Consider the following 67,617-nt stretch of genomic DNA (forward strand, 5'->3'; position numbering starts at 1 on the left):
CAGCTCTGTCAAGTGCATATCTGCAACCTTCTCTACAAAAATGTCCTGCCAGATCCTCATGGTCCCACCTAGAGCTGGGGGAGAGGCAGTGATCAGGCTTGCGGGTCAAGCTTGCAGCTTCTGAGTGTTGATACATGTGTGCAACCCTCTTTTCCCCAAACTTTTCCTCTTTGCACAACGTCTTTGTGCTTGGAGAGAGGAAACTTTGCTCCAGCATAAGCAGCACCCCTCCATTCTGATCCCTGTGCCAACAGGCTCTGCTGAAGCTGCATCAGGTCCCAGCTGGGTGAAATGTCCTCCAGAGGAAGGACAAGGTGGGTTTCCCCAAGCCCCTCACATGAACCCCCAACCCTGCTGAAGCTGTGCTCTTGTGATGCTGCTCTGTCTGTAGGAAGAAAGGTTGGAAACTAAACCCCCTGCCAGGTTGCCCATGCCTATCACTGTCATGGGGTGAACCAGCAGAGATAGTGCCCAGCATAGGAATGATGGAAACGAAACCCACCGAAAACGCAGGACTCAGCAGTTGATAAGGCCCCAGGTAGCCTTATCTCCCTCAATAGATGCCATCAAGCACGGGCTGTTTTTAACAACTTTCAGCCAACTCGAGCAGAAAAAGGCCTGACGTGAAACCGCAGAGTGGAAAGTCGGGGAGGACGGCACCGCACGTAAAACCGAAAGAGGTGAGGTGTTCTTTCAGCTGAGAGCACACAGAGAAGGTATAAACAGCAGGGCCAGGGCTGCCTGCAGCCCTTCACCCCCCAGCTCACCCCTCTCAGGTTGTGCAGGTCCCCCAGGACATCCCATGGAGAGCAATGCAGGATGGGGAGCAGGTTAGAGAAGATGCCAAATGACAACTGGTCTTGAGTTATGGGAAGTTCTGCAGCTTGATATAGCAAGCTCAGCTTGCCATGGAAATAAAACCATCTCATTTAGTGTGAAGCTTTCAGAGGAGACCATCCCATGCACAGAGAGGGCACAAAACACCTCAAAATGCCCAGCCTTGGTGGAAACGTGCTGAGTGGCTGCCGAGGATGAAGTCACCATGGAGAGTTATGGCAGCTCCTCATGTTTAGTGGCCAGAGCAGCACTCAGGCTCCAAGAAGCAGGGAGGGTTTAGCGCAAAGACTATAGGATATTAAAGCCTTCAGTAGTACAGACCTCTGTTTAAAAAAAGGCAGAAGGATCTAGGAATCAGGCTTAAAATATTTCACATCATTGGTTTCAAACAAAGCATGTCCCCATGGCAGCTCTTCTGGCTTGACACCTCAAAAGCCCAGGTGCCCCAGGCAGCAGTGCCAGCAGCTGGCCCTGCCCTGGAGCCATCTGGGGCAGCAGGATTGCTGAGGATGTAGGTGACAGCAGCTGTGGCCTTATGAGAGAAGCATGGTGGCTGCCCGCAGTAGATGAAACGGCTGTGAGGTCTTAAGGGGCACCAGCATATTAGGCTTATCATACAGATCCCAAAAGGGAGGCAGGTGAAGTAGATAAAAACCAGTAACCATGGGCTGACAGGGAGCCTCTGATCTTTGCTGCTGGAAGGGAAAAGCCAGCAGGACATTTGTACCAAGAGCCCTCCAGCACTTTCACATGTGCTGCCCCTCCTGCAAGAGCAGAGGGAGGTGACAAGATCCTCAGGCAGAGCCCATCTTCATCTTCAAGGTTCTTCCCTGCGTTGAGGTCCTTCCACCCTTAATTACGCCTTGATGTTACAATCTGGAGCAGGACTAGAATGAAGGAAAGGAGGTTTCCTGGAAGGAGAGGAGCCAAGCCAAGGTTTTCAGGATCCTCACGGAGAGCTAGCAAAGCCCTATCCTGTGGATAGGACCTGTGTCACCCCCGCCCAACAGCTCTGCCGCAGGAACACAATCCCACCTGGGCTGGGGCAGCACACTACAAGCAGGATGGTGAAGGAGGGGTCATCCCACCAGCATTTCTGATGCTCACAGGTGGGGACTGGAGGACATCCCTGGCTCTGGTCTGGTGCGCGGGGAAGAAGAGAGGGAGCAACAGATCTCCCTGCCCCCCCCACCCCCACCCCCACTCCTTTCCCAGAGCATGGGGCCCCCATTTCTATAAGTTCACCATAGAAGACCCCTTCGTGCACCCCACCACAGAGAGGTCTCTAGGGCTGCAAAACTCCCAGTGTGGAAAGCAGGAGCAAAGTGGGAGCAGGGCTGGCCTCACAGCTGGCACCGTGCAGTGCCTGGCAGCACTGTGACCCAGCGTGGCATGGGGAGCCACCAACAACAGGGTGACTGGGATGGGGCCACCCACCCTGCAGCATCTGACCATCTCCTTGGACCTCTCTCTGTTAGGGACTGAGATTTACCCTTGGGGATTGAATGCAGGAAAAACCTAAAGGTTTTGACACCTCTCTTTTACTTCTAGGGCAGCCAGACCTGTGTTAAACACCTCGAGCTATTTTGAGGACAAGGAGCTCCCCTCGAGGAGGCAGCCCTCCCTTCTGGCACCCTCATGTTCACCCAAACAAACTGATTGCTTCATCTGGGGGATCTGTGGTTTCAGTCCAGCTCTTCCTCCCCAAGGCTTTTGCCACGGGGCAGAGGGATGCTCCACCCTGGGGCAGCAAGGCTCCACACGCTGCCCACCCCAGGGGGCAAAATGCTGCCCCTCAGGCACACTGCTCAACAGGAATCCGGTGGCACCCCTGGTGCGCAGATGGGTCCATGCCTCCAAAACCCAGCTGTGATGGAAACCAGCCCCCCGTTACGTCATGGCAACACAACTCAAATCACGACTCGCGATGTGCCGAGCCCTCGCAGTCATCTCTGAGAAGGAGCCTGGTGCTGGTCCTTCTATTAAAGCCTTTGACTTGCTTTTACTAAAGGGACTTTCCCAGAACCACCCACAGAGCTGAAAGTGCTCTCTTTGACGTCCTGTTCCACTTCACACACACCTCCCGACGCTGCCCGAGCACCTTGATGCTTACTGGTACCTGCCTGGAAACCAAAGCTGCTCCTATGGTTCCCCCCACAGCCCAGCCTTGGCAGGGACTGGGGACGAGCCACGTCCCTGCCCCAGCATGACCACGCTGGGCTGGCCAGCCCCTGCCGGTGACAGCCCAGGTCAATGCTCTCCATCCCGACACGCTAGTCGTGGCTCCTCCTCGGGATGCGTGAAGGAGTGAAACACAAGGTGCAGCCTGGGCGGTAATTTCCCTGCTGCTTTCACACAACCTGAAATCAATTTTGACTGCAGCTTCCACCCCCAGCTGAGCCACCCAGGCGAGAGGAGGAAGGTTTCCCAAAGTTCTTTCTCCTCCTCTCCATCTCTTGCTGTGTGTCAGCCTCCCCATCCTCCACCCCTTCAGCCTGGGGACAAAGTGCCCACACTATCCATGAGGATCCTGCTTGGCCCACATACACCCCATCCCTGCTGGGACACCCATCCCTTCCCTTTGGGGTCATCCCATACCCAGGTGGCTCTATCCTGCCAGCAGCCCCAGGAGAGGCAGAAAGGGACATTTCACCCCTGGTCCTCGGGCAGGACTGCAGAGTGGGACATCCCCTCAGCAGCTGGGATGCCGTGTCTGTGGGCACAGCAAGGTTTGCAAGACAGATGGAATGCCATCTGGGCAACAGGGCATAACCCTAAACATTTCTTTGTCTTTCACTGCTTGATTCATACTGGGTCTTTTTTCCCACTCTGAAGATTTCCTCCGTCTTTTCCGGCACAAAACATACCCAATTCTTTTCCATTAGTCATTCTTTCAGGGCATTTTTGCTCTTTTCTCCAGGTCATCAGAGCAAATTTGATTTCTAACCCTCCTCCCAGACGGCCTCTACACCCTTCTTCAATAGCATATTGCCTTCATTTGAGCCATGCTTCTCCAGAAAACTCATTTGATGTGTCTGCTGTCACGAGCTTATCAATAGATAACTGCTCCTGCAATATAGCTTCTTGGGTAGCCATCCACCCACAGTGGCAGAATTTCCCATTTCCCTAATTTGCTTATGAGAATGTCTCATAAGGCAGCACAAAGATAGCATCACTCCCACTTTCCCTGCAGTACCCAGCCAGTTGCCCTAATGAAGAGAAAATGAGGTTGGTTTGACACAATGGGTTCCTGCTAAATCTGTGTTCTTAGCCCCAGCCCTGCCCTCTCAGTGTTTACCACTTGGTGGCCTTACTAATTTGTTCCAGTGTTTTTCTGGGTACCAAGGCAGGCTGACTCATCTAGAGTTTCCTGGATCCTCTTTTTTCCCCTTCCTTGAAGCAGGTGGTGAATTGGGCATCCATATCATCCTGGGACACGGCTCCAAGCCAGCTCTCTGCGCACATGTCCCCTTCCAACCTTGCCTCTGTGGATGGTGAATGTCACCCCATCACAGTGAAACCCACCACCTCTAGGGACAAGCAATGGATGTAGATTCCCTTCCAGGCTGGACTGTCTTTACAGTCAAGCCCTCGGAGCGGAGGGCTCTACCTGTCCCAGGGTTGATTTAAGACAAGGGAGATCAGGTCCTCTGGAAATGGGGATATGCCCAAGCTGGACCGTAGACAGAAGACATTGCCCCATCACCCTGGACTTCTGGGATGGTGAGGGATGCTGAGCACTGGGGACAGATTTAAGGCAGATGTGAAGGCGTGGACAGGTGCCCACATGGGTTTGAGTTCCCTGTTTGTTTGGTGGGCCTTGTGATGGTCCCTCCAGGAGTGAGGAGAGAGCTTGGCCCACTCCAACACAGCTCTGTCCTGGTGCCATCGACAGTGGGTTTGGTCTTGGGGGCAGGAGAGTGGTCAAGCCCAGGGCTCCTGCCTGGCCCTCCAAGCCCCTGTGCACCAGGATCTGGCCTGCCAGCATCCTCCTCGAGCAGCACATCCCACCAAAAGGAGGAAGAGAGAGGAGGAGAAACCCTGGAGCCAACTCAAAGCAAAACTAGAGAAAGCAAAATGAGGGCGGCAGGAGGAAATACAGAAATTCTGCAAGCCTACAGCAGGCTCAGTGACAGGCAGGGCAAGGCTATTGGTAGGATAGGATGGAGGAGATGCTGTGGGCCTGGCCCCTCAGGACACACCAGGGCTGTGCAAGCCAGCCATGGTTAGGGGTCCAGGCAACTCCCCCAGCAGCCCATCCCTCCCACCACCAACCACAGCACCCACCAGCTCACCCCAGCCTGTCTCTTCCAGGACCAACAGCTTCTTTCCCAGTGAGTCAAGGCCATGGCAGTGCCCCAACACTGTAGTGCCTGACAGATCAGTCCCACCCACAGATCACCCCATTAACCCAGTGGCCAAATAACCCACACACCCCGCTGCAGCCCAGCCTCTCACAAACCAAAGCACAGCTTTGAGACCTCCCAGTGACCAGGGCAGTGCTCACTTGTAAGTGACCTTACTGCCGCATGACCTGACTGCCCCTTCTCCCCCTGGCATCTGCAATGTCCCATTTTGCAGGAATGGTTCTATGGTGCTTTGCTGCTCCATGGCACAACTCTCCTCGAAGATGCTGATGCAAGCAGCAGGAGACGACTTCCTCTCCGTCTTCATCTGCCTGCCCAGTTTTGGGCTCAGGTTTCTTTAAGGGATGCTTGCTCACATGTTGCTCATAATCACCTTTAATCTAGGGTGGGGTATGTAAGGAGCCAGGCTGGCCCTCAAGCATCTGTATAGGGGATTCTGCTTGCTTAGGTATGGTTCAGGAATGCTGGGGTCACACATCCAGCTTCCTGCAGATGCTGACAGGGATCAGTCCCAGCTCTCTGAGGTCTCCCAGCAAGTCTGGCCATTCTCCACCAGCAAGACCCCAGCTCTGCTCTCTAGAGGTCCCAGCTGGCATGTGGTCCCAGGGAGCTGACACAGCATTTTGGCACAGATGGTAGTGTCAGCCACTCCTTGGGGGAGCACTGGGTGTCCGCGGTTGGAAGTGGTTGCTCTAACTGCCAGACCAGATTGTGCAGACTGCCAGACCCCCCTGGCTGCACCCAGGTCTTGGCATGAGAGGAGCTGTGGCAAATGGATGCTGGGGCTGGGGTGCTGCGTCTCTGCAGGGGTGTGTATGTATTTGGCACGCAGTAGCTGTGTAAATCTGGGGGTGTGCATGCAAATTTGCATGGGGGAGTTGTGTGCATATTCGTGTGTTCATGAGCCTTTGTGTGTGCTTGAACATGAGTGTGCATGGCCAGGCTGGGGATGCCTGCTCTGGGGTGATACAGGGAAAAAAAGCTGGACACACCCCCCCAGGTTGGCTGCTGTGCACTTGTGAGCACAAAGCACGGGGGAAGGGGCTGCCAGGAGCATCCTCCGTCACTCGCATCACAATGCCATTAGGAATGAGGTGGGCAGACCCAAACCTACCACCTGTCCCCTCTGGCCTTTCAGGAATTATTCCCAGTCATGGCACATCCTGAGAGCACAGAAGAGTCAGGTCCAGAGACTACTTAATTTTAGAGCGCCTTGTTCTACAAATGCTTGCACTGCTGTGAGCCTCAGTTTTCCCAAAATGTGATGCTGAGGACCAGGCTGGGGCCCTGCTCTTATTCTGTGGGTGGCCAGTGGCTCTGGGACACAGGGATTAGCCCCAGCGACTGTTACACTGCGGGGACTGAGGTAAAAAACCAGAGCCAGGTGGTCGGGTCTGCCTAACCACTCTGCAGTAAACCTCTTCTCCACAGCCTAAACCAAAGACCACTGAAACCTTGCCACCCACGCCCTTCCACAGCCAGCAAAGCAGCTGCAGCACAAAGCATGTACCCCAAAACCATATCAGGCCCATCGCAGCCCAGCCTCTTCTTGGTACAAGCAGGGAAAGCCAAAGGACTTGAGGGTGTCAGCTCAGCCCCCCCGAAAACCTGGTGCAAACCTCAGCATCATAGGTGGAAATGAGTTTGCTTGGGTCTCTGCTTAATTAGGAGTGGAGAAAAGGGGCATAAACCTGCCAGTAGGTGCAAATAGTGGGCAGCCAGCTGGTATGGGTGCAGTGGTGGGCAAAAACAGGAGGGCTGTGATATGGAGTGAGGGGCAGGAGAAGGAGGGATGTGGGATGGTGGAACTGGGAAAGCCAGAACTGGGAACTTCTGAGCATGGGAGGTAAAACAGCTTCCCCCAGATCCCAGACAGTGACTCCAGGAAGACTGAACTACCACCATGCTGGAGAGTCAAAACCATGAGTGGCTGCTCTCCTGGCTTGCACGGAATGACAAGAGCAGCTCCTGCACATGAACATACTCAGCTCCCCAACCCCAAGCAGGATGCTGGGGTGTAGGGGCTGACACCAACCTCAGGGCACTGCTTAGTTCAAAGACACTGTTGAGGGCTTGAAACCTATATCCCGCACAGAGCTCATCCCAGCCCTGTTCCTGCTCTGGCCATCACAGCCAGTGTGTGCCCAGTGCAGGGCAGTGTAGCTAAGGTGTCTGCCAGTGCTGGGCACCCTGTCCTCCAAACAGGGATGGGAGATGGTGCCTGGAAGCCTGGAGCATCCCAACCTCTCACTCCATGCATCCCCAGGCCCCAGCCTTGCTCCCTGCAAGGGGCAGGATTGCAGCCAGGCTGCTGGGGGACTGAAGGGGCACAGGCACTGCCGCAGGCCTGGTGCTCTCCCATCCCAAATGGCAGCGGGAGATGCTTTTGCTACACCTCTGACCCCACCAGATGGCTTGGGAGCCCCCAGCTAGCTGCAGACCACCATCCCACAAGAGGGGAAGGGATCCAGCCTCAACCGCTCCTGGAGGAGCCATGGCTGCAAGGATGGCTGAAGACCCAGCACCTCCGCTGCCTTAGAGGCAGGACGGAAAATATGAAGCAGGGCCCACCCTCTCACCAGAGTCGCATCTGACGGGAAAGCCAAAAGCAAAACTGCTGACTGAGCTCCGATTTCTCAGCCACTGTGGCTGCCTTCTGCCTTGGCTTTTGGTTGAGCCGAGCCTGGCCAGCCACAGCAGGTCTCTGCCGGAGCAAGGAGCGGGGCTGCTGCTTGCAAAAAACCCTGATGGGCTGAGCCGTGCATTGGCATGGGTGAATGTTGTGGGAGCCCGTGGCAGCTATTGGGAGCCTTCAGCGGCACTGGGGACCCAGGCTGGACACTGTATCCACTGTCCTGCCCTGAGGAAGGGTGAAAGTCATCCCAGACAGATGTTCATCCCATCTGATCCTCTCTGGAGGTTTCTCGGGGACTTTCCAGCCCCCATAGGGAACAAACTGAAGTGTCTGGCATGCCTCACCCCTTCCCCCAATGCCTGGGCTGGCTCCCACAGGGCTACGCTGGTTTTACTGGGGGTAAGGGAAAAAGAAACCTGCTGACTGTGCCACCAAAGTGTGAGATGCAAGTGACTCTTCTCTGTTTCCGCTGGGTTTCATGGTCTCCCAACAGGTCTCTGCTGCTTCCAAAGCCACTCCTTAACAGAGTTTCTCCTCTCTCAAGCAGTTGTCACTTCTTTTTGTTCTATTTTCTGGCAGGCAGCATGGCCATGGCATGGCTTTCAAGAGGGAAAATGGAGGTTTGGAGCCAGAAAGCTGCACTGAGCACCATGCTGTGAAGTTTGCCCCAGCCGACGGCAGCCAGGCCCCTGGCACGGCAGGGATGCTTGTCCCCAACAGGCTGGGCGAGTGCCCCAAGAGAAGCCTGGTAAAGTAGGGCTTGGTTTGCAGCTGCATCTGGGTGACCAGTTCAGACAGAGGCAAGAGGAAAAAGAGTGGCGGCTTCTCTAAATTATTAAGAGCAGCTTAGTGGAAGAACAGCTTGCATATCGCACAGAGAGGCCCAGGAACCACAACACACGCTGCCGCCTCCCGGCTCTCGCCTGCGCGCTGCCAAGAGCCGTTATTTGCCTGCCCACGCACTTACCATCACGAGTCAACAAACTCCCCGGACGTGAAACCCTTTATTCACCCCCTCAGGGCCAGATCCATCTCCCAGCTGTGGTGGGAGGGACAGATTTCCCCTCTTGCAGAGGAAGAGTGCCTAGAAACAGGAGGAAAACCAGCGACCCACTTCCCGGGGGGTTCTTTAAATAGTGATACAAAAGGCAGTCTCTACCCCAGGCAAGGAGAAGCCCTCAGTGCCTGGATCCCACAAGCAGCATCTCCCAGGATCCACTCCAGCTCTGGCCTCCAGCATTTTCTCCCACAGTTGTACTTTGCTCTTTGGGTCAGATCTGGGTGTAGGAAGCAGGGTGGCCACTCCAGAGAGCCCCGATGGAGGTAGAAAACCAAAGCATGATGTAAATTGCCTTTGGGACAGACCTGTTGGCATCACTGCTCTGCCCCAGCCCTGAGCGAAGAGTTGGCACATGGAGCCCAGCAGGGACCTTCCTCATCCCATGGTACCCATCCCACGGCTGCAACCCCACTGTGGCTAGGACTGTCCAATATCAACTCCAGCAGCACTGCCTCTATCGCTCCAGTCCTGGCACAATGAATTTTTCCCAACTGCAAACTGCATTAGGAGCTCGGGGCTGGGGTAGCCTGTCCCTGCCTGCACCCTCCGTCGAGGAGGGACCCCAGCCCTCAGCAGGGCTGTGACTGCAGCTGCCGAGTCCTCTCGTCCTGGTGTTTCTTTCCCCGCTCCGGTGTGATGGGTCTCTCCTCTGGGAAGACAATGGTGGCGTATTCAGTCTGGTCAACCAGCTGTGTCTCGGGGGGCACCTGGGCATGCTGGTCCCACTGAAACTCCAGTACGCCATAATCCACAGTGGACACGGACACCACTGGGGGCTTCTCTTCCTTCTGCAAGGAAATCCATCAGAGTAATTCATCATCCAGATGTACCTGCCATCACCAGCACAAACCCACTTTTTATAGCAAGTGCTGGAACCAGCTCTGAAGTATCCCAGGAGAGTGAGAGCGATACAAAGCAGAAAGACACATAGACCTGGGATAGCATTTGCCCAAGAAACCAGACCATGAGCCTTGGGGTCACTGCTGAAGCTACCTGCCTGCCCAGCCATTTTCCTGGCGAGCCCAGGGCTGAGTTTATTCAGCCAGGAGAGGGGAAAGTAAAGGTGGACCTACTCGCTGCCTTCGGTTACTTAATGGGGTTGGAGAGAAGACAGAGCCAGACTCCTCCTGGTGGTGCCTGGCAAAAGGAAGAGAGGAAACAGGTGCTAGCTGCAGCAAAAGAAATTATCTTAATATATTGGGGGGGTAACATTTCCTGCCATTTTCTACAGCAACACAATCCACTGTCAAAGATAACCTGCTTTGAGCAAGGGTTGGACTAGAGATGTCCCATCCTATCTCAGGTAGTTTTTTTGATTTTGTGATGGGGCTGTGCTGCAGGTGCAGAAAAGAAGTTGTAGCTGTGCAGCAAAGATCAAGCAGCATCAGAGAAGATCAGAGAAGCGAGAAGCTTATTAAGGGCTGATAAAGGGAGGCCCTGCACCCTCCGCACCCCAGCGATGCCACGATGCTCCCCTGCAGCACAGCAGAGCATCAGAGACAGAAAACTCACCGCTGGCATGTTTTCACTTGGTGGTTTCTGCACATCTGCAAAGTAACACATTTGGTTAGAAGATGCTTGTGAGCCAAGACTACATAAGCACCTGGGGCTGGGGATGACCCAGCCCCCATGTCCTAGAAGAGCGCTGGACACTACAACCATTGCACCACACTTCCTCCTTCTCCACTCAGGGTCTAACACCCTGAACATTACAAGGACAAGTGAGACACCAGGCCACAGTCTAGGGTTTAATTGGGATTAGTGAGGTGCAATTCCTCAGAGGTCCCCTCTGGGAGAGCCCCCCGCAGGTGACCGTGGCATGGCAGAGGCGATGCCTGATGCTGTGGTGGGGAGACAATGAGGTGCCCCAAAGGGGCCCAGGCAAGGTGCACAGGAGGGACTCATGTGGAGCATTAAGGTACCACACTAATGAGCAGTGCAGAGCCACAGCATGTGGTCTAGGGGCTCTACAAAGGGCAAGCAGGGCCCAAAGCACCCTTCTCCTCTAGGCATGGAGATACCTGTCCCATGGGGACACGCCACAGTTGAGTTTAAGACGTTGAACCAGCCCATGTACCCTAGGGAGCTCCAGCTGCCCCCAGGTCCCAGCTGGGTTTGCTGGATGAGCATCACACATCTGGTCCCCTGGCAGACAGACCCCAGTCCCTCAGCACAGCACAGCCGCCGTGGGGGATCATACCTCCTCTCCTGTACGTGACAGTGAAGTAGCCAAAGATCAGCAGCACAACCGCCCCGGCCAGCAGCAGAATGCCCAGGAGCACAGCCTTGATGTGGTCCAGGGGGTTGCCTTCCTCCATCTCTGGCTCATCGGTGGCGTTTGCCTTCTCAGGGGCTGCTGTAATAGCCATCCAAAAAAGGGGGAACACAACAGCAGGTCAGGAGTGTAAAATGGCATCTATAGCCCTTGTGAAAGGCAACAGGGGAACATGGGGGCAGTCCCCAGAAAGGGCTCAGTCCCAGGTAGGCTGCCACAGCCCCACCATCCCTCCAAGGACACTGAATTTGGGCTGACACAGGGGATGTTTTGATCATGTCCCATTCCTTCCCATTGCAGGTGGTGAGGAGCTGTGAGCTGGGGTGCAGGGGGCCAGGGCACCACTCTGCACCCACAGGCAGACCTGCAGCATGGAGCCAAGCCCAACAGAGACCCATGGAGGATGCAGCTTCCCCAAGCCTCCCCACCGTTTCTATGTCCTGGAGCCAGCACAGCATCAGCTCATGTTGGGAAGTGAGGGGAAAGACAGTGACTTTTGCAGTGTTTTTCCTTTCTATAAAAGGCCACCTTCAGTCCCACAAAGCCCCCACGCTGCCAAGCAAGGGCATGGCAGATTTGGCTTTGAGATCTCAGTCTCCCATGCCATGGGGCTACAAGACCCTCCCAGGGTATGGTTTTGCAACAGCAGTATCTACACCAACACTGGCTGTTAAAGGGGTCTGAGCCCTGGTCGTCACCCCAAACACAATCCCTGTCCCCTGAGGAGGTGTTCGGGGTGAAGGTAGTTCCCTACACTGGCCTCCTGCCTCCACCCATGGGTAAGGACTTGCTCCTCCCCACAGCATCACTGGGAACACATCCCCATCAGGATGGAGACCTCCTGCCTCAGGACCAGATCCAGGCATAGTGTGGATGGGGGAGGACGGCCTCTGCTCCCGGGCCTCAACCCTGCATGCAAAGGAGAAGTGAAAGGGCAGGGTTGTGCTCTCCTGACTCATACCAGGTCCTCCCACAGCGGGGTACTGCCTGCCTTATGCCCTGGGTCTGCAGTGTCCTTGGGAGCCTTAGCACCACATGACAAGACCAATGACCTGTCCCCATCAGCTCAGCCCCCAGGCTGACCTGTGACAACCAGGTGGGACCGGTTGCTCTCCATCACTTTATCGGGTTCAAAGAAGGTGATCAACCCGCAGTAGTAGGAGCCTGAGTCATTCTGGTGGAGGTTCAGGATCTCGATCTTGAAGGCAGGAGTATGGTTGGTGAGCAGGTACTTCTGTGTCTTCGTCTGGGGGTTGTTCCGGCTGATCTCAGCGATTTTTTGGGTTTCACTGTTATTGGTCTCCTTGTACCAATTGAGGCTGTACTCCAAGCCAGAGTCATTCTCCATGGAGATATTGCAGAAGAAGGTGGCTGAGCCACCTGCAGGGAGAGTTAACACTGCTGGGAAGAAGGTCACTGTTTGGGAGAGAGGAAACAAGGAACAGACATGGTTACAGTGGGCACACGTCTCAGAAACAGCCATACCCCCCATGCAGGAACTAGGGACACAAGACCAGTCCGCAACATCACCCCTGATTATGGGGAGGTACATCAGCCCATGTCTCTCCCCTCCTGAGTGTGTGCCTGCTGGCCAGAGGGGAGTGCTCAGGGGTAGTAACTGTACCGTGAAGTGGTTTCAGCAGAGCAAATTGTGCTCTGGGCTACCTAAAACTAACCCAGAACACTTGCACTGGGGAAAACAGTCTTTGGGGGTTGTATTATTTTTAAATCTATGCTGTATTTTAATGTCTGAGTCATCTTTCCTCCAGCTAAAGTTGCCTTTAAAAGCAAGCAGAGAGACCAAGTCTTGGGCCAGGGCAGTGCCCTGTGGCGCAGCCCATCGTGTGCCCGGCTGCCTGCCAGGATGCTCTGGCTCTGCCCACTGCTCCACGCTGGGAGCACAGAGCGGGCAGGGGCTGCGCAGGGCATGGTATTTGCCATCCGCAGCCTGAGACCATCTGACAGGGCAGAGGGACCTGGAGCTTACAACGCCATCCCTTTCCAGCTGCCTGAGCCCTTCTCGCATGTACGTGGGGGTCCTGGCCGGGCTTGCCAGGCTGCTCCCAGCACACAGTGGGCCACGGCTGCAACGCCCCCAGCCCTTAGCAGCCCTGCTGCTTCACCACATTTCCCCACCCGTGATCCCAGTGGGTTCAATTCCCCCAGGCAGCGGGTATGCTGCAAACATGGCCCAGCCTCACAACTTCCCAGCTCAGCCAGCCCCATCCAGCAGGACGAGGCAGCTGCTGTGTTAGCTTTTTTTTGGAGCAATAAAAAACAGAAAGAAGCATTTTTCACCCGGGTTATCTGACCAAGTGATTCAAATCACCAATGCTTTGAAAAGGCCCTGCCATTAAGAACTTTATCTTTCCTTTTCAGAAATCACCACCGATAGCAGCCCCAGGGCTTGCAGGCAGAGTTAGAAAGTCCCTCCTGTCCCTCCAGCACTGGCCTGAGGCCATAGGACCATGAGCTCAGCATCACCAACCAGAAAAGGAACCGGGAGGATTCCTTGAATAGATACAGAATTAGATGGAAAACTGGGCTGAGAAATGAGGGATGAGACCGAACAGGAGGAGGGAGGGAGAGAGGTGCCCCGGCTCCTGCGGGCAGCACTGGCTGTGGCACTACCCACACTAAGAGATGTAATATTTGCAGTGCTCTGAGTTCCTTGTGTTTAACAGGAAATATTCGGCAGGCTCGGGGCTTTGCTTCCTACCCAGTGTTGCTGCCAGCAATGAATGAAGTGCTCAGAGGACTTCTGAAAGCAGAGGTTGGGTTTACATTTTCCCCTGTATCTTCCCAGCACCAGAGGTAACATCTGCTCCAAGGGATACCTAGCCCTGAGTCCACCCTCAGGGCAGAAAGCACCCGATGCCACCAAAGAAAGAGCCGGGATAGAAGGAAGGGGTGACATGGCTTCATCATGGCTCTCGCTCGCTCTGCCTGTACTCATCCTTTGTCTTCCACCTCCCCTTCTCCCCCAGGTATCACCCTGAGCAAAACTGCACACAGGACCGTGGCTCCCACAGGGTCAAGTCCAAACCAGGAGGTGCAGTCCAAGGCCATGGGAGCCAGAGCAGAAAACCCCAGATCTCGCATGTCACTGGCAAATCCAGAGGCTCAACACCAAACCCTGACCACGGCCAGTGTGCCCACAACGCAGCTCTGGTGCCAGCACCACGGGCTGGCGACCTGTCCCCTTCTCCATCCTTTAACCTCGTTTCTACCTCAAGCATCCCCATTTCCCTTGCTTCAGCAACGCGTACCCAAAAGCCTTGGGTTTTCTGCCTTCTTCATGCCAGAGCTATTTTTAACTACAAAGCTCCCAACCCTTAGACATTTTCCACCGGTTGCAAACGACATAGGCTGTGCCGGTGAGCATGCCGCGCTCCAGTACTTACCCCGGCGGTAGCTGGCCAGAACAGGGCCACACAAGAGCACGATGGCACAGAGGCCAGTCAAGGACACTTCCATGCTGCTCCACGTTGTCTTCAAGGCACCCAGAGCCATGGCAAGCCACTTGTTCCCCTGCCCAGGCAGGCGTGGCGTGCCGTGCAGTGCCGTAACGCCCCCGTCTCTCCGTGCTTCCTTCCCCGCAGCGGCGGCTTGCTCTCCAGCATGCGTGGCAGGGGCTGGGGTGGAAATGAAATGTGCCCATCTCTCCCCCAGAGGGAAACCCTGGCTGCCTCCCGCCCCCAGCTTCCTCCCTGCGCGGAGGTAGAGATCAGCTGAGCCGGGCCTGGCCCCTTTCCCTCCCCGTGCGCTCCTGGCACGGTCCCATGCAGGCACCCAGCTGCCAAGCAGTGGGGACAGGCACCACAACACCTGCATCCATTTGGGGGAAAGCTCCCAGGGACGGAGCAGGCAGGACCACAGGGGACATGTCCTCAGCTCCAAGCCTGGCCCATAAGTAAAAGGGCTGTCTTGGGTTCCCAGGCACTCGTGGGTGGAGTTTTGGGGGACATGTGGCACTGGGCAGCCAGGCAAGGTCTGAGCAGCCATGGGGCACCTATTGGCAGGCGGCTCCCACCGGGAAGGGATGGGAGAGGAGGAGAAGAGAAGGGGAAGGGGAAGGGGAAGGGGAAGGGGAAGGGGAAGGGGAAGGGGAAGGGGAAGGGGAAGGGGAAGGGGAAGGGGAAGGGGAAGGGGAAGGGGAAGGGGAAGGGGAAGGGGAAGGGGAAGGGGAAGGGGAAGGGGAAGGGGAAGGGGAAGGGGAAGGGGAAGGGGAAGGGGAAGGGGAAGGCAGGGAAGGGAAGGGAAGGGGAAGGGGAAGGCAGGGAAGGGAAGGGGAAGGAGGAGAAGGTGGAGAAGCTGAAGGCGAAGACGCAAAGGAGAAGGAGAAGGAGAAGGTGAAGGAGAAGGAGAAGGAGAAGGAGAAGGAGAAGGAGAAGGAGAAGGAGAAGGAGAAGGAGAAGGAGAAGGAGAAGGAGAAGGAGAAGGAGAAGTTTTGCCTCCTTAGGTGTGTTTCTCCACAGACAGAGAGCAGAGGTAGGTGCCTGGGCCCAAGATGCTGTTATTGGGGTGATCTTTGCAGCAGACTTCTTTAATTTCTCCACCAGCAATGTTCCCCGCTCGCCTCACTGACTAATACTCGCATAGGAAACAACCAGCAGTGAAAGCATGTTGTGGCTGGCTCCTCCACTTCTGTCGAACACAGCCTCGGTGCCCCACAGTTTTGGAAAGCGTCAGGGGAAAATTAATAATTGGGGTGGAGGATGCGATTCTCATGATGATTTTTTTCCGGGCTTTCAGAAACAAGCTGCGGGGCTGGGTCTTGCTCACCTCTTGTTTTCAGACATGACCCCAGCAGGCGAGCGGGCTGGGAGAGCCGCCCCTAATTCGGGATGGCCAAGGAGCGGGTTCTGAGCTGGTGAAGGCAGGACTCACCCTGCGTTGGTGGGTTGATCCAGCCTGTCCTGGGTCCTCTTGTCTAGTCTCCTCCTGGCATTGCAGCATCACTCTTTTCTCCTGAGCTTTTGGCCCTGCTTGTGCCGCAGAACAAGCCAGGGGGGCTATCCCTTCCTTGTCACCTTTGCATGCCACCTGGCTGGAGGCACTGCCTGGCTGGGTGGCAAGGGGAGCACTCTCCACCATGTGCAATGGTGCTGGTGGGCTCCAAGGTGGACATGGCCTCTTCCTTCACGATTTCCTGTATTCCTGTTAAAAAAAACCCTAACTAAACTGAACTGAATTCCAGAAAAATATGGAAGCTCACAGCAAGGAGGCTTTTCCACCTTGAGTCTTTGTGTCCCCAAGTAGTGACACCAGGCATCCGGGACAGGTGTGGGGAGGCTTGTTTGGCTCTTGCAACATATTTTGGTTTCTAGAGGCGGAAGATGTGACAGGTATCACCACCGAGATCGCAACTCACCGAGCCAGGGATAGGCAGGAAAAACTGGCTCATCTTTCCCGCCCCGCGCAGCAGCGGAGGGCTCTGATTAAAATCATAGCACGAATTGCTCAAACTTTCCAACACACACTCGAAACAGGGCATAAGTTTGTACCTGGGGCAGGGAGGCTGCCACTAGAAACCAGTGGTGGACAGCTGCAGACCGTATGGCAATGTTTTCGGATGCTCAGGTTCCTTCGGAAAGCTGTGCCCCAGCATTCCCCTCCTGCTCCCCAACAGGCTGGGCACCGGTGCCAACACCAGAGCCTTTCCAGGCTGCTCGGGGTGCAGGATGAGGCTGTGTGCGGCCAGGAAGCACTGGGGAGCTTGCAGAGCCACAGAGAGCACAGCAGAAACCGCAGGGGAGGGCGAGCCGGGAGCTCTCCGGCAGCACGCTGATGGAAAGCTTGCTCTGCTGCAAGAGACAGAACAAGGCTTTTTTTCCCTTTTCTGCTGATAAAAAATTTAAAAAGATGAAAAGCGTAAAAGAAAAGATCAATCTCACTGCTAGGAAGCCACTGCGGGGGAAAGCGAGACGAACAGCGGTGCCGTGCCCCAGCCCAGCACGTGCCCCAGGTGCTGGCATTGCAGAGGAGCCCAGGCCTGGCCCCACAGCAGCCCCCAGGCTTCAGGCAGGCTTTGCACCCTGCCTGCACTCTGCCTGCACCTTGCCAGACCAACACAGCTCCCACTGGCTCCTGCACCAGCTTCTTCAGCACAAAGGAAAACAGCCTGGCTCCAGCAGTGGCTCCTGCTCATGCTGGTAAATCCTTTCCAGCCCAAATGGGGTGGATGGCACATCTTGGGGTTGGCTAAGGGGGCCTAAAAAAGGTCCCTTGGTGCTCAAAAAAATGAATTTTCTTTTTCTGAGCTGCAATATGGGGAACTACATGGGGCAGTCCTCTTCTATCTGGCCACCAAAACAGCAAAAGAAGAGCTAAAAAGGAAGGAGAAAGAGGAACAAATGAAAAAACAGTTTGTTTGTCAAAACTAAGAATTTGGAACTTCGGCAAGCACGTCACACCACTTCACTGAAGCACAAACGTCCTTTTTTTCCCCAACAAGAAGCTGGCCCAATGTGTCAGCAAGAGTCCCACCAACACTGCTGGGACCCAGACAAGGCCCCAGTCTCCTGCAGCCATCACTGTCAGAGCACAGAGTTATCACCCTGAGCAGTCATCTCAAAGGATCGAGGTCAGTCCCGAAACGGCTTAAAAGCATCCAGGGTATTTAAGGACACCAAAATTTTGGAAGATGAAGATGAAAGCAATGACCAAACACCTTGGATGGAGCCAACTGAAGCCCAGAGCTGAATGTCCTCAAAACCCAGGGAAAGCAAAGCTTCCCAAATGAGGTGGGGAACACAAATTACCACAAAAAGATGCTGAGGAAGAGAAGCCCACAGGTTCCCAAAGATCCCTCTCCAGCTGGTTTAACCGAACTCACACCTGCGGGTATGGCCTAGGCAGGAGGTGATGTGGCCAGGGCAAGAAGAGGAAATGGTTAATAGTGTTTGCAAATAAACAAGAACAGCAACCGAGGTCTTTCAGATACTTCTCCGAAATCCGGAAGGCCCCTGCAAATTATTTGCATGAGCAATGCCTGACCCTGTGGGGAAAGGCAGCGGCCGCAGCGGGTGAGTAAGCAGTGAGTAAGTGGAGAGATGGAGCGGAGGCATGAAATTGTTCCTTTAGCGAGCGGAAATCTGCAGGGCCTGATCAGGGCAGTGGTAACTGCGATGCAGAGGTGCCACATGGGTATGCCATGGGCCACTGCCAGCTCCAGCACAGCAACAGGGTGCTGCTCCTGCCAGCAGGCAGAGCTGATGCCCAACTCGGCAGCCTAAGGGCTCCAATGGATCATCTCTAGCAAGCAGTGCAGCTAAAGCCCATGGAAACCAGGAGCTGCTGCTGCTGCCGCTGCTCAGGGTCTCACCAACCTGCCCGCGCTCTGAGTGGGTTGGGGCAGGACCTGGCACCAGCAGGGATGTGTCTGTGCATCCCGAGCAAGACACCATCAGAGGCACCTCCTGCCTCTTGGTGCAACCTCACACCCTCCTGCACCTGAGGGGCACCTACAGGCAGCACCCTGCCCACAGACCCTGGATCCCAGGCGCCCCCCAGCCATGCCACACGTGATGGCCCCCTCCAGCCCCTCATCCCCAGCAGCAGCAGCACGCTCCACGCTCCACACCAGCACTGGCTGCACCTTCTCGCTGTTACCATTTGAAGCTTCTGGGGACCTTTCTCGGCAGCGTCACCCACTGCACATAGGAAGCACAACTGGGGAGATCACTGCATCAAGATAAAGAGCAGAGGAAGCAGGATGTCAGCTTCTCAGGAGGGGGCTGTGTCATACACAAGCCGTCATTTTCCAGCCTTCCTCAGCTGTGAACAGGGAAAAGAGTACAAGGGTGTGGCGGCGGGGAAGATACTGGAGAGCAACAATTTTAGGCCTTTGTGGAAGATTTAAGAAGTTCCTGGAGGAAAGGAGCAAGGCTGGGATCTCCATGCTGATGTTGGGATGCATGGCCCAGAGGCAGGAAGGGAGCACAGGTTCTGGCAGCAAGACAGGCAGGAATTGGGGGAACAGGCCTCATAATGGTAATCATTTCAAGTTGCCTTATCCTCTGCCTTGCTCGGCAAGAGCTGCACCCGCTGCCCCCACAGCAGCCAGGTGCTCCCCGCAAGGCTCCTGGGGCCAGAGCCAGCGCCAGGGGCTGGGACACCAACATAGCCCCCCTCCAGCTGAGGCGATGGGCTTGCAAAGATGTCTCTGGGCATAGGGACACCCCTGCCCTGCTGGCACTCAGACTGCACGGGCACCATGTCCACAGCCACCCAACCCCACTGAGCCCCAGACAACGGAGTGGGCAGTGGCTCCAGCGGGCAGCCAATTTTGGGTGGGAGGAGGGCACTGGGGAAGCACCCAGCACCCGAAGACATCTTCCCCGCTGAGAACTTGTTCTCTTCCCCCCATCAGACCTCCTGCCACGCTCACCTCCCCCACAACGGGCTCATCAAACCCTTTACTCACAATTACAATTATTATTGCAATTATTGACCATTTCTTTACCACTCATGTTATTGTGTAACTTTTTTTTTATCGTAAAAAATGCCAAAATAAAAAATATTTTGACAAACGTAAAAAATCCCGCTCCGGGACCCGCACCCCCCTCCGGGACCCGCACCCCCCGGACCCGGACCCGCACCCGCACCCCGCGTGCCGCCGCCGCGCCCACGTGCCAGCCACCCCGCTCCGGTCACGAGGCGGGGCGCGGCGCCGTGACGTACGGTGGCGCCCCGTGACGCGAAGGAGGCGGGAGGCGGAAGTGGCGGCGGTTGCCGGGGTAACCAACGCCGGGGCGGCCCGCGGGGGGGCTGCGGCCATGGGCGAGTTGGGCCCGGACGATGGGGCCGGGAACACGTACAGCCTGCGGCCCGGCCTCCAGCGGCGGTGAGCAGGGGGGCCTGGGGCACTGGGGGGGGGGGGGGGGGATGCTGGGGGGGTGAGGGTGCCCTGGTGGCTTTGGGGGGGGGGGGGGGGGGCGGCCCTGGGGATGTAGGAGCTGCGGTGGGGCTATTGGGTAGGGGTTCCCTGGGCATGGGGGGGCTGGTGTGGGGCTATGGGGGCTGAGTGGAGGTGTTGGGAATGCGGGAGTCCCCGGGGTTTGGAGACTTGGGGGGAGCGGGGCGGGGACAGATGACACTGGGCTGCCAGACCAGCTTTGACGTAGGGGGGGTGTGGGTGGGGAGGCGAGGGGAGCACAGGTGGGGGATGCCGCTGGAGGGGCAACCTCCGGTGGGGCTGGCTTCACACCTGTGTTTGTGCATGTTTGGCTCTTGGCAGGGCTGGTTAAGTATCTCCATTTTAGCTGGACTTATTTTCCACGTGGTTTTTCATTTGTCGTTTTTCTTTAATACGTAAAAGCTAAATTTCCCCAGGCAGGGTTATGTATGTTTCTACATGTTGTGTGAACTTTCTGGGCCTTCTGTGGCTGTTTTTTTGCCCCGATAGATTTAAATCGTCCACAGTAAAAGAATGCATCCATGCGATACTGAAGGAGAAGCTGGCCAATGTACAGTATATCCCAGAAGAAATGCCTCAGCTTACAAAGTCTTTATCAGAGACAATAAAAGACAGACTGAAAGGTAAGGAGGTTTGCTGGGGAAGCAGCTTCTTTTCTTACTGTGTCCTCTCCCTTTTGACAGAATCTCTCCTTCCTCCTTTATTCTTGAAATCTATTCCTTCCCAGTTGACTGACTCAAGTCTACCATTATGAAACATTCTGGCCTATATACACACATTCCTCGCCTGCAGAACTAGAAGCCTAATTCAAGCAGACAAGATTTGTTTTCATGTAGACTGGCTGGTGTGCGATGTCAGCCTTGGAGGGGCTGCAGGGGGAAAGAAGCTACATTAGAGAGAAGGAAGAAGTGATGTTTCATTGCTTCTTGCTTCAATAAACAGAACCATTCCTGCTTTTTTTTTCTGCTGCAGGTTAGATCAGAGTTGGGTCAGAGTGGAACTGCAGGGAGATGGGAGTAAAGGGGGAGAGAGTTAGGAGCACAGTCAGCCAAGGTGGGGTGTGACTACCACCTTACAGCACTGGAAAAAGGTCGTGGTGGTGCTGAGCAGGATGCTCTCCAACATTTTTGAGTTCAAGAACTAAACTTCAGGCTCCAGCAGGTGTCTCCTACATTCGGTGCTGGAACAAGTGCATAGATGTGTGTTGGCAGGGTGACTTTTTCCCCCCTCCCCCTTCTTCCCGGGGCCGGGCTGGTGCTCCATCTGCTGGGCTGGCCTGACGCGGCGACACAGACGTACCGTGAACCACGGATTTACCGTTCTCCCAGAGTTGTGCATCTGCTTTAGGAAGCAGCAGCAGCTGTAGTCCCCGCACGTGTTGATGCCAAGCTAATACGCACAGGGCTTGGCTGCAGCGACCTGTAAACGCTCGCAGTAGCCTGAAGTGAGACTGGCCCAGTGTGACTGTTGTATCAGCTGGCATCTGACAAGCATTGATATGGTGGACGCTACCAGACCCAGCATGCTGTGTTCAATTCTCCAGTGGAAACAGCGCGCTGGAGCCTTCCCGGGACACTGCTATATGGAAGGCAGGCATTAGGATCTATATTTTATTTTAAACACGCTTGTTCTGGTTTGAGTTCTGGAACATTGCCATGGCCTGATTGGATCTGGCCTGTGCCCCCAAGGTATTGCTTTACTATTGTAAAGCAGCTGCAAATCTTTGCAGACACAAAACGTCGACCTGCTCATGCTTTTATGTAGCCTTTTATCCCAGCTCAGAAGCCAAAGAAACACCTGTGTGGCAGAAGAATCTCTACAATATCGTGGCATCAGAACAGTTTTAAAATAAGCCAGGTTTTTTCAAATTGGATTTTGTCCACCAGCAGCCTTATTTACATCCTTTCCATATGGTCAGTTCTTGAAAGTTGTCAGAGTAGAATGCTGACATATAGTTGTGTCTGTTCGGTGGTATCTTCTGCCTTAGATGCGTCTTTTGACTGATGTGAAATTCTTTGTTCACTCTCCAACTCCAGTAAGACTGTGGTACTTGCCACCCAGGAAAACGAAGCCATGAGGCAGTCTGTCCACTTTGCCACTTGCATGGACTTGTACAGGATACTGCTTTCTAACCAGAAATCTTTAGCTTTCTGGGTCCTATTTTGGGCTCATATTTTAAATAAATTGTCGCTCTCACTGTTATTTTTTTTTCTCTCTCCAGAGGAGGGATTTGACAGGTACAAAATGGTGGTTCAGGTTGTGATTGGAGAGCAGAGAGGAGAAGGAGTGAAGTAAGTTTTGCATCTTCTGATTGTATTTCTATCATTTTTGTTGGGTTTGGGTGGGGTTTTTTCCTTTGGAAGCTGGTTCTGACTTTCCTAGGTCTCTCTGCAGTTGATAAAGTGTAAAACATTTTCTTTTCTCTCTAAGTGGCAAGTGAGAGCTTGGATTGTAGCTGGTTGAATTACCCAGGGATAATTGCCTGTATGGTGGTTCTTAGCAAGCTGAAATGCTGAAAAGTATGTGTCAGGAGCATTGCAGAAAGGCATTTTACATTATATTCATGACGAACTACAGCAAACACCCAGTCCGTTCTCAAGGCCCTGCTGGAGCACAAGTCATGGTAACTCACTTCTGTCTACAGCCAGATTTCCATAAGTACTTCATTTGCATTTAATCCCCCCAGGTAGGCATTTTTCAGAAGCCTGTATTTCTAGAATCCCCATGCAATACTGTCAGGGGAATCAAGCTTAGAGTGTGGGTGCTGAGCACTTGCAGTCTAGTTCCAGACGCCTGCAATCAGACAAAAGAATTCCTCTTGGCTGCAGCAGTGGGCTGTAGCTTTCCATTACTAGTGAGTAGGGAGAAGGCAAAAGAGAACAGCCCACGAGGTTCATGTGCTTTATCTGCTGGGTTTATCTTTATCATTGTGCCTGGTACTCCAGCAAAAGATAAGTGCAGCAGAGCTATAATCAGATCTGCTGCCTCTGTGCTCTGGAGGTCAAGCAGCAATATCTGTACCTGCTGCTCAGGCTTTTGTCAGGAATGTCTGTCTGCAGGCAGACCGCTCCAGAAGCACCGTACCAGGGTGAACAGCTCATTGAGGTGTGCTGGTTTGAAACGTGAAGCCCAGCAACACAGACTGGCAGAGCAATGGGGGAAATTCTCTGGTTTGCAAGAGGCAAGACGGAAGCAGGATTGCTGCCATCCTTAATGCAAAATACTGGGTAGCCAGTGTATTCCAGAGGCAGAGTGGAATATTGGACTGGAAAAAAAAAAGGCAGAATGACCCTGAGAGCCAAGGTAGAAAAGGATGAAATTCAACAGTCGTAGGACAGTAAGTCATATGTGTGGGGACTAGGAACAACATGCTGTGCCACAAACAGGGAGCTGGGCGTTTGCAGCAGAGAAAGGGGAGTGTCAATGACACCGGGCGAGGCAGTAGCGAGGTCTCACCTGTAATATCCTGTTACAGTCTGGTTGCTTGTCTCCGGGGTAAGGCTTGGACTGAAGCAAGTGTAGAAAAAGGCCAGCAGGATGGTTGGGGAACACAGAGTGTAGATTTGAAAGGACTAGAAGAGCTTAGCTCGTGGTCTAGTAACGCGATGTCTGCCAAGGATTACGATAGCTCCCTATAAATAAGTTGGGAGTATGTACCACGAGGGTGCAGGAGGTGAAGGACAGAGCAAATGAGCTAAATTAGCCACCGATACGCATAGGCGAGAAGTCAGAGATTCTTGGGCACCATAGCAATGAGGTTTCAAGCCCTGCTGCACAGTGGAGGTGGCAGGGTTGATAGCTGATGAGTTTGAAGACAGAGCTTGATAGACATACAGAGGGGTTTACAGCAGGTGGTGGAATTCAGCAGTGGGGATAGAGGCTCAGGATTCAGGAGGACACTTACTGCTTCCTTTATCTTTAGAGGAACTCAGTTTGCTTTTCGAGGAAAGTATCTGTGATCACCTAGGTCCTTGCACGTGAACACTGCGGGTAATGGCTCTGCTCTGTCTCCTTTCTCTAGTATGGCTGCGCGGTGTTTCTGGGATGCTGACACCGACAGCTATGCTCATGATGTGTTCATGAATGTAAGTATCGGCTGCTTCACCACGGGGAAGTGTAAAGCGACTTGCTTTTGTATGGGAGGCAGAGCGACCTGAAATGGGGAGCAGAAGAAAAACAACCCCTAGGAGGAAGGAAGCAAGACTCTATTGAAACAGTGTGATTTGTGTCCTCCTTCACAACGTACGCCTAGATACTATATCCAGCGTAGTAAAACTAATGTCCTGAGCAGGTCATACAGCACTGTACAAAAGTCGTGATAGTCACACCACTTTAGAGGTGGGGTGAGGAAAGGCAAGAGATAAAGTCTTACATGCTTTGCTGAACTGCTGCCATGGAGCATGGCTGGAATCCAGGACTGAGCAAAAGTCAAGGTTTTAAGGTTTTATTTCTTTTTTTTTTTTTTTAATTTTAAACTGACCTAGACACCTGCGGGTGTGTGGATCGAGTAGGCTGAGGCGTTTCTGGCATTCAGAGACGCTGACCTGGGTTACACCACAAGTGAGGCGAATAAGAAACTAACTGAAAGACAGAAAATTGCCATCTATTGTAAAATAAGGTTATGCTCTGGTCTAAATGTTCCTTTAGTTTAGCCTTTTCCGTTAGGCTAGCAAAGAGCTTGCCTGTACTAACACGGAGCCTGTCTCTGTTTTCCCCAGGACAGCCTGTTTTGTGTGGCAGCTGCGTTTGGCTGCTTCTACTATTGAAGACGGTACACACTGCACAGGACAGAGGTGGGGGAGAACGCCTTGGGGTATTTTTTGTCAACGTGCACAAAAGCATCATGTTCTTCCTTTACTACCTAACAAAATAGCAGCTCTCCAAAGCATGTCCTACACCTGTTCTACACACTACAACATTCCTTCTTCCTTGTGGATATCGGTACAGCTTTAAGCACAATATTATTATGTCCTTTATTTAAATCACCCTTTGTTTTTATATAGTGTGTTGGTTTTGTCCTAAAAGTGTATTGCCAATATCTGTTGTTTCTCAGGCAAACTCAACTTTTGTCTTGAAAGGGTTCTGTTGCTTTTATTTTTGCTGATTTTCTGGAATGAATGAAATATTTATAAGAAATGTAACATTATAGATCGATGTGTTTCATATTACTTCTCCTGTGGGTTGACCCTTGCCATTTCTACTGTTTGGCCTTTTCCTCGGCTCTGCAAGATGCACTAGCCTGGATGGCTTCTCTGTGCTTCTCAGATGAGCGTTTTCTGAGGATTCTTTGTAAATTAGCACATAAAGCCAACCTCTTATCCTGGTTATCCAGATTTGTTCCTGTTACTGCCATAACAATTGGGCTGTGAATCCCAGCTGTGCCACACGGGATGGTATTAATTGATAGGAAGATGAGGTATTTGGGACATTAGGTCAGGCCAGCAGCCTGCACACCCCTTGACTGCCAAAAATTCTCCCTGCTGTAACTCCTCGTTGCTTTGGTTCAATTTGGCACCCGTGGACACCGTGAGTAATCACTGCTCATTGCCCTTTTCAGCAGATACTGTGGTGCTTTCTCAGTCTTTGTCTCTCTGTAATTGTTTTGGGATATGAGGGTGGATATTTGGAGCCCAAATTTGTTAGGGCTTCAGACTCGGAAAGAAGCAGTAGAAAAGGCTGCTGTAGATCTGAAAAGGAGTGATAAAGCCTCTTGCGTCCCCAAAAGTTAGAGGACCAGGTTGGTTCCTGAGAGAGTGGATGCCACCAGAGAGCATCTCGGGTGCCCATCGAAAGCCAGGATGAGTGGCTCTGTGGTGGTGCCTGTTGTCTCTGTGCTGACCGGGGAGGAAGCACAGCTGAACACCTTCAGTGCATGAATGGCTCTCAGAGTGCTGAAGCTGGGTGAGGTGAATCCTGAATCCTGCCCTCACCGACTGCTAGAGCAGAACGCGCTCTGCCCATGCAGCTCTTGGAAAGCGGGGAAGTAGCAAATTACAATGCATCTTCTAGAATCGCCCTTTTGGCTACAATCCTGGGGGCAGCATGCTCCTGTTTGTGATGTTTGTTTGAAAGTGGTTTCCTTTCATTTTCCTCGGATGAGAAATAGAGGGTGACTTCTCCGATTGCTTAGTTGCTACCTGTGGCTGTCGCCGATTAAGGGAGCTGCAGAGACGATGCAATGGTGCTGTTCAGCTTGTGCACAAGCCTGGGAGTGCAAATTTTGGGGAACAGCGAACCCCTCCACATATAGACACTTGCCAGATGATCACGTATGCCCTTGGACTCTTGTTTTGACGCTTCTATCAAGTCACGGTGATTAAATCATGATTTTTCTCCTTGCTCTTGCTCTGGTTTTGGAGTTGTTTTAACAGCTGTTTCACAAAGGCGTTGTACAAAGCAGGTTTGAGTCCGTGGTCGTTCAGGTCCGGCCACCCTTGGCCCTGGGCTGGGTACCGGGTGCTGCAGAAAGCCCAAACCGCTGCCGCAGCAACACAGGCCGGTGTTCCCGCCCCGCCGGCACGGGCAGGACGATCCCGAGCGGGCAGAGGGCGGAGGCGGCGGGGCAGCAAACCCCCGATGGGCCATTCCGACCTCGGAGCCCCGGGGCACCCGCGGCCCTACGAGACCAGCTCCGGGGCGGGGGGCGGACCCGTTGCGAGCCGGAACGGAGGTTCCGGGAGCGGTTTCGCGGAGCGCGGCCGGTCCCTTCCTGCCGCCCCGGCCCGACACGCAGCGGCTCCGCCCGCCGCCCCGTTGGCGTTGGCGGGAGCGGGGCGGGACTGACGCCGGGAGTGGCTCCGGCGGCGGGGCCGGGCCGGGCCGGGCTGGGCTGCGGAGGTGCGTGCGGCCGGCGACGCGCTGGTAGGGGGGCGGCCGTGGGGAGCGGGGGGGGGTCTGTCACCGGGGGCTGTGTGGGGAGCGCTGGGGCGGCTGTGGGGGTGTCCCTGTGGGGCTGTAGGGTGGCTCTGGGGAAGGGTGCGGCAGGGGACGGGGCACTGGCTGTGGGGCCGGAGGGGTGCCCGTCACGGGGGCTGGAGGCAGGCGAGGGTGGGGCGTGGGTTGGAGGCACACGGGGGGCGCCTCGCACTACCCCTGCGGGGTGAGGCAGGGGTCCGTCCCCGGGACCTCTCTCCCAGCGGGGTGGCCGTGGCACAGGCATGGGGCAGCCCCTCCTGGGTGCGGCGGGCTCGCTGTGGGGCAGGGGGGCTCTGGGAGGTGCTGGAGGTAGGGACGTGGGGCACTGGGCTTTGGGCAAGGGGGTGGTGTCCGCTGCGGGGCGGGGGCACGGTGCGCTGCTTCTCCTTTGCGGGGGCTTGGGGAGGGGCTGGGGCTCTGGCACAGTCCTCTGGGGATGGCAGGACCGGCTGAGAGGAAACAGCAGCAGATGCTTTGGGAAACTTTTGGGTGTACACCCCCAGAGCTTGGAGCGTGGGGGCTTTGGGGGACATCGCCCACCCACCCCCCCGGGGACACAGCCAAGGCCTGGGGAGAGAGGAGAACAACGAGGAGGTGGCCCAGACTGCAGAGAAGGGAGGTGTGACCTAGCTGCTGCACAGGCACACATTGTCTCTAACCTGCTTTTTGTGTCCACCAAAGTCCTGGCTGCGCTGATTAATGGTTGTGTAATTAAAGTCTGCAGGAACTCTGAGAGCTGCAACGCTTCTTGGTAGCCCTTGCTCGCTGTGGAGGGAGGTGCAGGATGCTGCAGGTGGCCTTCCCTTTTCTGTCCCCACCCTGTGCCACTGCAGCACCAGGTCCCTCAGACTGCTGGCAAAGACTGGTGTGGTCAGAAGCAGGTACTGGTGGGGGTTCCATCTGTAAGGCTTCAAGGCCTGTAGCCACCATATTTGCTTCTGAAATTCAGATGGCAAATATCCATGCTTTATTTCCTGAGGAAATTTCCTGTATATACAGAATTATTAAAACTTGTGACTTGTAAGTTTCTTGGTCCAAGATCTGGATTGTAATTGTCTTGCAATTACTGTAAGATGAGCCACAAACAATAATTGTTGAAGCAAGGATTTAGTGTTGATGTGGCAACCTGCTAAAGGAGGTTGCCTCCTGAAGTGTCAAAAGACTGTGTTGTTAAGCCCTAAAAACAAAATACAATGCAACTCAACACAAAAGTCAGGACAGAATGACCACCCATCCTTATACTGTATTGTCCCTGAGCAGGCTCCAGATCTTCTCTGACATCCTGCATAAACCCTACTCTTGCTGCTTCAGGAACCACAGCAGAGACTTTGTTGCATGCCAGGACGCTCAGTGCCTCGGGGTTATGGTGTACCCAGAAGGGCCATGACCTCACAGAGAAGGTCTTGCCAGCAGTTTCTCCTTTTTGTGTGTGTGTTTATTTCATAGCAGCACTGCTTAGGTGGTCATGCTGCACTGTTTTCAGTTGTGGTGGTGTTAGAATTATCTTAAGCCATTTGGGAATTTGTTGGTGAAAAGCAACATTTTCATCGATTGCAGGGCATGACTACCAGATCTTCTGCATGCTTGCACTGTGCTTGAGGAAATGCTATCAGCCTGCCTGTAGCAGTAGGGGATGCAAGGCTTGGGGGGTTGTTTTAGCCAGTATAGCAAAGATCTGGGTCTGTATGCTGTTGGACCAGTGTGTGGCACTTGGCTGAACTGGAATCCCATTTATACATTCATGTGGCTATTAATAGGCTGCAGGATAGCTGCTTTTACTCAGCCAGTATAGCTGAAGCAGCCTATGTTTTTTAAGTGTAGACAAAACTGTGCCTGCCAGATCCTGCAGTAACCTTTATAAGGGACTTGAGGGCTTAGACCATCTAGATAGAGCAGACGCTGACTGTGGGGAGAGCAGCCATGCTGGGGAGAGTCGCAGTCTTCTCTGGAAGTGAGCAGGCTGGGTCGCACCATTAGCATTCAGTTTTTAAGCCGATGCTCTCAGTCTGGAGACTGGGGCAGAGCTGGGCCTGGCAAGCCTGGGCTGGGAATGAAGTTACCTTGGAGATCGGGCAAGTTTTTTAAGCACGGATTGAAGAAAGATCCTGATCTCTCCCAGTAATTATGTACGGGTTAACCCTCGTCTTGTAAACAGGCTTTCATCAGTTTCTCGAGGAGTCTGTGATGAGTCTTCTGTCGTTAACCTCTTCTAAGTCTTTCTGTCTACAACAGATCTCTACAGGGATACACACCAGTAAGGTTAATCGTAAACTGGGGTTGGATGTGAGGGAGAACAGCTGGAAAAGGATTCTCTCCTCCCCATGACCAAGGAATACAGGGTCGTTTGGGTACTTTACAGCCTGGCAGGGCAGTTATCTGAAGTGACAGGACTTCTTCCTTTTCCCTGAGGCTCTCACTTACGTGCTGTCCATGTCCATGTGTCAAGGCAATTCTCTGCAGACAGCTGGCAGAGTGCAAAGTTTAGTAGCATTTGTCTGCGGATGAGTCAGCAGAAGAGAAATAGCTTGCTTCTGTAAAGTGGAACGATCTTGTAGGCAAAGCAGCACATGACAGTCACGTCTGTGTCAACACCTTCCAAGTTCAGAGGGGCGATAGGGGAGGCTGGGAGCAGGCAGTGCCACCCGGGGAGCTGTGGGTGTCAGAGGGGCCTCACTGGTCCAGCCTGCTGGTCTTGTGCTGGCTCAGATCCCTGGTGGGAAATGCAGCAACCTTGGGCTGGAGCATTTACTGAGTTGTTGCAGTCAGCTCTTGTTTTGCCCAGGCTTTGAGTTTAAGTAGCAGGATTTATTTTGCCGCGTAAATCTGCAAGTGAAAAGCAGCGGAAGTGGCAGGAGCAATCGTGTAGATTTGCAGATAATATTCGTCGAGAAACTCTCGTCATTGGAACACAAAGAGTACAGATGGGCCAGGTCCTCACACTGTCAGTGTGCTTTTAGGGTGCAGAAATACCTCATCAGCTTCTCTGGTGTAGTGTGAGGCAGGCAGTTCTCTTGACACCCCCAAGGCTAAACAAAACATCAGTACTGTCCATGAAGGTGCAGACAGTGAGGTAAGGCTTTGGCTAAGCAAGCAGATTTACTGCACCTGTTATGACCTTCTCCATCTGTCACGGGTGTTAACTTTGGTGGTGTGGTTAAATTCCAGCTCAGACAATGGTGTAGTTAACTCGCACTGAGGGACAAGTTTTAAATTCCTTCCCTGCCTATGTATTTTTTTCTTTGTGGTAATCAATGCTTGTCCTTCTTCCCTCCCAGAAGTGGCTGCGTTTCAGTGGGATTCAGTGATTCCCTTGACGGGGAGAGCAACTCTTCTCTTGTCTGGCAGGCAGCTGCTCCTTGCAGAGCCCGTACAACTCTCTCTCTCTCTCAAGGTGAGCTAGCTGGGAGGTGATGCAAGGTGCTGCTTTGATGCAGGATATGCACCAAAGAAATAAGTTCCAGAAACAAAGCCCTGTTTTGTAAAGTGGCGCAGACACCGTGAATTGCCCATGGCTTTCCCAAGTGGGGCACTTCCAACTTTGCTCCTTGCAAGCAGTTTCTCATATTCAGCACAGAGTCAGTAATGCAGAGGGGTGACACCTTAAACAATACAGAACAATGTTAATATTTTACAGCAGGGCTCTTTCTTCTGGTTATGCCTGGGTTTTATCTTGGGAGTTTTTCAGAATGAGCTTTGAGCACTATCTTCTCTTTCCCTTTCCTCGTCTGCTGCAAATGTAATTCATGTTAGAACAGCCAGTGTTTTACACATTTGGGGAAGCAAAGCTGTGTGCTTATGTGTTAAGCTCAGCTGCAGATGCTGGATCCCATTGTTAGTAAGTAATTGTTTGGGATGCTATTTTAGTTATTTGGGTCAAAATGAAACATTCTAAGATTAGTGGCTTTATCACAGCAAGGCATGGTTTGTTTTTAAAGACAACATGTTCCCAGTTTTTAATAAAGACAAGTTTGGTGCTGGGAGGACTTCCTAGAAACGCACTAGCCACAGGATAAAGGTTTTAAGGCTCCGAAGAGGGGTAAAATTATAGTTTAATTTCTGCATTAATTTGAGTAATTAGCAGAGCTGCGTTACTCATGGTGTGCCCAGCCCAGCTCTCCGGACACTGCAGAGGCTTCTTCAGCAACATCTAGCCTGTAAGATCAGAGCAGGTGGAGCGTATTTACACCATCCTCAAAGCTGGTTTCTCCCTTGGTATGTCAGGTAGAGCCGCAGCTGTTGGGCAGCTGGTGCTGGCTGACAGCTGCTGCTTGCTTAATGCAAAGCAAATCCATTCACTTAAGCTATTGTTCGCCATCATTTGACTACCTACACCCTGAGAAGTGGAAAAATGAATTAGGGTGAAGGAAAGTGGATAGTCGGGTGTGGAACAGGTTGGAAGAAGCTGTTGGAGATTTCTCCTGGGCTCGGGGAGTGCTGCTGTACGTCAGCATAAAGCGCGGTGTTGCCCTGTGCTGTAACCTGCAGTTCTGTGGCTGACCCTGGGCTCTTCACCCAGCAGCAAGATGCTGGTGATAACTCAGCAGAGAGTGTACTTGTGTGCCAAGAAGTCTGATTGCTGATGGGCCGAGCTAACATGGAAAGAGCTTCACCTGTTTGTGTGTGGAGGCTGCTGCGTCCATGCTTCAGCACCAAAGGCTCTGCCAGTGCTTTTTAATGTTCTGTTGGGCAGTGGTTCAGAATGACTGCATTCAGCACCTTCACAGATCTTTGAATTCTCTCTGAAGGGAAGGAAAGTAAGTGGTCAGACATTGACAGGTGACTTGAAGCACAGTGAAATTATCTTGACTGAATAACAAGAAAATCTGCTGCTCTTTCCCTCTGCTCTTTCCTTGAATGCTGGGGTTGCTCAAACCCGAGACAGAGGTCTGCTGCTCTTTGTGAACTGGGTGGGTAGTTTCTGCTAGGACCATGGTGGTGAAGTGAAAAGACTGATACAGAGTGTGCTTGCAAGATGGCACCTTGCAAACCTTAACAATTATTTGTGTCGTATCCTGTGTTTTCACAGAGGCACTCTGGAAGCTGCTTTATAGCAGAGATCTTGCCTGAAAGTTAAATGTTTGCTCAAGTGTTTGGAGGCTTGGAGCTCAGAGTTGCAAACTCTTTTGCCTGAGGTTGTTTTTACACACTCCCATATGTTTGTCTGTCGTTAGGAAATAGTAAATTAATTACTGGAATGGGGGAAACTTTGCAAACTTGACTCAGGGGCATTATGAAGTGAGTGCTGGATAGCTCATGCGGTTCTGAAATGTCCTTGTGGCTGCTCCTCACTGTCACTTTTGCCTTCTATTCAATATTTTTTGGCTCCCCACTCACCTATGATTCTCTTTTCCTGTTCTTAGTGCATTGTGTTGTGTTCTAGCAGAGCAGTCTGGGATACTTATATGCACGTAGCCCGAAACCAGTTCAGCTGTGTTTGGCCCTAACACTGTTCATAAGGTATCATTTTGTTGATGCTAGGTGGGAAGAGTGGTATGTTCACGTGTTATTAAACTGCATTTGACTCCTCGCTTTAGAACATTCCTTAACCTGGAGTCATTTGTGCCTGAGTAAGTCTGATCACTAAATCTGATTCTTAACAGCTCCCTTTCACAAAGCCCGCACTTCTTGGTTGCTGAACAGCAGAGCTTTGCCCTGTGGCCCTTACTGAGGACAGTACCAGCTTGTCCTAAGCAGGAATGCTCAGCGGAGACCCTCTGCCAAGGAGAGGGGTGATGTTCAGAAGGACATCTGCCCTTTCTCATACCTTGCATTTGCTCCACCTAACGTGTTCCAGCACACCCACTGCATGTGGGTGGGGAGACATTTTAAATTCCACACGGCTCTTATTATTAAGGTGTTGAGGCACGCACCGAAGCATCCTTCCTGGGCAAGGGGGTCATGCTGCTCTTGGGAACAGCAGGTCAGAAGTGCCGTTTGCTGCACTGAAGAGCTGCACGCTTCGAATGAGCAAGAAGGATAATGCTGTTCTTTAGTTACAAACTTTTCAAATCTAGCAACCATTTCTAACCCCTGCAGCAGCTGAAAAGGGAATGTTTGCTGCCGTGCCCTTCTATAAATCCCTAGCTTTGCTTCAGCTGTGTGAAGTGCTGGGCTTCCTCATGCTCCAGGGCCCTTTTGGGAAGGTACAATAACTTCGGCTCAAAAGCACCGATAGCTTACTTCCAGATAGCTGCCACGATTTCTTTTCCAAACTGGTTGTCTGTCTATTCATCACAGAAGCAGTTCAGCTGAACCACTGCTAATTACAACCTGGTACATAAAGTGCCAGAATTGAGTGTGCCCTAATGTGGTGTCAGCAGCTGCTTCACTGTCAGCTGAGTCACCACTGCAGTGGGGACAGGGGACAAGAGGGGAGCATGGTGGCAGCCATCCCAAGGTGAGCTGTCCCCACTGAGGAGCTGCAGCTTGGTCTTACCGAAACAACAAAGCAAACAGCAAGCCAGATAGTTATTTAAGTTATGACTGTGGGTTGCACCCCTTCCCTCACCCTTATCCTGCTGCTTCAGCCTGCCTCTTCCTCTCTTCAGGGTTGTACAGGAATGGAGCACACCCACCAGCTGTCTTGAGGGGGGGGGGGCAGAAGGGTAGAGTCAAAATGGGAGCTGGGGGAGGGCTGAACGCAGACTGGGCATGCCTTAATCCTTAGATTGCTTTTCAGATGCGAAAATAGCACAATTAGCCTTGTAGTAATGATTTATAACTTGCAGCGCAACTCTTGTGCGAGTTTCTCTCCGGCCAGCTGCCTGCTGCACTCTTCTCTCTGCAGAACAGCTCCCAGTTGCATTAAATGATTCAGTATTCCCACCAGGCACTGTTTGTCAAGCCTTGGCAGCTGATGCCAAGTACAACTAGCTAAGCCCCTTGTTAGGTGGCTGTGTCTTTGTGCTGACCTTCTGTGCACTGTGCCTGCTGTTGACTGATTCTGCTTTGGAAGAGCTGAGAAATACATCATTTTCTTCTTCTTCCTTTTTTTTTTTTTCCCTCTCTCCTTCATTTTGTTCCAGTTCTTACTGGACGTGCTTGGCAAGATGGAGCCGCCGACCTCCTCCAAGCTGAATTCCCGAAAGAGAAGAAAAGATGGATCTGGCCCCAATGGGGCGACAGAGCTGGATGGAATCCCTCCAAAAATGTCCCGCCGCTCACTTGTAAGTAAGCAGAGACAGGAGCTTCGGGTGTCTGCAAGATTAGGACATGGAGCCGTAACAACAGAAAGATCAATGTGATGTTTTTTGTGTAGACACAGAAAACAAGGGGTGCAGGGGAAGAAGCAGATGACAGTAGCTATCCTTCTTGCAAAGCCAGTTTAAAATCTCCCTTGTTCGTACTAATAACATACTTACAACATGGGCTTAATTTAGGTCTGAGGCGAGCGTCACTAAGCTGCTTTTGTGGTGTGTCCAGTTTGTTTGTAGTCGCTTAAGCTGAACTTGAACAAGCATGTGTATAGATATCCATGGAGAAGTAAGCATTCATTTCTCACAGGTGGGTTTCCTTAGGTGACCCAGCAGGAGGGAGAAGTACTCCAAACACGTGACAACTCCTGCACCTCGCAAAAATCAGTCCTGTTCAAGTCAGGGGAACTGCCCGAGGGTCTGAAGTCTGTAAGCACATTTTGCAGAAGCAATTTATTGTATCCATGCTGTGAAACACTGGGAAATGACTGTTCGTTTGATTCTCTTGGTCTGGCAGGAGACTGTATTTGTGTTGCTGGTACTTTGGGAATGTTCAGAAAAAAAAAACCAAAACAAACAAACAAAACAATCAAAACGATTTCTCCTTCTAGATTAACCTTGAGACAGCTCTAACAAGCTGAAGCCAGTGAGGTCTCTTCTAAAGAGGGTCTGTGCCAGTTAATATTAGTGTAAAGGGCTGTCTTTAACTTGTCCTTGCCTCAATACTGTGATGATAGGCTTTTTACAGCTCCTCCCTGCTCTCTTGCTAGAGCTGTCCTGCGTATCACGTGTGCTCTAGTTGCTCTTTCCTTATCTCTGTCAAAAGCCAGCTACCATCCCTGCCACGTCATACTGGGGTCATAGTCTTTGGCAAAATACAGTGATGCGTTGCAGCTTTACTCTTTGATAACCGTGTTTTGCTCTTCAGGAGTACTTCAGTTCTGTCCCAGAGCATATGGCAGATGGTAATGAAGTAAGTGCAGCACCAGCAGTGAGAACTGGGGGGCAAGTGTTGGGAATGGAGGCTTGAGCTATTGTGTGGCTTATCCCACAGAGCCTTTATATTCTTGACTGTTGTCAAAACCCACTGTGCCTCTTAAAGACCCCATGTACTTCAGTAAGGAAAGGGAAGTGTACAGTTTATTCTATAGGAATCACTTGCTCTTCAAGTTGGTGTCTGTCCTGTGTCAGAAATAAGCATCTGTCTATGAACAGCACAAGACAAGGAATAGCTAGCCACTTTCTAAACTCCCTGGCTGTTTTTTAGCCACAGGGCTAATGAGGGCTGATGAAGGATTTAGTTTTTTCATCCTTTTGTGAAAGATCTGTTTATTATAGCAAGAGTAGTAGTGTTGCTTAACTGTGACATTACCTTGAAGCCTTTACCGCTCCCAACTACAGAGCTGGCTGGCAGAGCGTTCCCCTGAAGCAGTGGGGCTCAGCAGCAGATGGTGGTAACAAGCCTGCTGATTCATAAGCCTGTTATATTGTGCACATCAGGTTGAGTCCTGACCCTCGTAGGTGCTGCAGAGGAAGAGCAAAACTGGCAGGAGCTTTTGAGGACATTTCTCTGTTATCCTCAGATAATTTTGGTAGGGATTTCTTATGATTTTATTCCTAGCTTCACGTGAGGTATGTGCCAACCAAACTGTGAAGAATCTGGTTTTATTCACAAGTCCCAGGTATAATGGCAGTGATGAAACGAGAGATGTGCAGGCCTTACCTAACAGTAAGGATCCTGCCAGAGGAGGTGGAGTGTGAAATGTGGGTACTAGAGCCTCAGGAAGGTAAACGAAATTTTCAGCAGCATCAGTTTGCTTGAATGTAGTGGTCACTGATTGCTTTCCTGTGCACTTCGCTTTGAGCGCTCTAATAAGGAGCAACATTAGCTGCAATAGCAGTGACGGTATTTCTTGTTCCAGTGGTGCTGGGCACCATGGCAGGATGCTGCAATGGGACAGGAAGCCAGAGAGGAAACTGCTGATTGGCTTTTTGCAGCTTGAAGGTATTACTGTAATGATCTGCGAGCTTGTTTCCTAGTCTGCTGGCTCAGGAAAGAGACATCCATTGCTGCCTCCCACCTTCCAGCTAGAAGAAATTGAGCTGTTTGTTCTGTTATGGGAAGGGCAGATGTTTTGTTCCCATTCAGAGGAGACCAGAAGCAATATCTGGACTTCAGCTGCTGGATAAACATACTGCTGTGGTCAAGCTGGCAGATTAGAGGGGTTTTCATGGAGCAGCTGGAGATATTCTGCCACAGGTCGAGGTCAGTCTCTAACCATGGCTCAGAAGGGGGTGACGGTACACACGTTCCCTGGGAATTTGTGCTGATGTTGGCATTGCTCTTCAGGTTGTTCATATACTCAAATCAAGGAGCCGTTACAATTTCTACATCCCACACAAACACTCAGGCACAGCAAAGTGATGGTTTTGCCCAGGTGGGCAGAGCTGGAGCTCCAACAGTGAGGTTTGATGAAGTTTGGCTTGTGTTGCTGTGAACAGAATTCTGGTTGTTAAAAGTCTGGTTTTACCGGCTGCAGATCTGAGCCTCCAGTTCTCTTGGGTCCAGTATGACTGCCATCTTCTTTACTTTCCTCTCTCTCTATCTCTCTAAACTCAGGCTAATCACCCTACTGGGCTGTTTTGAGGTCGAACACTAATGAATCTTTTAGTACATGTGTTTGAATCGTGCAGAGGCACGGTGAGTCACTAGGTGACTAGGACACTGTAGTGGCAGTGCTGCCGTTATGTGCTGTACTCACCTGTACATCCTCACAGCTAACCTTCTCTGGCTGTTTAGGGACTGAGGGAACCAGCTCCGTTTTCAGATGAAGTGGAAATCGATTACAGCAAGCCATACATCAGAGTAACATACGAAGAAGCGATGAGAGGGACCCCTTGTAAGTAAAAATCAGACTGGAAGGGGAATTCGGTAAATTTGGGGTTTGGGGAGGCAGGTATGATTCTGATATCTCTGAGACTGAACCAACCTTGTGTGTCAGACCAGGTTTGCAGCAAATGACTTAATGCTTTAGTGAGTAGATAACTGTTCCCATGTGAAATTGGGCCTGCCAGTACAACTGAAATGGGAGCTTGTGTGTGTGAGGAGCCATACCTTCACCAGTAAGACTATTTGAAGCAAATGATACTCATGTTTTAGCTCTTCCTGTGCCACTGGCAGCTATAGAGTAGTATCAGAGCTGAACATTTTTCTGTGCTACTTTGTGTGAGGCAGCTTAAAGTTAAGCACTTTAAAAGTCTTCTTTTCTGAAACATGAAATGGGCGGGTAACACCAACATATCTTTATCCAGAATGTCCTGTTCTAGCCTGGATTTGAATTAAAGTCAGTGTCATTAAATACAGTAGGCCAGTCCCACAGCAAGAACATGTCCTTTCATTCTCTAAACCAGGCTGGGAGAAACACCGTTCTCTTTGCAAGTCCAAAGGGGAGGCAGAGGCAGGACCGACTCCTGAAGGATGGCTGCCCTCTCTTGCCAAACAGAGTGTGCAGACAGTGCCGTGTTACTTGGCCTGTCTGTTATGGCTACAGAGACAATAAAAATGCTGCACTTCTACCTACCTGACTGCTGCTGAGAGATGAGCCAGCTTAGATTGAGACCTGGCAGTGGTTTCCTGCCAGAGGTTCTGGAAATCCAATGCATTTCAGAGCCTGCATTAATTTCAGAGCCTGCATTAATTTCCGAGCTGAAAGTGTCCAGAGCCTGCACAAAGGTCTCTGATTTCGACAGTGATGGCTCTCCTGCCTACTAAGACTAAAATGCGCTGTATGCTTCCTTGTTGCTGTTTGTGCTTGTGCTCAGAAACTATAGCTGCTGCAGGCATGGAGGAAAAGGGAACAATGTTCCAGCCAACTTCCAGAACATGATTGCACTTTGCTAAAGGCCTGCCAGGACCAGCCCTCTTCTGGCACACAGAAAGCTTTTGCAGCCTCAGATCTCCAGATCCTTGGCTTTCCCGAGCCTCCTGGCATCTTCAGACTGAGGCAGATTTGCTGAAAAGTGATTGCAAGAGGCTGTCCTCAAACTGACTCCTCTGCTTAGCTGGAATTTAACAGCTCTACCTTTGCATCAGCTTACGCTCTTCCTGCCTCCCAGGCTTTGTCTCTAGGTACCTTCAGGGTCCTGGCCAGACCCATGGGGTTTCATCTCTCCTGCTAGGTCTTCTCTCTGCCCTTTCCTCACTGCAGCTTTGGTGTGCCTCTGCTCACACCACTCCTCTGAGTGAGTCTGCCTGAATTGGGCCAGAGAGGAGGAGGCCATTCCCAGGTGTGTTGGATACCAAGAATATGCGGCTTCTGTTACCAGCAGCAAGTTCAGTCCTGTGTAGTCCCTGGAGACCACAAGTCAGGGAGCCCCTTACTGTTCTGTGGCAGCACTGGACTATCTCACTTTACCTCTGTGCTGATGTCAAACAGCTGAGCTGGCAGAGGTGGCCTGAGGAAAGTTTTGTTCCGCCTATTTATCTGATAGTGCCAGCAGTTCAGCAGAATTGTACCTTCTTTTCTTTGAGTAGTCCGGCTGGGTTTTTGGGTAGAGCCATACACTTCATCGGTCTGGAGGAGCTGATGATGCTGGTGGGGAATCGGAACAGTCTGGTCTCTCAGCCAGACTAGTAGCTGTGGCAGCAGGCTGCAGCAGAGGTTGCTGAAAAGGTCTTGAGATGCCATTCTGGCTGGCAGGGCAAAATCGGGCATCTTTGAAACATTTGGGCCAGTTCCACTCTGGTAGCTCACTCAGTTAATGCTACATTTGGATTTCCACTGGAGGGAGATGTCCAGGGTTTGCTTTCCCCTTGGTCTCCCTTCACCTTGTTTCAGTGGGTATGTGGTAGACTTTGAGTCTGTCTTTGAACATGGTTGTATTTCAGCTCTGTGCTCTGCTGCGTTTGTTGCCATGTGGGAGGGCAGAGAGCCAGCCGTTTCTCTTGACAAATCTTTCCTGGCTATGGCTGTGCATTCTGCCAGTTTTTCTGCAACACCCCCATGAGTTTCAGAAGGTCCCTAAATGCAGGCATGAGCAGCAGCTGCTTCTCCAGGAAGGCATCTTCACAAATGTCTCTCTGTCCCTTTGGCACAGGGGATCGCCCCGTCAGAGTTTATGCCGATGGAATATTTGATTTGTTTCACTCTGGACATGCCCGGGCCTTGATGCAAGCGAAGAACCTCTTCCCAAACACATACCTCATTGTCGGAGGTAAGGAGTGACCTTGTTGACTTTGGCTGTGGTAGGAGTACAGTTTACCTCCGTCCGTGGTTGTGCATACAGATGGCATAGCCGGGTCTTTATGGCCTCAGTGGCTCTCAGTGCAGCCAGTTGTCCCAAATGTTGTTGGAGTCTTACTGCAATATGTTGAGAGTTAGGTGTGTCTGCAGAAAGATACCCCGTACCAAATGAGTGCTTAAGGAAAAGATTTTTGATCACGCTGTTCTAATTTGACCCCTCTATTTTATGACAGATACCAGTGAGTTGCACGTCTGAGTATCAGAATACATTGAGCATCTGCCTCTTGAAAGAGACAGTTAAAGAATGAGTAACAGTCCCTCCATGGCTGTTTGAGCTTTGTGTCACCTGTGTCACCCTGCAAGTCACTGCCCTGCTCCAGCGCTCTGCTGGGGATTGCTTATGGCTAATCCCAAGCAGGTCCCAGGAGGAGCATGGAGATCATGGTGTTCCTTGGGCATGTGCCTGGCCACACAGAAGTCAGTGAGGCCCCATTTCTACAAATAAAAGTTCCCCATTTTGTCTGTTGGGTGCAAAAGTCTTTAGATGATGCCAGGAATATCCTGCTGACTGCATGAGGGGATCTAGCAGAGGCGTTTCAGCCAGGCCTTCTTCAAGAATATAATGGGAAAAAAGAAACCCTTTGTTCTGGCTGCTTAGTGCGCTGGCCTCAGTCCAGGCAGTGCCTCTGTGCCCGTACCTTCACCCACCTTAAAGACATGTCAGGCTGTACATGTTGGCTATCAGGAGGTGACCTCTGGTCAGACTGCATAATGATGTTAAAATATCAGAGCCAAGAATATTTTTAACTAGTTTTCTCAACTACCATTAGCTTCCTGAAGCAAAGTGAAACTCTGATCCTGCGATAGAGCGATCACAATGTCTTTGTGTGGTTTATTTCCTTATCACAGTTTCACTCGCTGCTCAGGGTATTTTTATAGTGGTACTTCTGCTTTTTTTTTGTGTGCTACAGTAGTGTCTGGAAGGGGCAGGGAGGGAGGAGAGCTGAAATAGTTGCTCCAACCTACAAAACACTCTGAAATCTTGCAGGCAGAAAGACATCCCCATGTACATGAATGTACATCAAACCGGAACATAACTTCAGGTCAAACTATTAACAACTATTAACATGTTAATGTAGCAAGGTATGTAACCACACTTTCCGCCTCTGGGAGGCTGGTGAGGAGGTGGAGGGCAATGAACTGCTCCCCTTGCGCCAGGAACTGAGACAAGAGGCCGCAGCCCAAGTGAGCGCTGGCTCCCAGCTGGAAGCAATCTCACCCACTCTTTATCATCTGTTTGTCTAAAACATAAATGCATCCAATACCAGTGAGACTGGTAATGCTTTGTTTATTTTTGAGCCTGACAACCAAATAAAACTCCCTCCTTCTCAATGTCTTACATTGTAGATTATGAAGAGTTGTTAATTTACTTTCTCATAGAACATAATGATTAAGAGAACTTGATTTGCTGTGAACTTACCCTTTGTTTTAATACAACTTCCCAAGAACTAGACTGTGGTATGACATTTTATGAAATTAGAATCTTAGGCAGTATTTTTTTTCATGGGCTTCAGTTTCCAAGCCTGAGACATCCATAGGTTTAAAAGCAGATTTCTGCCTGATAGTCCCCCAGGTGCCATTTCATACAGGAGGGTTGTCCTCTGTATTGGCTGGTTTTCTTGGTAAGCATTGTAGGCTCTGGAGGCCTTGAGGGCTTGAGGTGTAGGTCGCCAGCTGGGGTAAAAATTCTCCAAACAGCCTGCCTAGAATTGCTCAGGAGTTTAGTGCCCTGCACCGCTCACTGTTCCTGGTGCTTTGTGGCTGGAAGAGCTGGGTTTGAAAGTGCCAACGTCCGTCAGCAGCTGGCATTGCCTGGGGTAGCAGAGGTGTGTGCAAGGTCCTTCTGCAAAGCACTGGGGTAAGTACCTCAGGTTCACTCTTCTTTGCCTGTTTCTTCAGTCTGCAGTGATGAGCTAACCCATAACTTCAAGGGCTTCACGGTAATGAATGAAAATGAGCGGTATGACGCTGTGCAGCACTGTCGCTATGTGGACGAAGTGGTGAGAAACGCACCGTGGACGCTCACCCCCGAGTTCCTGGCAGAGCACAGGGTAATTCGTGCCATCTGATCTGTTCTGAATTTTACTTAGTCTCTGTCTGTGCTTGCTGTTTACAGCAGGAATTCGTCCACAGGGGTGACCTCTCTCTGAGCAACCCGTTTCTGTTTAAACTCCTTAAATATAGAATGAACTGGGTTATGGGAATCAAGTGGGTTTCTTGGGAGACCAGAAGCATTTTCTGAGCTGACAGGTAATGTTCAAATATGGTAGAGGTTGTGAGATGGTGAAAAAGCCTGAGAGGGTTCTCTCTGTTCAGGAGAAGTTAATGTTGGTTACAGATTGGTGTGAAACACGATAGGGAGAGGGTAATGTGGGTTGGAAAGGATTTCTGGAGGGCGCCTGGTCCAACTCCCTGCTTACAGCAGGAGCAGCTTAGACCTACATCAGCTGCCCTGCAGCAGGAGACCAGGCAAGCTGTCTTGGGAGTCTTTTACCAGTTGGTAAGATAAAGTGAAAGGAGACTCTTAACATCTGTTGAACTGCTTTGGGAGGTGAAGGAGTCTCCCGGGGAGTTTGCTTAGTTTACCCTTGTGGCCATTAACAAGCCATTTCTTTGTTGAGCGTAAAACATCTGCATCCTTAGTCCCAACCTTTCCTCTTCGGTGTGTGCTTACAATTGGTGTGCGATTGCCAGCAAGAACTCGGGACTGCTCTGTGTTGCTTTTCAACAGAGGAAAGTGCCTTGCTGTTCTCTGTCACACCCCTGCGTGGAGGTGTTGAGCAGAAAGTTAACAGTCCTCTGACAGAAAGCAGGAGACCTGCACGTTCAAGATAAAATGTTGACTGGCATTGCTTTCTTAATTTTCAGATCGACTTTGTTGCACACGATGACATCCCCTATTCTTCTGCTGGCAGCGATGATGTTTATAAGCATATAAAAGAAGCAGGTGGGTCTGGGTCAGATTCTCGAGGGCTTCCTGTCAAAGATCTGCTGTAGTTTCCACTGTGTCCCTGTATGGCAGGATTATGCCTGGGGAAGTGGCTGTGCCCCTCTGCGAACAAGGTCTGCCCAGGAAGCTCTGAGGGCAGGAAGAAGCCCAGGTTTGGGCCCTGCTTCCTAAGGCTGGGACTGTTCCATGTCCCAGGCCAAGCATTGCCTGGCATTAATTCCAATTTCCAGTCGAGTTACTGTGATGGAATTAACAGCCACCTTTTGAAAAAAGGTTTGGCTTGCAGATTCTCACAAATGGAGAATCTCATGGACTTAGCAAAGTGGCTCCTCTAGCTCAGTGGGGGTACAGCTTATTTAAATCTATCTGAACCCAGCCATCAGAGCTTGTTATATTTCCACCCACTAAACTGTAGGGCCCCGTGTCCTGTCCTTGTCACCATATTATTCTATATGCAGTGGATTGTAGTCAATAGTCTTTAAACCAGCTAAAGTGAAGAGGTTTTCATTAGAAGACATAGTATTTTGACAGGCTTTGGTCTTACTTAGATCTTCCTCATGGTCCCAGAAAGGAGGACCCTGATATTGTACATTCAAGGACAAAGATGTTGTGGTGTGAGGGCAGTTAGGACATGAGCTCTTGACAGGAGAGGTTGTTTCCTAATCGAGGTGGCAGCAGTTTTTTGCCGTGTGTCTTGCTACAGCTGTCCTGGGTCCTGTTCCCCAACTTTAGGCATGTTTGCGCCAACTCAGAGGACTGAGGGGATCTCAACATCGGATATCATCACCCGGATCGTGCGTGACTATGACGTTTATGCCAGACGGAACCTGCAGCGGGGCTACACAGCGAAAGAGCTCAACGTCAGCTTCATAAATGTGAGTTGAAGTGTGTCTCGCCACAGGCTGCATGAAGCAGAATCTGAATGGAGATGTAGAGTCTTGTCTAGTGGTAGCACAGTCCTGCCATATGCCAGTAAAAGGCCAGTCTGCAGAGCTAAACAGTTGCACCAAACCAGTGTCCTTGAGTAGAAATTAGACTTCTTCCACCCCTGAAACTGTCTCTGGGACCCACCCAGAGGAACTGAGGTTTTGCTAATAGTGCTCTATTGTCAGAAATGTCTTGGTGACGCTTTACCTGTTGAAAGAGCTGGAGAACAGGGTATGTGGCAAAATGTGTGTTTTCTTGAGTTGAATGAAGTGTGGGTTGTTCTTGGTAGCAGGTGCTATGTCTCACCTCTCTCCTCTTCTCTCAGCCACCTTCTTAAGGTGGAGTCATTTTTTAGGATAAAATCTGATCCTGTTCTCACTGTACTATATCCTTCCTGGAGCTGCAGGAGCAGCAGAGCTTGGGTAGGAGAGAAGGACATGCTCTGATCCTGTGCTGAGCAGCTCTAGCCCACAAGCAGAATACATGGCAGAAGGCACTTCTGATGTTGGAAGTAAAGTAGTAAACATTTTTATCACTCAGATACTATGCCCATTTTCTTAAATACAATAAATACAAAAACAAAACAGGAGAGGTAACAGCTGCTTGGCCTCTCTTTGGCATGTAACTCTGCCTCTGTTTAAAAACACGGAGCAAAAGACTTGTGCTGTTGTGTTATGCGAAGAGATCTACAGCAGGTCGCTCGAATCTAATCTGTATATTGTATAAATATTTCCCTCTTCCATGCACTCCTCTTAGATAGTGCTTATCTCTGGGTTTAGTCTTGCTCTGTGTACTGTGCCAGTGCCTGCCACGAAGCATCTCACAGCTCCACTGTGTCTGCCATTTAGTCTAGGGAAGAAATGTCACTGAAGTGAAGGAGAAGTGTCACAAGACTAATGGAGATGCTGAGTCTTAAGCAGCAGTTCGGTGTGATAATGCATAGCAGAGGTGGTTGCTACTCAGATCTGGTGAGTTGTATTCTGATCCACCACTTACTGTACAGGAGAAGAAATACCACCTCCAGGAGCGCGTGGATAAGGTGAAGAAGAGGGTGAAGGATGTAGAGGAGAAGTCAAAGGAATTTGTCCAGAAAGTGGAGGAGAAGAGTATTGATCTCATTCAGAAGTGGGAAGAGAAGTCCCGGGAGTTCATCGGCAATTTCCTGGAGATGTTTGGCCCAGAAGGCGCGTTGGTAAGGAGCCGCTCTGGGAAAAGGGGAAAGGGGATTTTGGAGGGCTCAGCAGTCACTGTAGGGCTTCTGGAGCCCACACTATGTGAAGCAAAGGTGTACAGTTTGTTGCGGTGCTCGATGTGCTGCCAGTCTCCAGACAAGTTGTCCCAGGCTTGGGCAGCCTGTTTACAGGGAGCCCTCACCCTGGCCAGCTGGATAATGCCAGTTACGGTTGTAGCCTGAAAAGCCCCACAAGCTGGCCAGTGTCCTGCAGGCCACTGAGCAGCCAAGAGATGGGCGGTCACTTTGTGACTGGCCTGGGATGAGTCTGAAGCTACTTGTTTTTGCCAGGCTGTCCTGTGCTGCTGGGTAAATATCACAGGTACTTCATGTTAGAAGTGCTTGAAAATAGGTGATGATTACACTGTGTGCGGTTTCCAAAGCCTAGAGCTATGCCTGGGCTGTTTCTGCTCTTATATTGCACGAAGCATTGAAGGGACACAGCAACTCCAAATGCTGCACAGGCTGTAAGTAGTGTCCATTTCCATCGCTGTTTGAGCCATGCTAACCGTCTTCCTGCTCTCATCACTAGAAACACATGCTGAAGGAAGGCAAGGGCCGGATGCTGCAGGCCATCAGCCCAAAGCAGAGTCCCAGCAGTAGCCCCACGCATGACCGCTCCCCATCTCCTTCCTTCCGCTGGCCCTTTTCAACCAAGACTCCTCCTTCCTCACCGGCCAACCGCTCCAGGAACGAGTCTGCAGTCACCTATGACATCAGTGAGGATGAAGAGGATTAAGCTACCAGCCAGGATTTGCTGCGAACCGCTAATCGCCAAATCTTAAGTCCGGACCCACTGGGGAACTCTAAATGAGCAAGGGGGCCGTAGGAGCAGGGCTGACGGTGAGCAGAGGGCCTTGGAGGCACGCGTTGCTCTTAGCAAGGGCTGCTGCCTGGAAGCACATTCAAACCTCCTCTCCCTTCTCCTCCCCAAATCCCCTTTTTATTGTTTACGTTCTAGTGGTTTCCAGGGGGAAGATGGTTTTTATATTTTAAGAAAATACTCTTTTAAAGCGCAAAGAATAGCCCTCAAGCGTGGCTTTTGTTTTCGTTTCTTTTCCTTTGTTAAACCTCCAGGCAAGAGGGAGGGTGGGAAGACCCATCTGTCTCTTCTTTCCTTCAGCTCCTCTGTCTTATTCCCCCCAGCCCCCGGGCAGCATCCATGCCACTGCCGAATGAAAGACCCCTTGGTTCCCCAGCCAGCGTGACCTCGAGAGCACGCAGCAAGCAGTGGTGTAAAGAGGCTTCTAGGAAATAGAGGCATCTCTCCTGCGCTGGAGCCGATAGGAATCTGTGTAGCAGACCCCGTAGTGCTTGCGCGCCTCTTAGCTGAGCTTCCCGGTGTGTCGCAGTGAGGACGTGCTGGGTGGGGGCTGCCGGTGCAGCACGCAGGAGTTTCACCCTGGAAGAACTCGCAGCGCCGTAGAGTCGCACACCCCGTAAGCGCGCAGCACTCGCGGCTCCAGATTGTACGGGGGCTGCAGGGGAAAGGCCTTTCCAGCTAATCTTAACAAGACTGCTAGATCTTGAGCTAAAATTCAGCCCTCAGTTGCTGTTGGAGAGAAGAGAACGAACCTTTGCTTCGGGGCACTTGCTGTCTGTGTATTTCCTTGGGTGTGTGAGAGCCCAGGAAGGAAATTAATGTGTGTACTCCTTTGAGAAGTTCCTTGTCCCAGTCTCTGGTATGTAATAAGTTTTACTGTCTGTCCAAGTGGCCCCTCAACACTGTGCTCTGTGCGTGTTTGTCTGTGTTTCGGTTGCTGTGCTCTAAGGGCTGGAGCAGTCCTTTACACTGGTGCCATGAAGTCGCTGCTATAAGGTCAAAACATGAATTCATGCAGCCAGTTTGCTGTCCGTGTTGGTGTGTGCAGCTGGACAGATGAAGGGCATGTTTTACCCCAGTGGAGGGTCCTGGTCCTGTGTGACAGTCACCTGACTTGCACAATAAATGCACAAATCGGTGCCCATGTACTCCGCTCCTTGAGGCGGGCCAGAAAGAGCATCAGAGAGCGCTGCAGCTTTTTAAGATTTTAAACGTGTAATCTGTTCGTTTGAAACCATGGTCTGTGCCCGCTGTCGTGTCTGTGTCAACGCAGCTTTGTGGCCTGTGGCTTCTGGCGGGCAGCTGCCCTCCCCACGCTGCGTGCCCTGCGCACTGCAGGTCAGCGCACTCTGTCCCAGCAGCCAGCGCTGGAGGGACTGGACTGGCTGTGAAGCTCACACTTGCTTTTCTGTTGGGGTTTCCCTGTGATATCCCTTGTCTCTGGGTGGAGCTGCTGTATCCTCCTGAGATGCTGGGAGCAGAGGGCAGCTCAGAGCCCCTCAGCAATACTGCAGGGAGGTCTTCAGAGCAGGACGTGGGGCTCGGGGAGCAGCGGGTGCAAGGAGGCAGATCGTCAAGTGCGGCCACAGGCTCAGCGCGGTGTAATGCTTCTAGGGGACGCAGGGGTCCTGTGGTAGGAGCAGGCTGCCGCTTCTTTCCAGCTTTTATCTTGCTGATCCTTTGTCATGCTGCCCAAAGGGCTTGGCAGAAATTCTGTGCTTCTGTGGAGGCCAGAGCCAGTACGGGAAAGGGTATTTTGGGGATTCCTCATCTGCCATGTGGACCTCTCAGCAGGGACATGCACGGCTCTGGGAGGGTGGCTGGCTGCTACGGATTTTAAGCTGCGAGGAGCAAATAACGGTCACTTGGTACAAGCTAGTTGTTAATCCCCTGGTTTATGAGTGGTAGAGCACTTACTTTGTATCACCCACATTCTCTCTTCCCTCATCTTCCCCACCTCCCCTTCCTCGCCCTTCCCTCAGTATGGGTGTTGCATTGCTTTCCCAAGCCAGATCACGAAGGCCAGGCTGCTTTAGAGCCTTACTACTGTTTTAAACACGAGTTATGCAACAGTGTTCTGTAAATTTGAGTAACAATGGTGTTTTGGATGGCGGTTTGTTCTGCAGAGACCTTCATGTATTTCTTGGTCTCTCTGCAAAACCTGGGATGCTGGGTAAGAAGCCAGCCATGGTTTTACATGGAGCTTGGAATAACAGAGCTGTATCTTGTAACCAATAATCCCTGCTTCCTCCTTGCACTTAAATTAAATTGGACACTTGAATCCCAGATGAGTCTTTTTTTTTTTTCCTCCTTTGTTTTTTGTTTCCTCCTGGGTTGCTGGGCCAGCCTCATCTCCAGTACTGCCCTGTCCTATCAGGAATAGGACAGAGCTTGATTTTGGGCAAAACATGTGAGCCAGGTTCTCCAGGAACATCTTGTTACCTGCAGATATACCCAGTGCTCCTGCTTCATGGCTGTCCTGCACACCTCTACGCCATCCCACACTCTTTGAAAGAAGCATCTGAACCAGATATGCTTGAATTAAGCATGAAGGAAGAGGTAAAGTGGAAAAATAAAACTTTACTAGCATGGATTAAAGAACGTGTGGAGTTTAATGCTGCTAAATCCAGAGGCATCGACTCCTGTGACAGCCCTACCTCAGTTCCTGTCTAGATCTGTGATGCGAGGCTGCTGGCACCAGCAGCCCTCCCCTGGGAGAGGACTTTCTGATGGCAAAGAGCAGCAGGGCAAAGCTGCAAGGTGCCAAGGATGCCGGTAGAAGCAAGACATGAAGAGCCTGGCACTTAAAACAGCATATTGCTTAGAGCTGTAGGAGAAGGTCTTTAATCCCTTGAGAAAATTAGGGCACGCACCTGCACTGACATAATTTTGTGCATTTTATAGAGGATTGGGGCTTTATTCTGCAGTCCCGTTCTTCTAACTAGAGAGGGGCAGGTGCTGGAGCAGCGAATACACTTGGCAGTAGCGGTGACTGGTGGGACTGACCGTGTGTCTTGCTCCTTGCTGCCAGGGGCTCCCTGGTGTAAAGGTGTGGGTTTCCGACCTGCCCACAGGTAAGGAGCTGGGTCTGACGGGGCGGGGGGTACAAGTCCCATATTTTGCTGCTTGTCTGAGTGTTGCTTCTTGACAAACCCATGAGGTGGCTGGGTCCCAGCGCTTCTGCTAGTGCCTGGGAGGCCGTGCTGGTCATGCCCATGCACTGTTGCCAGGAGCCTGTCAAATTTGGCAGTCTGATAATGAATCACCAGTGCATCTTCCGGCTGAGCAGTTTCATTTTGAACACAGCCACCTGCAAAAAGCTCTGAGTCACTTTTCCCCCCTCCTCATGGGACAGAAAACTTGCTTTTTCCCCAAAATAGATCAATCAAATAAAAATTGGGAGCTTTGGCTTTCTGACTCTCTGCTTCCCCAACGTGTTACGCTGGCCAGAGGTATTCCAGTGGGAGGGCACCAGGTCAGGGGAAGCTTCAGTGGTGCTGGACAGCAGGCTCTGGTCCTAGCGCTGGCGATTTGGCATCTGCTGCCCATCTCTGGCCACTCTGTGTCGCCCAGTCCTGCCGTCACCTCCAGCCCTGCAGCAGCGGCTGCTGTGAGCTGGCTCTTTGGGTCAGTATGTGCTGTGCTGGTTTCTCTATATGCATCTGTGTGCACACACTGGCTTGTTCTGGAGTTCGATTTATGGCTTATATTTGGCCAAATAAATGCAAAGTCATTTTAGTCGGTGTGTGCCAGATGCCTTCTGCCATCTATCCTAGCACAGCCAGCTCCTGTTGTGGTCTCCTCAGCTGCCATCTTAGCAGTGGTTTGAGTGAGAAGATGTTTCTGTGGGGGTCAAAAGATTTCCCAGTGATTTCTGCAAGTCATTGTCGCTCCTGATGTCCGTTCCCACCTCTGTTGTAGGCGTAGAGCAGATACTGCTACTGAAGCAGATCCTGGGCAAGGATGGTTAAGGCAACATTAACTAATTGCCTGTGTTAATGAAGGTGCTTCAAGGCTCCTTCCTTTGCCTAGCCCCGGGCTGCCAGGTGTGGATGCTCTTGCTGTGCTCTCAGGAGCAGCCACTGCTGTGGAGGACGTGCCCCAGGGATGGGCCAGACCCCTCCAGAGGTCTCAGGAGAAAATGCCACTGGCACTGCCTTGGCCATCAGACCCTGGCCAGCAGCAGCCGGAGTTTGGTGTCACAGCTGGGTGTTCAGCACCCCATGCCATGGCTGTGCTGGTCTAGGCTCCGTCTTTGTTCGCCTGCATGGAGTCTTCTCCCACCCAGCCTGCACAGCAGATCATCTGAGCCCAGTCACCAATGCAAGACTCAGGTACAAATTTATCTTTATTCAATGCCCGACAAGAGCCCCCTGGGCTGGAGGCGGCTTCACAGATCCCTTTGGCTTGTGCTTTTTGAGTTTCAGACCCTTTCACCCCACGCCAAGATGCCCTTTCCCCCTCTTGCCTCCCCTGCTGCCAGCAGCTCCCCAGCGCTGGAGGAGGGGGAGATAGTCGTACAGGGCAGACTAGCCCCTCACCTCACTTTGCCCCTTGGCACCCCAGGTGCTCCCTCCTGCTCACGCCTTGGCGTTGGTGCCTGCAGGTGTGAAGCTGAGCGGCTGGTAGCCCGGCTTGTCGTCCTGCTTGCGGTAGTACATCCGCGTCACCACTGCCAAGATGAAGGTTTGCGGGATCAGCAGCTGCATGTTCATCTCTGGAAGAGGAGAAGGGTCATTGAAAGCCGCTTTCATCCACTGTGCCCATTCCCCATGCCCTGCCATGTGATGGAGGGGCTTGGCCGGGAGCGTGCGATGCCACTCCCCCATCTCCCAACTTACGCTGCGACCTGGCCTTGGAGGAGAAGGGCGGCGAGCAGGCAATGTTGCCGTTGTTGGCCAGGATGCTGAAGATGGCAGGCTGCAGTGCCGTTAGGAGGAGGAGGACCTGCAACCACCAACACCTGAGGTGGTGGGGGCTGCGCCGCTGCCAGGCTCCTTCCCTTCACCTTCCCCACTCTCCCGCAGCTGGATCTGGCTCTCGCCCACCAGCGGCTCCTGCCCCATCATCTCCCCCTGCGATGCCTCATCCTGTTCATGCCAGAGGAGCGCCTCACCTAGGGGGGAGCCAGGCAGGAGGGGCGCTCACCTGGAAACAGGAGAACTTGGCCTTGATGTTCTGCTCGGTCAGGTGCAGCCGGGCCTGCCGGAAGAGGATGCCCAGGGCCCACAGCCCGAAGAGGGTGGAGGCGCCGACCACGGTGTTGATCCAGAGGGCCACGCTCTCCGCCGAGATCTGGGGTGGGGGCACACAGAGAATATGTGCCAGGGCTGACAAAGCAGCTGGACAAGGTGAGGGCTGGTGGCGGCTCCCTGTCCAGGAGGTCACCCTGCCCATCCCTGTGCCCTGGCACTCACGTCAGCAGGGTTGTAGTTCCCGTCGGTGGCCAGCACCAGCCCCAGAAAGACGGCGACCACCTTGCAGAAGGCGTACTGGAAAGTCCCCAGCATCAGCAGTTGAAGCTTCTTCCTGGCACAGCGAGAGAGACAGGTAGCACCCTGAGGTCCCTGAGCCCCTGCCCAGAGACTTCTCTTCCACCTCACCAGAAGCAGGGGGTGAAAGGCCTCCCCAGGGGCTGGGGGTTACCCTGGCTCTCCCTTACTTGCTCATGGTGATTCGGGGCAGGCAGGGACAGCAGCAGCAGCAAGGCCCGGTGCTGACCACCATGGGCACGTCCTTCAGGATGCTGAGCACTGCTTCCTTCCCCCCAAAGCCCTCCACCATGACAAGCATCATGAGGCAGAAGCAGATGGCAAAGTACCTGGGGAGGACGAGGAGGAGGACAGCAGGTCAGGCCCTGTGAGCTTCCTGGTGCCCCTGCCCCGGGGTAGGTGATACTCACGTCGTGGTAGCCATCTCCACCACCATCATGGAGCGCGGGATCCACAGCCCAAAGCAGCTGACCACGGACACAACCTGGGTGAGACACGAGCTTGGCACACTGCCACTCCCCCCCTCCTGTTGGCTGGCACCCCTTGGGTGGCCCTGGTGCCCTGGGGTGATGCCCACCACCACCCCAGCTCACCGTAGGGGCTGAGCTGCTCCAGCAGAGGGTCTTCATCTTGATGGGGCAGCGGATCTTGCGGATGAGGTAGAAAGCCTCTTCCACAAAGATTGCGACCGACAGCAGTGTCATGATGGTGGCGAGGCCCATGATGGTGAGTTGGGCCATGTCCAGCTCTGCCGAGGAAGGGTAAGAAGCTGTCCCCATCCCGTCCTGTCCCCTATTGGGGCCACCATGGCAGGGAGCTGCCAGCTGATCCACCACTCCACAGGTCTGGGAAGCCTGTTGCCCTCTACACATCTGGCTGTGCCAGAGCTGATGCTTCTGTCCTGCTTGCTTCCATGTCCCATGTCACTTGCCCCAGTGCTGGCCCTCCCTGGGCTGCCCCCATCCCCACAGGCAGGGCTATGGGGTGGAAGGCTGAAACCCCAGCAGCACCCTGCTGCCTTGCCCTTCCTCGGGGCTGCTCTCTGCCTGCACCCATCACAGCCACCCGACCTCCTTCATCCCTCTCCTGCTCCCACTAGTAGTACCAAGAGGAGGGTCATTCCCCCCCAGTTCCCCACCCAGTCCCCCAACCTACGCTGCAGCAGCTGCCGGGAGGTGGGTGGCAGGGAGAAGCAGGCTGCCGGCACGCTGAAGTTCCGGATCAGCATCTCCACCAACGGGCGGGGAAACCTGCGGAGAAGAAGGGGAGTGCTGCACAGGGCTGGTGGGGACATGGGGGCACCCAGCCCTGCAGGGTCCCCAGGGTCCCCTGGCTGGCTTGCCTCACCCCCAAACGCATCCCTTCCTTCCCAGAGGGAATAACTCAAAACCCTGCTCCAAAAGGTTGGATTTGCCTGGCTGTAAAGCAGCATGAGGGTCCCTGACACCCACCTGCGGTCCTCTGCCAGCTCCATGGTGGGGTCCATCCTGCTCTGCTCCTCCCTGGCTCCGTCTCAGCGGCTGCAGGGCTGCTCGGCACTCCCTGCCTCGGCTGCCCTCGACAGCCCGTAGGGTCAGAGTCCCCAGGGCAGGGACTGCGCAGAAGCCGCTGTGCCTCGTTCCAGTTTAACCAGCAGCTTCCAGCGCTTCCCTCCCTCTCCTGCTGCTGTGGGAGCCCATTGGCATGCCCCTACGCTGTCCCAGCCCCACCAAGGGCCTCGGCCACCCGGTTATTGACCCAGAGTGCCGGGGGAGGCGGTTGTCACCCATGCTGACGCGCCTGCGCGTCCCCAAATCTTGGGGAGCAGGGCACCTGTGCTGGGGTGACGTTGCCTATGCACCCCCTTGGGCAGCCCAGAGATGGGCTTGCGGTGCTGGAAGTCCCCGTGGTGCCGTGGAGGCACCCTCGTGTCCCCTCAGCAGCGGTGGCTGGGCGGGAGGTGGTGTTGCAGGGCGGTGGGAAGCCTGCCAGACCCTGCATGGCTCTGCGGGCGGCGTGAGGAGTTTGCAGTGGCTCAGCTCCCAGCAGCCTGGGGCTGAGCTCTGCTGAGAGCAGCTCCCACGACGCTAGAGGGCAGGGCTGGCCCAACGCTCAGCACCCCGGCCTCCTGGGACAGAAGCAGAGCCCAGGCCTGGAGAGGGGGACAGAGGGCTGGAGGGGGCACCCTGAGTGGGGAGCTGGGGCAGTAGGCGTGGGGAGCAGCGTATCCTTATCCTGGATGGATCCCAGCACCCTCGTGGGTTCCAGGGGTGCCCACGGCTCCTGGTATCCTTCCCAGCACCCCAAGGAAAATGAGCACTGATTCGTATTGGTTCCCCGGGGACGTTTGAGCCTCTGATAAATGGTCCTACTGTATAGGTCAGGTTAATTTATATAAATAACGCGTGCCTCACTAGCAACTGCATCCTTGAGGAAAAAATGAAAGACTGGTGAGAAGGGAACGTCCTGCCTCAGAAGACCCAAAAGATGGATGATTATCCAAGAAACACGAAATCAGCAAGATCTGCAGTAGCTGGGGGAGATCGCAACCACCGACTGACTCAACTGAACCCCCTATCACTATTGCCCACCCCTCTCTGAGAAAGCGCTGTAAATTACAAGAGTGCTGTGACATTACACAGAGATGGGCAAAGCAAGAATCAATCGAACTCGAGTGTAAACTTGGGCGGCTTTTTTGTAAGAGTGTATCAAGACAAACAGGCTATGGCTCCCGCACTGAGTTAAGCTACCTTTGTGGAATACCACCTAACTTCCAGCTTTGCGCAAACCTGTAAAGAAAGAAATACCTCGACCCTGTGTGCTTTGCACACCAGGTGAAAGATCCCAGTTTTCGGGATAATTCCCCCACCCTTTGCCCCTCTGGCAGCGGGCTCCCGCTGAAACCAGAGTGGCACCCCAAATGGGTCCCGTGAACCCTGCGGTGGGAGCAGGATGCCGTTCATCCTGCGAGGCCAGGGCTCTGCAGCTGCCCGGCCCACTGTGGAGCTTCTCAGCCTCCTTCATCTCAGCGCCTTCATGTGCCTGAGCTTGCTGGTCTTCTTCCTGTAAGTGGCCCTACAGATGCTGGCAAAGCCCCATCCTGGGGACATGGGGCAGCAAAGCTGCTCTTTCACACCAGTGTCCTCAAGACATTAGATCCAGGCATCAGCTCAAACAGTCTGGATCTGTGTCCTCCTCCCCACCACCACCAGCTCCAGCAGCCCCTGGGGCTGAGCACCCCAAGGCTCTCTGCCTGCTCTCTGCCTCTCCCATGGGAGACCCAGGGCCTGATCTTGGCCCTGTCCTCCCTGTTCCCATACTTGTAGATGAGGGTGAGTGGATCTGCTCATTGCACTGCCGGTCCCCAGCTCCACAACCATCCTCTTCCTCTTGGCTCTCACCAGCTTGGTCCTGCTCCTCCAGTTATGTGGGGTGACAGGGGAACAGGAGCTGCTTCATGGTGGGGTGGACCCAGGGGCTGGTCCTGGCGCTGGGGGGGGACACAAGAAAGACATCAGCTCCTACAACAGCTGCTACATCTGCTTCTTCATGATAGTCACCATGGGCTACATCATGGCAGTCCTGCTGTCCTGACTCATCTACCTGATGTTCATGGTCCCTCTGTGGTCCATCACCACGACGACGATCTGCACGTATCCTCCGCCCGGGGAGGCAGAGCCCTGCCCCAACATGCGCATACATGTGCTGCACTGCCCAGGTTGTCACGTGCAGGAGCCTATTCCCCTGCCTGCACGTAGCCTCGGGGCCAGCACCACCCATGGGTGCCCGCTGCACGGGGGCATACAGTGGTCCCCTTGCCCAGCACACCTATGTCTGTTTGTCCCTAACTCACTGCTCCAGCATCATGATGACTGTCCTTGTCACTCTCTACCAGAGCCTGATTGAGCCCTGGATCCCCTTGGTCCCCTGAGCACAGCACACCCCAAGGTGCCAGCTATGGCTGCGGGGCATGGAGCAACCTGCCAGCCCAGGAGGGGGATGCAGGACATGGCTGGACCTCAAGCCCAGAGCAGAGGGCATCAATGCTCTGCATGAGTTGGTCCCACCATGCACGCGCACACGTGCATGGGGTGCTCCATCACTGCACACACGCTCACCTCTCCACCCCCTTTTGGTGCCCGATGCACCGGTGACACCCAGCAGCACTGACCCACCACCACCTGCACTGAGCCCCCAGCCCCACCACTGTGCCCAAGTGCATCCTGTCCCACCCCGCGTGGGGCAACGACACATCCGTCACACCGTCCAGCTGTAGACAGCATGCTGTGGGGCTGGGTGTCACCACCCCAGAGCTGCCCCCCCGGGGCACAGAGGGCTTTCACCCCTGCAGCCCACAGCCCTGAGCCTTCCTGCGCTGGCAGGATGGGACGTGCCTGCCACTTGCTTGCTCTGACCTGCCCTGGGAGCTGGCGGAGGCGGATCTGAAGAGGGCAAATGCAGCAGGATGGGGCAGCCCAGGGTCATATCATATCATAGAATCATAGAAAGGTTTGGGTTGGAAGGGACCGCCAAGATCATCTAGTTCTAAGCCCCCTGCCATGGCAGGGACACCTCCCACTAGACCAGGTTGCTCAAGGCTCCATCCAGCCTGGTCTTGAACACTGCCAGGGAGGGGGCACCAACCCCTAAATTCTCCCCTTATTCCACCCCCTGTCCATGCTTAGGATGGGTGATCCTGGGGCCACCAGGGTCCATGGCCACACTTCTCCCCCAGTCACCCTCCTCCACACAGGCTGCTACCACAGCCAAAAACCAGCAGGACAGGCAAGAGCCACCATCAGGTAAGCAACCCCTGGCAATGGCAGGATAGTGGGGGACAACACAAGGCTCCAGGCAAGTCCCACCAGCTCGACCTCAGCCCCAGACCCCCAGGATGCTCCAGGGCAGAGCAGCACTGGGCATGGGGAGCCCCTTTCCTGCCATAAACCCCTTCAGCAGAGAAGGAAAATGGAGCACCAAGACAGAAGCCGTGCACCCACCGGCCCAGGATGGTTTGAAGGCTTATGGCCCTCTTGGCATCAGGGTGGCTGTTTTGTCCTGAGGAGCTGACAGAAGGGCTAACAGCAACACTGGCAAATCTCCCCCTTTCCTTGGTTAGCTTTTTTATTTTAAACAAAATTGTTTGACCATTGAAATCCTGCCCCCCAAAAAAAAAGCCAAACAGACCCTCTTGGTGTGCCTGCATCGCCCACACTTCTGCTTCATCAGCATTCCCCAATACTTGGAAAAGCGCTAGAAATACAAATATTTGTACATGTTTTAGACAGTTTTCCACCCGTCTCTAATTCCCCGTGGTTATGGCCAAAGGGGCTGACCCCAGCAGGCACAACAGGCTCCCAGCCGACCATCACCAGCTTCCCCATGGCCAGGGCATAGCAGGGAAGGAAAAATCCTCATTCAGAGCCCTGGCAGAAACTGGTAGGAGGCCAAAATGGTTTCCTTTCCATGCTGTCCTCTCCCACACAGAGTCTGGGGCCACGGTGGATGGGGGGAGACACCGAGGAGTGAGAACCTCACATCCAGCTCAGGCTGTGGTCCAGCCAGACAGGGAGGCAATAAAGATCTTCACCCTGAGCTTTTGGTGATCCACGGTCACCGCTGTCCCAGGACACAGAGACATGGACCCTGCTCAGCACGACAGAGTGCCCAGGATGCTCCCTCTCCCAAGGGACATCCCTCACTCTGCCTGGTCCCTGTGCCAGGCAGGACCAGCACCCTAAGAGCAATGGGACCCTGTGGCAAAGGGGGGATGCCTGGCACCCACCTCTGGGGGAAACTGCACTCCACAGGCACCTCGTCATAGCGATGCCCACACTCTGACCACAAGTGGTCTGGTACCCCTCACCCCAGGGGTTTAGGGGAGAGGTGGTGTCCCCACCCCACCAGTGTCCCAGCAGCACCCCACTGAGTTGCCAGAAGCAGGAGGGTGGGCACAACTCAAGAGAAACAAATAAAATGTGGAGGTCAACCAGACTTGTGAAAGGGACAGGAAAGCCTTTCCCAGGGTGCTGGCCCCATCTGCCCCCCACCCCCCCCAGCCTCCACAAGCTTCGCCCCGATGAGGAAACCGCTGCTGAGAGTTTGGTGGGAGTGGATGGGGGGGCTGGATCCTGCTGGCGGTCATGCAAGACTGCTGCCACCATCTGCCTTCACACGCCCCTCCACAACCCACAACCGCCTTGGCTGGACCCCTGCAAATCCAGCTGCGTCACGCTCGCCACTGGGCTGGAGAGGGGTCCCGGGCCCCTTGAGCATCCCCTTGTAACGGTCAGCATGGAGCCATGGCAATGCCCCCAGCCCTGGCCCCAGCACAGCAGGGATGGGGCTGGGTCCCTTCAGCCCCAGGTCTGGAGCCCCACCGATAGGGACGGCAAGGAGCCCTGCTTGTGGCTGGCCCGCAGATAAGGCCCACGTGCTCCGCACCGATTGTCCCGAGGGGCAGCTGGTGGGGCGGGAGCCGCTGTCCCTGGGAGATACGGCCGGGAGGGAGCAGCGAGCGACGAGGTCAGGGGGGCTACTGCAGGGATGTGAGACACCGGGCCCCTCTGCGTCCCCTTCTCTGGGCAGGTGAAGGCACTCCAGCTCCCCTGAGGGCACGGCTGGGGTGGCACAAGGTGTGGACTCCCTGGCAGAGCAATAGCCCCCCTCAAATCCTCCCCTCCCCCGTGGGGAGCAGTCCCTCTGTCACTGGAAAACACCTCCCAGTGCCCTGCAAACCCACAGGGCTGCATCACGTGCTCGCTGCGAGGCAGGGTCAAGGATCCACGGTCACCGCTGTCCCAGGACACAGAGACATGGACCCCGCTCAGCAGGACAGAGTGCTGTGCCTCAGTTTCCCCATCTGTAAGACATGGCAAGAGCCCCACGGCATGAGGGCAGAGAAGGCTCAGTCTCTCATCACTCCGGTGCCCAGGGAAAGCCCCGTGCCAAGTGTTATTTATAGGCTGAGCTGGCATTTCGGAGGCAGACATGCTGCCCTTGGAGCCAGCCAGCTCTCTCCAGCCTCTGCCTCAAGGTCACCAGGAGAAATGCTGGCCTCGGAGGGGCTCGGCAGGGTAGGAGTGCTGCTGGCCTCAGCCTCCCCTCCTGGGCAGGGAAAATCCCCTTTTCCCAGCACAACAGCGTAAGGATCATTCCCACCAGGGACACCAGCCCTGAGCCCCCTGCCCGGCCACAGGTGGTGGGGCACACCAGTGAGGTGACCATGGGGCAGTGATGGCAGGACGAGACCAGAGGCGTGCAGCATGCTGAGGGTGTCACCCCCAGCAAGGGCTGCGTCACCCGTTCCCCACCGCAGGCGGGAGTACAGAGGAGAGCTGGGGATTTTTGCTAACTAGAACAGCACCCCACTTCACGGAAAAGCCAGCCCCCGGATGTCTCATTCTCCCCTCCCTCGCCCTCTCAGGAGGCAGAAGTGGTGCAGAGGGTGCGTGGGCAAAACCCTTCCGTGCCCCTCTTGCTGCCTGCCCTGGCTCTCAGAAACACTGCCCAGCCATGGCCATGGGGCCAGCTCCTGTACACAGCCCTGGTGACTTCTCCAGGGACCCTCCTGCCCCCTCTCTGGGCAGGTCTGGGTGCCACCATGGATGCTGCCACCCTGACCAGGCTCCTGTGCCACAGGGCCAGGCTGGGGAGAGAAATGGGGTGTTGGCACAACAGGGGGTGTCACCACAGCCGTCCCAGACCACCTGGAGGTGTCACCCCCCAGGGAACCTGCTTGCAGGCACTCAGCAGCCCAACTCTGTATTCATGTCAGCAAAATGCCTCTTCCCAAAATTGCTGAGACTGTTGGGCTATAATATATACTAATGGAAAAGCCATACATAACGTATTCACGTATCTATAAATATGTGCGTGACCTTATAGACTGTATAGGATGTAATATAGTGTATATAAACTTCAGTGATCTGGGATGGGTGTGCCCTCAAGAGTGGAACAGCTCGTCCTTACGGGGGACAGCTTATCGCCCAAGCTGTAGCCTCAATCACGCTTCCAAACCAGTGCTCCCAGGGGACTTCTGCCCAAGGGTTCCTCCAGCCCTAAAGGTGACCAAAGGGGATGCCCAGGGCAGGGTGCTGCCCTCTGCAATGCCCAGCGTCTTGTTACTGTCAATAGGAGGGTCTGTCTCCCAGCTGGAGGACAGGAGGAGGATGGTGGGACTTGTCCCTGGCGTGGGAGGAAGGGAAGCCCACCATGAGTGGGAAGAAGCCCAACAGAAGCTGGATGAAATCCTTCTCCCATCTGGACTGAGGCCATCAGAGCAGCTTTGATGGCTCCAGCCTTCTCCTCCCTTTTGAACAGAACCGTGCAGATGGGGCACCCGATAACACCCCCAACTTCTGCCCAGCCCTTCTGGACGTCTTTCTGTTTGCTTTTCCTCTCAGCAGCCCCACGTCCAACAGTGCTGTGCTTGGCCAGAGCGGAAGCGACCAAGCTGGGGCGCTCGGCATGGCGGGGACTTTGTCTCCTTCAAAGGGGACGAACAGTCGGAGGTCCCCAACCCGGATGGGGGGATCCTGCGGAAATACCTCAGTCAACACCCTCGGGCGCTGCTTCCTCCTCACTCCGAGGCTTCTGATGCAAAGAAAGGTTTTGCTGCTGTAAGGCAATGTCTGCGTTTCCAGTGGGTGTCCTGGTAAAACACCACCAGTTTCTCAGAGCCACTGCCAACCTCTGAATGAAAAGACACCTTGTTTGAAAAGCAGAGGGGCTTTTTTCTGCTATAGCCACCTAAAATATTGCACGTCACTGCGGATGTTTGCTTTTTGAGAATGGTGAGGTAAAAACACACTCAGTGTGGGCTGCAGCGTTTGCTTTGGTTGGAGTTTTATTTTCATACTTGTCTGTCTCCTGCAAGAAGCTTGCAGGTGAAAATGCTGAGGCTTTTAAAAAGCCCTGCCTCAGATAGACAAATATTTTCCCAGAGAGCCAACAGAGACGTGGTGTGTTTGTGGAAGGGGGTGCTGCTCCCCTGATGGCCCTGAGCCCTCCCAGCTCCGCAACACCCACATGCTGGCCCCAGCCTTTGGCCCTCAATGGGTCTTCCTCAGCGGGTCAAGGCTGTCCCCAAGGGATGCTACCTTCTATTGCAGGTGGTGGGGTGGAAAGCACCCTTGAATGCAGCTCAGTGGAACCAAGAAAAACACCTTCTTTCCCTTCCTGTCGCCTCCACTGGTGCCAGATCCACACCAGGGTGCCAGGCAAGTGCTCCTGCCCTGCTGACCACTCCCTCTTGCTTTGGCAGGCAGACGGGCAGGAGGGTATGGACATGCCTGCAGAGGTGGTGACACGCACGTGGACACCTGTGTCAGATGTGCGTGGGGATAGAAGCGTACGTGTGTGTGTGCCCATACTTGAGACATAGATGTGTTGGTGCATGTGGTTTTGTCTGCCTGGCTGGCACCCACGCCTGTCGTTGCAGCACCCTATGGGGTGCAGGGAGCCAAGGCAGAGAGTGCTGAGGACCCAGCATCACCGGCTCTTGCTTGCTGACAGCAAAGCAATGCTCAGCCCTGGCCAAGTCTCTCTCCTGGGTCTCACTTCTTCCCCCAAGTCCCTGCTGAGGGATAAAGTGAAGGGACAAGGTGTTTCACCCCCCAGGCTCCTACGGTGAGGATGAGAAGGGGAGGGAGGGCTGGAGCAGTACTAGTTCCTCCAGAGAGATGCACATTACCACATGCCCCTTTGCCCCTTTTGCATCACAGGGTAATAAATAAAACCTCCAAATTCACATCTGGAGGATGTGTAAAAGCTGCTGGGACATGCACAGGCAAAGAAAGGTGCTTTCTCTAGAGAGGCGTAATTGCACCCAACAAAATCCACAACTGCACCCTAGCTAACTGCACTTAGCTAAGCAGGGAGCCAGGGTGGGTGCCTGCACCAGCACAGTGGGCTCAGCAGCCCCTCCGGGCACTTCTTGTGGACAGACTGAGCCAGGCAGAGCTAAAGGAGAGGCTGGTGCTGGAAACAGTCCCTGCTGACCATTCCTTTACAGGCCAAGGATGACTAAAAGTCAGGAGGTAAGAGCAAATACCAGCCTGCTCTTCACTGGGGAAGCGGGGAAGGGAGCAGGAAAGGTTGTTTCCATTGGCTTGACCAGAGAGTTTTTTTAGCTGCAGGAAAGGCTTCGACTTTCAGGCCACATCGAGACAAAAATACAAACTGACTGACAGGGTTTTTTCCCCTAAGGTAAAGTCATCTTTTCCCACCAAGCAGGGGCCCAGCCCTGTCATGTGTGCATCCCAAAGGCATGCCAAAACAGGAGGGGACGGGCAAGGTTGTGCCTCCATATAGCCCACAATGGATGGACATTTGCCTTTGGCACTCTGTCCCTTGGAAGGGGACATGGGAGGACAGCATCCGTCGGGGCTGGGAGGCTGTTGCAGGGCAGACCAGCAGCGATGAGAAGGTCACCAGGCTGCTTATCTCTTGTTTCCAAGAGCTGGGAGAGTCATAACCCTTCTCCAGGCACACACCTCCTGGGAGATTTGCCATTGAGGTGCTGACCTGCTTCACGTGCCCCGAGGAAAACGATACCTTGGCTCATATTTAAACCAACCCTGCCGCTGCCTGCCTGCGCCCGGGGGCAGGGGCTGGCTGCAAACCACAGCTCACGGGTTTCAGCTCAGCCCCTGGGACCCCGCAACAAGCCCAGGGGAAAGGCATGACCCCCTGAGTGCTGAAAGCATCCCGAGCCCTCTGACTGTCGGAGACAGACCAAGCTCCCCTGGTTTGAGCACCACATCTCACCCTCAGCTCCGTAAATAAGCCTACGAGGCATATGGCATCACCTGGGCCCCTGTGGCACAAAGCTGGCACACAGGCAGCCACGGGCAGGTGTCGCAGGGGCTGCCAGTGCAGATAAGGGACAATTAGCAGGTAGCAAAAAGGCTCCTGCTTTCCCTGCTCAGCCTGCCTTGTGCTAATCCCACCCCAATTAAAGCCCTGTCTTTGCTTTCAGATATTGCTGTGAGAGATTAATCCGCCCTAAAACAAGGCTTTGCCAGCAGGCGGACAAGACAAAGCATTGTAAAAGGCTCTGGCACCTGCCTGGGAGCGTTTAATTATCCTGACAATGGCTTCAAAAGCAGAAAAGCCACCGAGGCCAGGAGAGCCCTGCAATCAAAAACCCACAGAAGAGGCACTGGCTTAGCCTGCTGCTCGCCGGATGCCTGGGGCCAGCGCCTGCAGGGTACAGCCTCTTCCCAAGAGCAGAAGCATCATCCAGCCCTCTTGGGGACACCTTTTCCCTGAAGAGCCTGCAAGGCTGCACAGGGTGCTGGCTTCTTCTTTATGTTGGTTCTTTTTTTTTTCCTTTGTCCCTTAGGCTGCTCTTTTGCAATAAATGCACTCTATAAAAACACAAAGCAGTGGACGGGTCTAATCTCATGAGTCAACATGTGCCCTTATCACAGAGGGTGGTTCCCACCAAGCAGGCTCGGGCTGTCCATAATTTATCCAAAGGCAGCTGCATGGGCAGAGTGAATCAAAGGCAAAACTTTCCCGGGCTTTCCAGCCCCTTCCCAGGCCCTTTTGGGAGCACAGGAGTGAGCAGAGAGGGACTCTTGCAGGACTGATCCTGCTAAAGAGATACAGCAGGTACTGCAGGGCCCCTAGGGCAGGCAGATGTCCAGCATACAAAGCTGACCCCTCTTACCGTGTCTTCATGCCCTTTCATGGCTCCATCCAGGCATTCCTTAGAGCTCAGCTTTCCAAGGCTGTTGGGTAACAGTCACAGTTCCTTCTAGCTACGTGGGCTTCTAGAAACACCACAAATTGTGGATGGCATCCCTGACTTTCTAGGATTCAAACCACCAAGTCTGGAAAGGAAAAACCCCAAAAGCCCCCAACTGTGGCAATCGTCAATTCAAGAAGAGTTCTTGCAAAATTGCACACAAAGCACTTTGGAAAAAATGACCTGACATGCCTGCCTGGACGTGCACTTAAGGAGAAGAGAGAGGGGCTGTGTGCTGTGCTCCAGATACAGATTGGCGACAGCCGTGATCTGCAGGCAGAGACCCTCAGGGCTGTGCCCAAGCTCCTGTATCAGCCATCTCCCCACTGCCGCCTTTTCCCTTTCCACTTCCCACCGCTCAAACCCTCTGCCCCTTGCACTGACGCGATGCTGGGGCCAGGACCACAGGTAGCCATCAAACACATGGCCTTTTCGGCAGTGCAGAGCAAGACGGACCTTTGATGTGCCCCAGGGTGGCTGCGCTGCGTCCCCCTGCTTTTCAAAGGCCGGTCCTTGGCTATTGTGCTCACATCCTGAGCTTGTTTGTACACTCGTCCAGTCCCCCAGCCCCGCAGCCCCCCTGCCGCAGCAACAGCCACCCTGGCCGCCAGATAAAACCGGCCAGGCTCACCGGGTAGAGTTGCTATCAGAGCAACGACAAGCGTCACAGTCCCACCGTGCAGCCACCGAGATAGCAGGAGCTTTGCCGAGCTGACCCCGCGCTGCTAAAGGCTCCAGGTCAACAACAGCTCCTGCTAGACCTCCACTGGGCCCGGCTGCCCGCCGCAGGGCTGCCCGCACCCTTTGTCTGTTGGCAGGAGCGGTATCAGCCCCGTGCACACCAAGGATCTGTCCTCGTGCTGCTGCTCTCCCCCTCGGCTGCACCTGCGGAGGGCCAGCATCTTACCCAAGGACATAACCGATGGGTGGGATCCAACGCTTTTGCTGATTGCCTCATCTCCCTGAATCCTCTGAGCAGGGATAAAGCAGGGATAACCGCCCACTGTCCTCCCTGTAGGCAGGCTCTGGTCGTGCAAGGAGCGCAGAGGGGTCCCCAGGACTTTGGAAGTTAAAATCCCAGTGAAACCCAGTCTTTGCAAGCAAAGGAGCCCCATTGAACGAGACAGCCTGTTTTAACCCAATTGGGGCAGAGTGTCCAAGTGTGAGCCTCTCCTGCTGGGCCTCCATGCCAGTCCCTGGCAAGCAGAGCAGCAGTAACAAGCACCACCATGTCCACTCACCTCCTTGTGTGGTGGGAGGGTCGGGAAGATGAGCCTCCTCGCTGCAGGGATGCAAAATAAAAACCCCAGAGGTCTCTGAGGAGGAGGTCCACAGGATACCCCAGGTCTGCCCATTCATAGGAAAGAGGGACCACACCACCCTCAGCCCCACGTCTCTCCCCGAGGTGCTCAGCACTTTCCGGCTCCTCCTTGGCTGACAGGCAGGAGCACCGGGTCAGCGCTGGACAGCGTGGAGAGCCAGGCCAGACCCAGGTGCTTCCCCGGGAAGGATGCAAAGACGGGTGTTATTTCAAAGGGAAGACGGAGCCAGGCCAGCTCTCAGTGTTACCTGCTGGGTTTCCACTCTCTCAAGCGCCTTTTCCTGGCTGTGCATGGCCCACCCCTTGCCTCCTCCACAGCCCCTTTGCTACAGGAGGAGAGGCAGCAGATCCTCTCCCAGATGCCAGCACCAGTCGGGATCCCACTCCTTCCTCTGGCTGCACCACAGTACGTGCCAGGACTGTGGTCAAATAACCAGAGCTCCCGAGCATGGCCGTGGGCATCTGGATTGTCGAGAGCGCCCAGGATGGGGTGACTTCTTCCAAGGCAGCAAAGGTCAGATCCAACCACTTCGCCCTTCTTTCAGTCATGGCAATTGAGAAATGCAGCACCAAAGGCCAAAAACACAAGGTCTTCCAGAGGATGGGGAAGTTCACGATGTTGTGAAATTCTTGGATATCACACTGTTGGCTGGGGGAGATGGGAGCAGAGAGGGCAGGCTCTCCTGGGAGCCATGTGTGCCAGCCCTGACATGGAACGGGGTTGCAGCATGAATCCGAGGTTGCAAAAACCTGGATTCCCCAGCTCCCTTCTGGGACCTGGAATAGCTGGTTGCACCCTGCTGCAGCCTGTGAGTTGAGCAGGGGGCACAGCCAATGCATCGCTCCAATCTGCTCCCAGGAAGGCAGGAGCTGGCACTGCCACTTCTCCAAGCAGCTGTGATGCAGAGAAAGTGGCTGACGCAGGGCAGAAGGTCAAAGTCTTTCTTTCGTCCCCAGGTGCCTGTTGTGTGCCTGACCCTGCACCCTGGAGCACCTGGGGTGCTTCACAGCCTCTGTTCCGCAGAGCACACAGCCCATAGGAGCCCTTTGACTCCCACCTCATGGGCCATTACACCTCCTGCAACCCTCAGCCCAGCAGCACGCATTTGACTGCAGCACCTCTTGTCTTGGCACCACACACCAGCATTTGGTTCTGGGCTTTTCCATCCCTCCCAGATTGAAGAGCCACATTAGTCCCAGTATTTCTTGCCATAGAAGTGCTCAAGTCACCTCCCAATGTTGTTTTTGATAAGCTGCTCACAAAACAGGGCATCCTTTCCAGCCTGTTTATCTCTGCGGCTCTTGTTTTCCTTCTGCTTTTTAACTGCCTTCCCAAAACATGGGTCACACGAGAGTCAGCCATGCTGCAAAACTGAAGTGAAACTCTATTTTCCTTCCCACACTTTGGTCTCATGTTTTGGCATTAATCCTGCAGGAGAGACACTGTCACATCATGGGGTATTGCACAAAGGAATGCAGAGTCATTGGAGTCAGAGTCAGGGGACTCACAAGCCCCCCAGGAGTTCAGAGGGGCACAAACATCCGCTAAAATACCAGGGCCAAGCCGCAACGAGGAACGCCCTGACAGAAGCTAGCTAAGGCTAGGTGTCAGGACAAGCATAGAGCCTCCTGCACTGAACTGCAGGCAGGAGCTGGGCCAGGCGGGGAGCAGAGCAGGCAGAAGCAAGCAGGAGCTTTGTGCAAGCTGCGGATACCTGTGGCATGGCACAGCGGGGCTCGAACGGTCTGCTGCAGCCAGCTGCAGAGTTTAAATGCTCCTGGTCTGTGGGAACCAGAGATCTCTCTGTGGACGGCCACGGCTCTTGATTTTCATGGTCCTGAACTGTGCTAACATCATGCACACAGAGACCATGTACCTTGCTGGGCTGAGGGATCAGAAGTCAGAAGTCACCAATCCTCCATCCCCTTCCTTCTTTGGCCATTTCCCAGCTTTGGCTATCTCTGCTCCTTGCAAAGATTTTTGCCCAAGCTGGGCAGCACGAGCACCTGGGCTTAGCATCACCTGCAGTACAGGTTTGCAAACGCTGCAGATGCCAGGCCCGAGGGAGGTGGCACCAGCTGCTGACAGCCAGTAGCCAGCCAACTCCTACTCCCTGCCTGCAGCCAACCCAAGGTAAATGGCACTCAACTGCTCTCAGGGGCCACGTTGCATTTGAAGAACCCTCATTTTAAGGTATTTCACTGCCAATGCTGGCTGCAGTGCAAAAATAGCTGCGTTTCTAGAATGTCAGCTACTCCTTTTCCTGGCAGGTGTAGAAATGGGGAACTGCTCAGCACATGGTCAAACACATCGTGAGAGGGAACAGAAAACACCTGCAGCAAGTATCTGTCGGGGCAGGTCAGGGCTGGCACAGCGGGGCACACAGCACCTCCTCTGCTAGCTGGGAGGGAGCCACAGCGGACGCAGGCCACAGGGAGAAACAAATCAGACTGCCCCTTTCCTGGCTTGCGTTTCGGCATCACTCCCGGGCACCTCCTGAGTCCAAGTTCGGCTATAGATGTCCCTCCTCAGCCGAGACCTTGGTGCAGAAACACTGCTCTGCTCAGCGGCACTGGCCGGCAGTGATCACAGCCTGGCACGGTGCGCCCAGCCAGCACACACCAGTACCGGTGCTGCTGGAAAGCTTGGTGCAGGGGAGCCCAGGAAGAACGTCAAAACCAGGACAGGGTTGGGACTGTTTTCCCTGGGTTATACTTCCCTGAGCAGCAGGCTGCATCCAGACTGTTGCACTGAGAAATGATGGGAGGATCCAGCCTGCAGGACTGATCTAATCCCTTTCTGAATCCTCTTGGACCTTCAGCTTCCACCAAGGCACCCGGCAGCAGCGCATCCCACAGGGCAGGCACACGCTGAGTGACAACAGTGTCCCCCCATGACTGGCACCACCACACCCGGCAATGGATGGAGCTGCAGAAGGGAGGGCCTTGGCACTGGAGCCTGGCTCAAACCTTCTCCGGCAAAGGAGCTGACAGGTTCACCAGCAAGTCTTGCCTCACAGACGCTTTACAGGAGGCTTGTCTCCAGACAGCCGCATCAAGTTTCAGGTCTAGTTAATCCTCCCTTTATCAGTAGAAGAATGTATTGCTTTTCAAAAAAAACATAATCCTCTTTGCAATCATGTGTTCTGCCAAACCACAAACTTTCTGCTCCCATCCTGCTTTCCCGGGAGAGGATTTGAGGTAATAATCCAGGCCTACTGGTTTATTTCTTTAATGAGCAAGGGACAAATGAGCACAGCACTGCAGAACACGCGTACACCCAAACCTTGAGGCGTTCCCCGGTTCTGGCATGCCTTTGAGGGATGCCCTGAGCTGAAGGCTGGAAGCTGTGTTCTCCACTCACGCTGGAGCCTGGACAGACAGGGCAGAGGAGGCTGCAGCTGCAGCCAGGGCCCACACACGACCGTGGGCAATTCTGGAGACAGCAAATACCAGCGGGTGCTTGAGGAGGGTGAGATGTTCTGCAGGGTCCATGCTGCAGCTGGGGTCTTTACGAGATTATCCAACAGCTGAAAGAAAGCGGAGCAAGTATCACGGCCCTGGTGGTTCTCAGGAGCTCGCAGCAGAGAGAGCCCCTGGCAGGGGAACTCCCTTTGCAGCCCCAGTTGGTGCC

The 67,617-nt window shown here is 53.5% G+C and overlaps 4 protein-coding genes across 7 annotated transcripts; 2 read left to right on the plus strand and 2 right to left on the minus strand.

The window, feature by feature from the left end:
* Positions 1-9,468: 9,468 nt before the first annotated feature.
* Positions 9,469-14,687, minus strand: PDCD1 (programmed cell death 1). The gene is made up of 5 exons (XM_009954199.1): positions 14,579-14,687; positions 12,258-12,590; positions 11,100-11,255; positions 10,412-10,446; positions 9,469-9,687 (listed from the first exon to the last, which is right to left on the minus strand). The coding sequence occupies exons 1-5, from the start codon at positions 14,685-14,687 to the stop codon at positions 9,469-9,471; spliced, it is 852 nt and encodes a 283-aa protein (XP_009952501.1).
* A 5,267-nt stretch (positions 14,688-19,954) lies between these two features.
* Positions 19,955-25,190, plus strand: DYNLT2B (dynein light chain Tctex-type 2B). Its single transcript, XM_086468200.1, has 5 exons — positions 19,955-20,022; positions 20,584-20,717; positions 22,316-22,385; positions 24,116-24,179; positions 24,813-25,190. The coding sequence occupies exons 1-5, from the start codon at positions 19,955-19,957 to the stop codon at positions 24,858-24,860; spliced, it is 384 nt and encodes a 127-aa protein (XP_086324326.1). The 3' UTR covers positions 24,861-25,190.
* A 1,743-nt stretch (positions 25,191-26,933) lies between these two features.
* PCYT1A (phosphate cytidylyltransferase 1A, choline) lies at positions 26,934-47,722 on the plus strand. Of its 4 annotated transcripts, none has more exons than XM_086467733.1 (10): positions 26,934-26,955; positions 34,035-34,175; positions 34,527-34,631; positions 37,003-37,102; positions 39,300-39,416; positions 41,405-41,556; positions 42,374-42,452; positions 43,188-43,330; positions 44,386-44,574; positions 45,146-47,722. In XM_086467733.1, exons 2-10 carry the CDS (start codon positions 34,059-34,061, stop codon positions 45,350-45,352), a joined length of 1,209 nt encoding a protein of 402 aa, XP_086323859.1. In that variant the 5' UTR covers positions 26,934-26,955; positions 34,035-34,058; the 3' UTR covers positions 45,353-47,722. The 4 variants fall into 4 exon arrangements, with proteins under 4 accessions (XP_086323859.1, XP_086323858.1, XP_086323860.1 ...); XM_086467732.1 differs by lacking the exon at positions 26,934-26,955 and adding an exon at positions 30,371-30,400; XM_086467734.1 differs by lacking the exons at positions 26,934-26,955; positions 34,527-34,631 and adding an exon at positions 30,371-30,400.
* A 2,294-nt stretch (positions 47,723-50,016) lies between these two features.
* On the minus strand, positions 50,017-52,435 carry SLC51A (solute carrier family 51 member A). The gene is made up of 9 exons (XM_009962099.2): positions 52,380-52,435; positions 52,084-52,178; positions 51,522-51,676; positions 51,339-51,412; positions 51,099-51,257; positions 50,854-50,965; positions 50,585-50,731; positions 50,278-50,383; positions 50,017-50,153 (listed from the first exon to the last, which is right to left on the minus strand). Exons 1-9 carry the CDS (start codon positions 52,412-52,414, stop codon positions 50,017-50,019), a joined length of 1,020 nt encoding a protein of 339 aa, XP_009960401.1. The 5' UTR covers positions 52,415-52,435.
* Positions 52,436-67,617: the final 15,182 nt, after the last annotated feature.

This window comes from Leptosomus discolor, chromosome 7, assembly GCF_034619465.1.
Source record: "Leptosomus discolor isolate bLepDis1 chromosome 7, bLepDis1.hap2, whole genome shotgun sequence".
In the NCBI taxonomy this organism is placed as follows: Eukaryota; Metazoa; Chordata; class Aves; order Leptosomiformes; family Leptosomidae; genus Leptosomus; species Leptosomus discolor.

What these genes read in the sequence shown, in the direction of transcription:
- PDCD1 (XM_009954199.1), bottom strand. Translation starts at nt 14,687, where the DNA reads ATGGCTCTGGGTGCCTTGAAGACAACGTGGAGCAGCATGGAAGTGTCC. An exon ending in GTCCCACCTGGTTGTCACAG is followed by an intron (nt 11,256 to 12,257) that starts GTCAGCCTGGGG and finishes TGGCTATTACAG; the next exon opens with CAGCCCCTGAGAAGGCAAAC. An exon ending in CAAGTGAAAACATGCCAGCG is followed by an intron (nt 9,688 to 10,411) that starts GTGAGTTTTCTG and finishes ATTTCCTTGCAG; the next exon opens with AAGGAAGAGAAGCCCCCAGT.
- DYNLT2B (XM_086468200.1), top strand. Translation starts at nt 19,955, where the DNA reads ATGGGCGAGTTGGGCCCGGACGATGGGGCCGGGAACACGTACAGCCTG. An exon ending in AATAAAAGACAGACTGAAAG is followed by an intron (nt 20,718 to 22,315) that starts GTAAGGAGGTTT and finishes TTCTCTCTCCAG; the next exon opens with AGGAGGGATTTGACAGGTAC. An exon ending in CAGAGAGGAGAAGGAGTGAA is followed by an intron (nt 22,386 to 24,115) that starts GTAAGTTTTGCA and finishes TCCTTTCTCTAG; the next exon opens with TATGGCTGCGCGGTGTTTCT.
- PCYT1A (XM_086467733.1), top strand. Translation starts at nt 34,059, where the DNA reads ATGGAGCCGCCGACCTCCTCCAAGCTGAATTCCCGAAAGAGAAGAAAA. An exon ending in AAATGTCCCGCCGCTCACTT is followed by an intron (nt 34,176 to 34,526) that starts GTAAGTAAGCAG and finishes GGGTTTCCTTAG; the next exon opens with GTGACCCAGCAGGAGGGAGA. An exon ending in AGTTCCTGGCAGAGCACAGG is followed by an intron (nt 41,557 to 42,373) that starts GTAATTCGTGCC and finishes CTTAATTTTCAG; the next exon opens with ATCGACTTTGTTGCACACGA.
- SLC51A (XM_009962099.2), bottom strand. Translation starts at nt 52,414, where the DNA reads ATGGACCCCACCATGGAGCTGGCAGAGGACCGCAG. An exon ending in GGAACTACAACCCTGCTGAC is followed by an intron (nt 50,732 to 50,853) that starts GTGAGTGCCAGG and finishes CCCCCACCCCAG; the next exon opens with ATCTCGGCGGAGAGCGTGGC. An exon ending in CCAAGTTCTCCTGTTTCCAG is followed by an intron (nt 50,384 to 50,584) that starts GTGAGCGCCCCT and finishes TGGTGGTTGCAG; the next exon opens with GTCCTCCTCCTCCTAACGGC.